General features: G+C 36.6%; 2 protein-coding genes and 1 non-coding gene across 6 annotated transcripts; 2 read left to right on the top strand and 1 right to left on the bottom strand.

Annotated features, from left to right (window-relative positions):
- Positions 1 to 6,772: 6,772 nt before the first annotated feature.
- Positions 6,773 to 6,879, top strand: LOC131624222 (small nucleolar RNA R71). Its single transcript, XR_009290535.1, has one exon. It is a non-coding gene; the product is annotated as a small nucleolar RNA R71 (small nucleolar RNA).
- A 44,019-nt stretch (positions 6,880 to 50,898) lies between these two features.
- Positions 50,899 to 53,420, top strand: LOC131624197 (putative pectinesterase/pectinesterase inhibitor 45). Its single transcript, XM_058895157.1, has 3 exons — positions 50,899 to 52,066; positions 52,360 to 52,520; positions 52,648 to 53,420. The coding sequence occupies exons 1-3, from the start codon at positions 51,030 to 51,032 to the stop codon at positions 53,328 to 53,330; spliced, it is 1,881 nt and encodes a 626-aa protein (XP_058751140.1). The 5' UTR covers positions 50,899 to 51,029; the 3' UTR covers positions 53,331 to 53,420.
- An 8,738-nt stretch (positions 53,421 to 62,158) lies between these two features.
- Positions 62,159 to 68,476, bottom strand: LOC131624204 (uncharacterized). Of its 4 annotated transcripts, none has more exons than XM_058895162.1 (8): positions 68,094 to 68,476; positions 67,867 to 68,007; positions 66,889 to 67,116; positions 64,515 to 64,722; positions 63,799 to 63,935; positions 63,427 to 63,507; positions 63,010 to 63,076; positions 62,159 to 62,930 (listed from the first exon to the last, which is right to left on the bottom strand). In XM_058895162.1, the coding sequence occupies exons 1-8, from the start codon at positions 68,372 to 68,374 to the stop codon at positions 62,631 to 62,633; spliced, it is 1,443 nt and encodes a 480-aa protein (XP_058751145.1). In that variant the 5' UTR covers positions 68,375 to 68,476; the 3' UTR covers positions 62,159 to 62,630. The 4 variants fall into 4 exon arrangements, with proteins under 4 accessions (XP_058751145.1, XP_058751148.1, XP_058751147.1 ...); XM_058895165.1 differs by lacking the exon at positions 68,094 to 68,476 and adding an exon at positions 67,585 to 67,801 and having other exon boundaries at positions 66,889 to 67,121; positions 67,943 to 68,007; XM_058895164.1 differs by lacking the exon at positions 68,094 to 68,476 and having other exon boundaries at positions 66,889 to 67,121; positions 67,867 to 68,005.
- Between the last annotated feature and the right edge of the window lie 3,613 nt (positions 68,477 to 72,089).

The following is a 72,089-nucleotide window of genomic DNA, read 5'->3' as shown; positions in this document are numbered from 1 at the left end:
GTTCGTGTCAGCTGGCCCCACACAGATGGAGACGTGCGTCTCCTGTTGTAGGCAGGTGGGTCACGCATGCAAGTGACCAGACAGTGCTGACAGATACCATTAATATTGTCCATCAGTTCATAACAGTGTCGGATTTTAATACTATTAACAGCAAAAAATTATAGGGAAGTATATATATAGCAGTCAATAGCAGTGTAACATAACACAGTAACAGTAATCAAAAGAAATTTGCATTGAATATTAAACCAGTACTGAGTGTTAACATAAGCAGAATGTAAAAGTGCATAAAAATGAAAATCTAAACTAGGAAAAGAAATTGCTAAAACTAGAAATAAAATCTAATAGTCTAATACGGTAACATCTAGCCACGTCTATTGTTGTTCTGATTAGACTGAATGTGTTTGAAAACTTCGTCGAACTGAGCATTTACGGTGTCGATAAAATCAAAGAAATGCATTTGCAAAGTGTGTAGCTCGTTGCGCACATGTTGTACATCTTGTTGTAGCGCAGTGATGGCTTGCTCGTGCGTATTCAGAGTAGGCATTCTTTGATTCACCGATGCGGTAGATGTAGCGGGATGTTGTTGCTCGACCTCGACATCAGTCATATCAACAGTGTAGTCATCAACAGAATTTTCAGAACGAGTTTCAGGCTCATACTCAGATATAGGTTCATCAATAGGATTTGTGCACACTCGTCCTAGGATTCGGTAAGGTGAACTGATACCAAACTTTGTTGTCAATGAGCAATTCAAAACGATCAGGTCCAAGGTTACCGATGATACCTCGATTAAAGCAGAAATTGATGTCCATAGAGGTATGGGTACCAAAAGGTGTCAATCTAAGCAAAGGTACTCTCATTCCTATGGCATTAGCAATCATAGTGACGAATCCGCCGATCCTAATGGGTGAAACTTCGTCTTGCGTGATGCGTTCGAAGTTTGTTAGCATGAATGCGATGGCATTGACCGGGCGATTCTGAGATGTACAAAACATGATGAACAGCTCTTCTCTAGTAACTTCAGTGACATTATCAGGCTTGCCAAAAAGATAGTGAGCGAGGATCTTGTGAAAGTAGCGGAAAGCAGGATTGTGGATGTTCTCAGATTGAAATTCATTCTCTTCAGGGTTGTCGTTTCCAGTGATCTTGCCCCAGTATTTTTCCAACTCCCAGTATGGAAGATTTTCTTCAGCTACTTGGGCGTATGCATCAGGTCCATGAGGTAGTTCTAACATTTCAGCAAAGTCTCGGATGCAGAAATTAAACTCCATACCAAAGAGTCTAAAGAGAATAACTCCTTTTTTCAGCCCTTGTCCACAGTTTGGAAGATAGGTCAGGGAGCTCAAGAATTCCAGGGTGAGCTTCCGATAAGTGCTAAACTTGCGGAACAAGTGAGAACCAGTCCAACCGATTTGGTTAAGCAGGTGTAGGATGCTTTCTTCGATACCAAGCTTCACCATAGTTGGTTGGTGAGGATAGCAAGTCAATTCCATGTGTCTTTCAGCCAGCTTGTTAAATCTTGCTTCTTGTCCTCTACCACGGAACACAACTTCCATATTGTCAACTTCTTGCATCGTAGTTAGTAGTTAAATGAAAAACCTAGAAGTTGAAAATATTGAGATTAAGTTAGAACTAGGCTAGTGTTAATTTTAAAAATAAAATTAAATAAAACAAGTTATAATAATAATTATAATTATAAAAAGGAAGTATTTTCTCGAATGAAGAAAGCGGCTATAATTATAATAGTTATTATAAGATGTATGAAAAATAATAAGAAAATTAAAATCTAGAATGATTAAAAATAGAATAGTTAAATGAAAATTAAAAATTAAAATTTTAAAATTAAAATAAAATAAAAAGAATAAATAAATGTGGGTTGTCTCCCACCAAGCGCTTTGTTTAATGTCGTAAGCTCGACGATTTTAAAATAGAAAACTATTTTTTCGAAAGAGCGGGCAGTTCGTCAAGTTTAAAAATTTCGATGTTTTCATCGTATTCGAGATGATGGTAATACTTAAGACGTTGCCCATTTACGACAAAAGGTTTGACGGTTTCTCCTTTGATTTCTATCGCTCCACTCGGAAATATGTTAGTTATTTCGAAAGGGCCAGACCATCTAGATCGTAACTTGCCAGGAAATAATTTTAGTCTAGAATTAAATAAAAGCACTTTATCGCCTATGCTAAAATTTTTCCTAGATATACGCTTGTCGTGCCATTTTTTCGTTCGCTCTTTATAGATCTTGGCGTTTTCGTAAGCGTCTTGTCTAAGTTCTTCTAATTCGTTTATGTCTAGAAGTCGTTTCTCGCCAGCGGCAGTGTAGTTTAGGTTTAAGTTCTTAATAGCCCAGTAGGCTTTATGTTCTAACTCTACCGGTAGGTGGCATGATTTTCCATAAACGAGTTTGAATGGGGTAGTTCCTATTGGAGTTTTGAAAGCTGTCCTATAAGCCCATAAAGCTTCGTTTAGCTTGGTTGACCAATCTTTCCTCGATATAGCAACAGTTTTCTCCAATATTTGTTTTATTTCGCGGTTAGATACTTCTACTTGACCGCTTGTTTGTGGATGGTATGGTGTGGCTATTCGATGATTTACTCCATATTTTCGAAGGAGTTTCTCAAGTATTCTTGAAATGAAATGGGAACCACCATCACTAATTACCAATCTTGGTACACCGAACCTAGGAAAGATGACGTTTTTAAAGAGTTTAGTGACGACTCGTGTATCGTTTGTAGGAGAGGCGATAGCTTCTATCCATTTTGAAACATAGTCGACGGCTACGAGTATATATTGATTTCCAAACGACGATGGAAATGGACCCATAAAGTATATCCCCCAGACGTCAAATATTTCTACTTCAAGAATGCCTTTTTGAGGCATTTCATCACGTCTCGAAATATTTCCGGTTCGTTGGCATCTATCACAGTTTATTACAGCAAAGTAAACGTCTTTCCACAGGTTAGGCCAGAAAAGTCCAGATTGAAGGATTTTGGCGCAGGTTCTAGATGTGCTATGGTGTCCTCCACACGGTGCAGAATGGCAGTGTGTGATTATGCTTCCTATTTCTTCTTCGGGTACACAACGTCTAAAGATTCCATCGGGGCCTCTTTTGAACAAGAGTGGGTCGTCCCAATAGTAATGTTTTAGGTCATGGAAGAATTTCTTCTTCTGTTGATAACTTAAATCAGGAGGCAGCACACCAGCAGCTAGGTAGTTTACGAAATCTGCATACCAAGGTGTGTTAGATCGGGCTACAGCTATTTCAGCTAATATGTTGGTTTCGGTGTTTGGATGGTATGGTTCAAATTCATTTGCTTCAAATTGAGCGATGAGTCTTTCATAAGGGAAATCGTCGTCAATTGGTACTTCTTCGGGTTTTAGATTTTCCAATCGAGAGAGATGATCTGCTACGACGTTTTCAGTGCCCTTTTTATCTTTAATTTCCAGGTCGAACTCTTGTAGTAACAAGATCCATCTCAAAAGTCTTGGTTTGGCGTCCTTTTTGGTTAGGAGGTACCTAATGGCGGCGTGATCAGTGTATATGATTATTTTGGCTCCTACCAGGTAAGAACGGAACTTGTCTAATGCGAATACGACAGCTAATAGTTCTTTTTCTGTCGTGGCATAATTCATTTGAGCTTCGTCTAGGGTTCTACTTGCATAATATATGACATGTAGTTTCTTATCCTTTCTTTGTCCTAGAACAGCTCCTACAGCATAATCACTTGCGTCACACATTATTTCGAAAGGCTCATTCCAGTCGGGAGGTTGCATAATTGGCGCAGAGATTAATGCTCGTTTAAGCGTTTGAAATGCTTCAGTGCATTTATCGGTGAAAATAAATTCGGCGTCTTTCATGAGTAATTCAGTTAAGGGTTTGGTTATTTTAGAGAAATCCTTAATGAAACGTCGGTAAAAACCAGCGTGTCCTAGAAAACTTCTTATTTCTCTAACGGTTTTGGGAGGTTGAAGGTTTTCGATAATTTCGATTTTTGCTTTATCAACTTCGATTCCTCTATCGGATACGATGTGTCCAAGTACAATTCCTTGTCGAACCATGAAATGGCATTTTTCCCAATTAAGGACTAGGTTTACGCTTACGCATCGTTTAAGTACCAGCTCAAGGTTCGCTAAACATGTTTCAAAACTTCCTCCACAGACAGAGAAGTCGTCCATAAAGACCTCCATTATTCCATCTAGGAAATCGGCAAATATTGCCATCATGCATCTTTGGAAGGTCGCGGGTGCATTGCAGAGTCCAAAAGGCATTCGTCTATAGGCGAATGTACCATAAGGACAGGTAAATATGGTCTTCTCTTGGTCGTCAGGGTGGATAGGAATTTGGAAAAATCCGGAGTATCCATCCAGATAGCAAAAATGTGAGTGTTTAGCTAGGCGTTCAAGCATTTGATCTATGAAAGGTAAAGGGAAATGGTCTTTTCGGGTAGCTTTGTTTAACTTCCTATAGTCAATGCACATTCTCCATCCAGTTTGGGTACGTTGTGCTACAGATTCTCCTTTTGCATTAGTGATTACAGTGACTCCTCCTTTCTTTGGTACGACGTGAACAGGACTAACCCATTTACTATCGGATATAGGATATATTATTCCGGCTTCTAGCAGTTTTTGGATTTCCTTTTTAACCACATCGCTCATAATAGGATTTATTCGCCTTTGATGTTCCCTAGAGGTTTTACTATCGTCTTCGAGCATAATGCGGTGCATACACAGAGAAGGGCTTATACCTTTCAGATCTGATATGTTGTATCCTAAAGCGGTAGGGTATTTTCTTAGGACATTAAGTAATTTTTCAGTCTCGCTTCGTCCTAAGTTGGCGTTCACTATAACTGGTCGGTTTAGTTCTTCGTCTAGAAACTCATATCTAAGATCGGTAGGAAGCGTCTTCAGCTCTATAGCAGGTTTCTTAGGTCCAGGTATAGGATCAGGAGTAAGTGCTAAGCATTCACTCAGGTGGTTATCTTGATATTCCTCACGCCAGTTGTCATCTTCAAAAATTGGCGGCATAGGAATTCTTAGGATGTCGGTTTCCGTATTTGGTTCGGATTTTATTTCATGAACACACTCGTCGATTATGTCAGCAGAACAGCATGTGTCAATTATAGAAGGTGCTTTTAGGAATTGGGAAAGTATAAATTCTATTTTCTCTTCTCCTACTTCAAAAGTAAGCTTTCCTCGTTTTACGTCTATAATTGCACCAGCGGTTGCTAAGAATGGTCTTCCTAATATGATTGGGATGTTAGAATCTTCTTGGATATCCATAATGATGAAATCAGTCGGGATGTAGAATTGACCTACACGAACAGGGATATTCTCTAACATTCCTACAGGGTACTTTACTGAACGGTCTGCTAGTTGAAGAGACATTCTCGTTGCCTTAAGCTCGCCTAGATTTAGTTTCTTACAGGTTGAGAGAGGCATCAAACTAACACTAGCTCCTAAATCGCACAAGGCTTTCTCTATAATGGTTTTACCTATTACGCAGGGTATAGAGAAACTACCAGGGTCTTTCAGTTTTGGAGGCATATTGTTTTGGATGATAGCGCTACATTCAGCGGTAAGCGTTATAGTTTCGTTATCCTCGAGTTTCTTTTTGTTTGATAAGATTTCTTTTAAGAACTTAGCGTACGAAGGCATTTCAGTTATGGCTTCTGTGAATGGTATGGTTATGTTTAATTGCTTCAGAAGTTCTACAAATCTTTTAAATTGCGCTTCGGTTTTTGATTTAGCTAATCTCTGAGGGTAAGGAATTGGTGGCTTGTAAGGTGGTGGTGGAACATAAGGTTTCTCCTTTTCGGGTTCCACTTCGTTATTGTTCTCATCAGTCTTAGTAGTTTGTTCGTCAGTTGTTTTCTTTTGGGTTTCCTTTGGCTCTTGTTGTGACATGGGTACGTTTTGGGTTCTAGGATCTATGGGTCCATCGTAATTCGTTCCACTTCGTAGTGTTATCGCGTTCGCATGTCCTTTAGGATTAGGTTGTGGTTGAGCAGGAAACGTGCCAGCAGGGGCAGTAGGTGCTTGTTGTTGAGCCACTTGTGAGATTTGAGTTTCTAACATTTTGTTATGCGTAGCTAAAGCATCTACTTTGTTCGATAGTTATTTTAGTTGCTCGCTATTGTGGATGTTTTGATTCAGGAAGTCTTTATTGGTTTGTTGTTGGGAAGCTATGAAGTTCTCCATCATGATTTCTAGGTTCGACTTCCTAGGGGTGTTTTGAGCAGCTACAGGCGCTTTTTGGTAGCCAGGTGGTACAGCAGGTGCTTGTCCAGGTGCGTACAACGCATTGTTGTTCTTATAAGAAAAGTTCGGGTGGTTTTTCCATCCAGGGTTGTACGTGTTAGAATAAGGGTTTCCTTGAGCGTAATTTACTTGATCAGATGGGACTCCAGTCAAGAGTTGGCATTCAGCAACTACATGCCCAGTCAATCCACAAATCTCGCAGTTAGGTGCTACAGCGGCAGCGGTGGCTGAAGGAGTGATGGTTAAATTCTCGATCTTTTGAGTTAAAGCGTCTACTTTAGCGTTAACGCGGTCTATACCACTTATTTCGTACATTCCTCCTTTGGTTTGTGCTTTCTCTAGAGCAGCTCGTTCTCCACCCCATTGGTAATGGTTTTGTGCCATGTTCTCTATGAGTTTGTATGCTTCATCATGGGGTTTGTCCATTAATGCTCCGCCAGCAGCGGCATCTATAGTCATTTTAGTGTTATATAGGAGACCACCATAGAAAGTATGGATGATCAGCCATGGTTCGAGTCCATGATGAGGGCATATTCTAAGCATGTCCTTGTAACGTTCCCAAGCTTCGAAGAGTGATTCGTTATCTTTCTGGGTAAATCCGTTGATTTGACCTCTAAGCATAGCAGTTTTTCTAGGCGAAAAATATCTCGCTAAGAATACTCTCTTCAATTCGTCCCACGTAGTTATGGAATTGGAAGGCAGGGATTGAAGCCACGCTCTAGCTCTATCTCTCAAGGAGAAAGGAAAAAGGCGTAATCGAATAGCTTCGGAACTAACGTTGTTGGCTTTGATAGTGTCGGCGTATTGCACGAACACGGATAAATGGAGATTGGGGTCGTCTACAGGGCTTCCAGAGAATTGATTCTGTTGAACAGCTTGGACCATCGAAGGTTTTAGTTCGAAATTGTTTGCCTCAATCGCAGGTGGTGCGATACTTGAATGCGGTTCAGCGCGCGAAGGAGCGGCATAGTCTCTAAGAGGACGAATAGCAGCCATCTCTAACTTCGGGATAATTTGATTGATTTGATCAGTAAGAGTCAATTCCTGATTAATCGGAATTTCTGCTACTTCGGGAAGATTGCGAGCTCGACGTTTGACGTTAATGAAACGTTCGATCTCGTTAATTCGTTGTATTAAGTCTCCTCCTTCTGAACGAGTATTTGGCATACAATCGTTCAAAAAGAAAGGGAAGAATTGTCCTAGTCTCTACGGTGTAACAGTGAGTTACGATATCGACTTAAATAGTCCCCGGCAACGGCGCCAAAAACTTGATCGCGACTTTACGTGTCTATAAATCTGATAACTGCAAGTGCACAGTCGTGTCGTGTAGTTTTAAAAGATATCGAATCCACAGGGACTATGAATCGATCTACCGTTATCTAAGGTTACTATGTAAAGCTAGGAGTACTAAAATTTCGATTGTTCCTAAGGGAAAGTGATTGTGAGAGAATAAAGAATAATAATAAGAGACAGGTATCAGTATGTATTTCGTTTAACTACAGGAAATCCGAAGGTCCATTGGCTTTTGCATAATCAAATTAAAAATCTTTACTAATTCAATTGATTAAAAATCCTCGTCTCAAACTTTCGCTCTGTTGAGTCAAACTACTATCCTAATCCTAATGTACGCTTTCGCCATCCCATTAGATTTTAGAAAAGCTTTTTGGAAACAATGTAATTAATAAAATGCCTATTTTATGAGGTTGTTATCTATTTAAATCTCCTAATCTCAAAATTTCGCTCTGTTGACTCGGAGCAAGCTAATATCCCTAACGTACGCTTTCGCCATCCCGCTCGAGTGTAAAAACAATTTTTGGAAATAAATAAGTCCCAATTAGTTTTAATACGCTTTCGCCATCCTTAAAACTAATGTCCTATGTCTACTATCCAGTTAAAGACCTCAAACTTTCGCTCTATTGGTTTTAACCTTTGACCGTCTTAAGCCCTCAAACTTTCGCTCTATTGGTTTTAAGACTTACTAATTAAACTAGACATATAAACCAAAAGTAAGTGATAATTAATAAAACATAATTTAAGCCAATTTATTTCGGATCCCTACGGTTAACTTACTTTACATACCGACACCTTTAGTAATTTAGCCAGACATATTAATATGGTTAAACATGCATAAATAAATTTGGTTCATATTAATAGGCATATTAATTGGCATATAATATATCATGCAATAATAATATAAATAAGGGCGGTAAATAATAAACCTGAATTAAAATAAATCTGAATTAAATTTAATCTTGAAGTACTCGAACTCCCACCACAGCTTGGCTGGATCGTTCTTCGGAATTTAAATGGCAGAAAATAAAAACAAGGAATTAAAACGATAAATCTAACGTAAGGCTAGATCTACGAAAAGTTCACAACAATTTCCAGTGTAGAAATCGTTGTGAGAAAATAAACGGTTGAATGAAAACAGAATAATGAAAAGCGGTTCGCGGTACAATTTCGGCAGCACTTCGTTGGCAGGAAATCGGACAGATTGAAGTGAGATAGCAGGTCCTATTTATAGGAGGGGATTTGCAGTTGGAATCCGTGAATTGAGGGACCTTTTTCTGACTGGGACTTGGAGACGTGCGTCTCCGATTCTTCAGGGAGGCAGCTGACTGACTTGAGACGTGCGTCTCAAGTGGAGATTCTTTAGGGAGGTGGAGACGTGCGTCTCCCCTTTGCTGAGGTGGCAGAGACGTGCGTCTCTGCTTACTAGTGTGGCCTGGGTTGCTTTCCTTCGTGGGCTGGATTGCTCTTTTGGGCCTTTTGGGTCCTAATTGCACTCCCTTTTTACTTCAGCACCCAATTTACGTCTTTTAAGCATAAATATTGGTCATTTAAGCTCGATTTTCTTTCCTTTTCGCAAATAGACGTAATTGAAGTGTAAAACCTGAAACAAAACAAATACACGCGTAATATCATAATAAATTAACATAATAAACGGAAAATGCTATAAATATCTATGGATTTTAGGCTAAATATACGATATAAAATCGTGTTATCACTTACTAGTGGATGCAACATTGACATTGAAACAGGTGCTCTGACCCTAAAATATTTTGATGAGAAGGTAACCCTAAAAGTGTCTGACATCAAGATACATAGTGAAGGAAAGGGACATCAACCTACAGTTGGCATGATAAAACTTGGAGAAGGGATGAAAAGTGCAACACCAAGTCCATAAAAAGTGTCATCCATAGTCTCCAATAAGGCATCCTATGAAGCTTTTATTCCTAAGTTCATGCCCAGGGTGAAGGCTAGAAAGGGTGACAAGGTTGGAAGTGACATAAAGCACAAAGTTTCCCGAAATTTTAAGCTTCATGAATTCTTGGTTGCTGAAAGGAGAGGAGACAAGGTGTGGAAGAGGAAGTACCCTCCCTAATGGGAATGGACCGTCGAGCCATGCGACGTTAAACGAAGCGCTACGTGGGCGGCAACCCACATTTTTATTAACGCAATTTTTTCTTTTGTTTTGTTTGTTTTGTTTTTAGGCAATATATGGGGCATGACTAATGAAAGCTATGAAGCAGAAATTGTTACAAATTGATAGTTGTTGGATGAATTCGGCATTAATAGCTAGTGGATGAAAGATCCTCCTCGTACTTAATCTCCCGAGGCACCCCGGAAGTTGATACAGCCAAGAAAAGAGAAAAGTAAAGGTTGGACGCAATTTGGAGACACCATACCAGAATGGTTGTATGGTATACCCGAGTCGGAAAAGAAACCACATGACACGAGGAGGCTTCAGAGCTTGTAAGCTTAACCAACATGATGAGAGTATAAAGTCCAAACACCAAAATATCATCATGAGATTTCAGTCAGGTATGACTTTATCACTCTTATTTTGCGTATGCTCTTTTGACACAGCACAACATGAAAACACACACTAAGGCACGTTGTTTGTTTTAACTCGTAGCCGTTCTAGCCATCCTTTACTTAATGTTTGCCCTTTGTGAACCCCCAATGATCCTTAGCCTTGTTGTTTGAAATAAACCCCTGGTTAACCCTTAACCATACATTTCCTACCCTTGCTCAACATAATTGTTGTAAATTATAAAGTGTGAAAAAAGCTAAGTTTGGGGTGGTAATCCGTAGAGAAAGGGTAAGTGCATAAAAAGAAATAAAAAAGATAAGTAAGTAAAAAATGAGAGGCATGCAAATGTCCTAACACAAAAAAAAAGAGAAAAGAGAAAAAGTACTTGTCGTGACTAAAGACCCTAACATGCTCATTGAAAATTTGAGTGAAGAAGAGTCAAAGTTGAATAAAACCCCAAGCTATAAGTAAGGAACAAAATTGAGAAAAACAACATGAATGTCGAATCCAAACCCCTTTGTTATCCATTTATTTGTCTATCCTACCGTACCTAAGCCCCGTTACAACCCAAAAGACCTCACAAAGTGTGTAGAATCTGTTTGTGTAGTGAAGATAGAATACATTCAAATTTAAGAGTTGATATTGCATACTTTGGTACTGTAAGTGCAAACACTTTAACCCCGAGAGATCTGGTGAGAGTGTGAAAAAGTTTGCAGGTAAAAAAGTCCTCTGATGTGAAACTGTGGTAGATAGTTCGATTCGGGAAGCTAGAAGCTTGATCGGGAAGGAAGAAGGAAAGTTGCAGAAGACATAGGCTGTGTTGTGGAAAAGAGAAATTTGTGGGTGACCTATGTTTAGTCACAATACATTACTTGAGGACAATTAATGAGATAAGTTTAGGGTTGTGATCAGTCACCATTTCTATTAAGTTTATGTCTTTCATCCGACACAAAATCATCATTTCGGTAACACATTTGGTTGTTGTTATTGCTTTTAAGTTAAGTTTATCATGTTTATTAATTTATGGTATTGCATTGCATTTTGTTTAAAGTTCATGTTAAAAGATTCTTTTTATGCCTTCCTTTGGTAGTGTTAATGTTTGAGGTTGATGCATGTGATCAAGGAAATAATAGTCAGACTTTGGGGACACTGGAAGGCTGAGAGATGGAAGTTTTTAAAGAATCAGGAGATCAACACGGGCCCCCGTGTGCATCAACACGGCCCGTGTTCAAAAGCGTCAGGATTGCATGAAAAAGCTAAAGTTAGTGGATCAACACGGGCACCCGTGTGCATCATCACGGCCCGTGTTGATGGGTCTGATGGAGATGGTCAAATCACGTTAGTCAGAAGATCTACACGGGCACCCGTGTGAATCAACACGGCCCGTGTAGATGGAGGCGAATGGAAAATTCACTTTTTGATCTGTTTTACTCTGTCTTGTCATTAAGGGTTCTTTGAACTTTTTGCTGGCACTAAGACTGATACTGAAGCTAGTTAAACGAAGTTTGTGTAAGGAGAAGAGGACTTTTGACGTACGAGAAAAAATAATACGATAGAAGATTGGAGAAAGCAAGGGTTTGGGAGAGAAGAAGATCTTCATGAACGGAAGCAATTGAATATTCAATCTCATCAAATTTCTTGTAATGTCTTTATTCCATATTTTGTTTTCTTTGAATACTATGAGTATCTAAACCCCCCAATGCTAGGGGGTGACCCTGATTTTACTTTGTAATGACTCTGAGTTTCTAATTGCAATAACAATCATGTTTTCTCGTTGTTAATTTATTCTCTTGATGTTTTTAATGCTTTCCTTTCGGAAAAATTGGAATTGATGTATGATTATCATTTAGGTTAGACCACCATTGATAATGCTTTCATGAGAATATGCTATAATTGATATTACCTAGGACTAGGAATACCTTATAGCAATCAGATATTCTTGATAAATTAATTGCTTGATTTCATCGAAAGTTTCTAAGGACTTAGGGTTTAGGATGAAGGATCAAAGGTTTTTTCACTAAGGACTTAGGATCAAACAACATTAAGAACCGGTAATTGATTATTGAAAATAAGTTGTTGCAATAGAAATTCCAGAGTTGTTACAGAGTAAATCATCACTATCCCTAGCATGTTACTCATATTTGTTAAATAGTCAATCTCGTTTACTACTTATCCTACTTTTCGTTAAGTTATAATTACCAAACAAAACCCAATTGAAGTTTTTATTTAATTGAACCTTGAATTGAACTCATTATTCCTACGCAGTCCCTGAGATCAATATTCGTGGAATTTTCCCTATTATTACAAGAGGGAAAATAGTACACTTGTTATTTTACCGATCAATTGTCACCACTCACTCAAATCAACTATGACATTGTACGAGAGTTTTACGTCAATTCTGTACCTCTAGAAGGTTCTAGGTACACCTTTAAGACATATGTGCCTGGGAGAGTTGTTTCATTTGCTAGGGATGCCATAATTAGTTACATTGGGGATCCATTACCGCTTCCATAAGGTGGGAAGTGTGCTTATGCAAAGAAGGTGGCAGCAAGAACTTGGGATTATGATGAGGTAGCTAGGGTGCTTTCATTTCAAAATAGAGGCTTTACCCTTAACCCCGCTGGCTTCCCTACTAGGATGGATAGGGGTAACATGAACCATAAAGCCCAACTTTACCTGATACTATTGTTGCATAACCTTAAGCCTAGGAGCAACAACTATGACCTTACCATTGACATGTCTTGCTTTCTTTATTGGATCATGAGTGGTGAGGAAGTGGATATTGCTCTGATTATCTCTCTAGAGATAAGCGGGTTGCTTCTAGTGGCCATAAATTAGGAACTAAACCTTCAACTCAGCTCACCTATCTTGGTCTCACCATGGGATTTTGTCGCCATGCGGGTGTGGAGATTCCTGATTTGGTTCAGATGTCTATTACAAGTGTTGTGGATGAGGCTTATGTCCTTAGGTTTTTCTCTCCTAGGATGGCACCTCGGAACAAACCTCAACCTCAAACCATGGCATCTCCAACGGGTCAGTTAAATAAGCAATTAGCTTACAGGTACAATTGGGCTTACTTTGATGTGAACAAGAGGTATCAGGATATGATTCACGACTCCTTGGCTAAACTGTACCGTCACCAGTGCAACCCGGCGGATGTTCCTTCCTTTCCTACTAATGAAGAGTATGAAGCTCATTGTGCTTGGCCTGAGGACATGTCATTTTTTATAGAGGGGATGGATGGAGCTAATGGTGATGAGGAGCAAGGTGATGATGATGAGGGATGTGCTGTTGTTTTACTAGTTTATGTTATTTATTATTATGTTTGGTGACTTTTATTTTATTTTCGTTGTTTCAATAACTTATGCTTAGTACTTGTTATTATGTGTTAGTTTTAATGACTTTTGTGCCATCCGTATATGGATGAGGTTTTGTTGTACTTTGGTGGCAATAGATGCCACCCAAGCTCATTTTGAGGCAATATATGCCTTTGTTTAATTATTTTATTATGCTTTTGACTAATCTAGTTATAGTTTGGTTAATTATTATATTATATTTTTGTCTAATTTAGTTATAGTATGGTCATTTAAATAATAGTGGTTATACATAGTATATATAGAAATTTTGTTGTTTGTTTTTGTAAATAGAGAGATGCTCAAAGAAGCAATGTAGATATCAAAGTGTTGTCGACATCAAAGTTGGATGGTGATGATAATACTCTTGATGAGGTACATACTAAGTTAATATTTTCTTACTTTGTAGATTGTAGTGTGGTTATGAATTAGGTGCTTTATTTTGCCACATTGCATTTTGAAAATCTTGTTTATATTTGAATCAAAATTAGGACAAAACCACAAATGTGAGAGGACTTTCATTGGGTACTGTGGTGTCATTTTTTTTACCTCCCCGTTTCACTTGGTAGGATGGCACGCTAGACCCTTCACGCGGAATTTGGAAGGAGAATGCGCCCGTTGCGGGATGAATTTTATTTTAGTTCTTCCTACGATATCACACGAACTTTTTAATTATCCTACGAGGAGGAAAGGGGAAAAAGATCTCAAATAAACCCTAGGAGTTTGCTAAGTGTGGGGATTCACCTAGACTAGAAATTCTGGAGTCCGGGAGGTCGGTTATACATAGGGAAGAGTTTAAGCACCCTACATATCCGTAGTACTCAACGGGAACCTTCTCTATGTCTATGTGTTTGTGTTTGTTGCTTATTGATTGGGAAAGTTTCTCCTTTGTGTTAGGAGAAGGAATTGAATTGAATTAAAAAGAAGACAGACATACTGACTATTTTGGTTTTTTTATTAGCTCGCTGAGATTCCTTATGAACCTCATGCCTACATATCCCTAATGGAAGTCAGAGCTTTTTGTAGTTCGGAGAACTAATTAGGGAAATTAATTGTTTTTGGTGCCTTGCTTAAAGCTCAAGGTTGAAGCTTGAATTAAATCTCTGTTTACAGTAAAGAGACATGAAATTATCTTTACAGAGAGGTATTTCTACTATTCCACCACAAACATTTGAAAGAGTGACAAAAAAGCTGAAATCATTTCATTAAAGAGAGGGACCTTACTTGTGTGTTTGCAAGTATGCTAGTCACGTGTCTCTTAAATGAAAGAAGGATTCTCATCCAAATTAGGGAAAGTGTACAAGTCTGGGTTTGTTTTCCTCAGAGCATGCCTTTCAAAGTCCTAAATGGGGGAATGTTTGAATTTGAAATTGAAATTGAAATGTTTGTTTGTTTGAATGTGGTGAGATAGGAGAAATATCTCTCTATAGAGATAAGCTATGTCTATCTACTGTTTGAAAGATTTGATTTTTAGCTGGCTTGTATGAGGCCCAAGCTTGAGGCTTTTGATTGATTTTATTGACTCTAGAAAATGACTTTACTGGGAATTAACTGAAGAAATTTGTGTTTTGTACAAAGCCCAGAATTGAGGCTGACTCTAGTTGGAGAGTGTTTAATTGATGGGTCTTATTTGGTGTTCTGTACAAAGCCCAGAATTGTGGCTGGCTCTTTATTGAGGGGTATATTATTTATTTGCTGTCTTGTATGAAGCCCAAGGTTGTGGCTGACTCTCTAGGGAAGACACTATTTTCTGCCTTGTACAAAGCCCAAGGTTGTGGCGGACTCTGGATAGGGGAATTCCTATGAACATGGTTTTGACTTTTAAAGGAATATGTGCCTTGTACAAAGCTCAAGGTTGAGGCTGACTCTTAAAAAAAAGGGAAAGATCCACCAGTGTGGGATCTTTGACTCAGAGGGGATTTTGACTCTGTTGAGGATTGTGCTTTTGTTAAACAGGAAATGATGAATGAAAGACCCAGGTTTGAAGACTGAGTCTACTGGTGACCTGTTTGAATGAATGACCTAAAGTAGACTCTACCGGGGATTTTGTCTTTTACTGACTGAGATTGGTGAGATTATCTTTTTAAGAATTGAATTTTTGGAAGCTAACCCTTTCCAGAGAATTTTATTAAAATGAAAGAATTAATGGAGGCTAACCCTTTCTAGGGATTTATGAATGTTGGCAGAAGAATTATCTAGTTGAGACTTCTTGTTTAAAGCCCAAGATTAAGGCTGACACTGACTAAAAATAAACAATTATGCATCCTAGACTCTGCTAAGGAAAATTATGAAAGATAAGGGTGATAGAGACTGTCCATGTCTCTCATTCCAAAAGGTGTACTCAATACTGAGATTGAGACATTCTTAGCTTGTTTAAAAGTTTGGTTTCAAGAGTAGAAGAAACTCACCAAGGTAGGCTAAAAGGTGACTAAAGACCTGTTCTTATGTTTATAAGAAACCTGATGGGTCCTTGTATACAAGCTCAAGAGGAAGCTGGGAATGCTTTTAAGAAGCATGTGGGTCCTTGTACAAAGCCCAAGAGGAGGCTAATCGAGGGTCATCGAGGGTCCTTGTTATAGCACAAGAGAAAGCTATGTGGATTTGAACTTATTTTGACTTTAAGCAAATGGGTAAGAGGTTTCACCGGGAATAATTCCTCTTGGGTGGATGTGTCCTAGTTTTGGGTTCTAAGGCTTTTTTTTCAAGATGTTTCACCGGGAATAATTCATCTTGAGGGTTTGAACTAAAGATCTCTAATTAGGAAAGAGCCTTCACCGGGAAGACATTCTCAATCCTAGGCCATATTCATATAATATATATATATATATATATATATATATATATAGTTTAACTGTCCTAAGGTTTACACTCAGACGTAATTCAAAACAGTATATAAATAGTTTAAATTTGACAGTAATTTAAGTAAAGACTGTAAATTGAAAGCTTGTAAAGCCTAACCTGGATGAAGTGGAGGCCTTTGAAGGATGTATGTACAAAGCCTTACCAGCAGTTTTGTTGTTTATTGATAATAGTTGAATATTTCTTATAAACAGTTAAAGGTTTTTGAAAACAGAAGAAGTGAAGATGGACATTGTTGCACCCCAAAATTTGCCCATTTATTTATATCCAACTAGCTGTGACATCGCATCCATGTACATACCTCCCATTAGGTCATCTTACACACCATGCATTCATTAATCAATAAATTTGGCATCGGATCAAGGATCTTGGAAATTAAGGCTTCTACTTCGCTCAAGCTTGATTCATCTGGCTATTCTTTGAGTATCGGATGTGAAAGTTTGGTTGACTGAGGGTCATTATGGATTTCCTTTCACTCAAGTTACCAGAGCTTTTCTTCTCCAAAATTCGCCAAGATCTTCAATCAAAGATTAACTCTCTACACTTCCATATAGGAGCAGGGGTTTTAATCTTTCATGCTTAGATCTGGTCAAGGTATTCAATATTAGGGTTTTGTGATCGTCACCACTCCCATGCTTCTAATTGCCTTCATCCTCAAGGTTTTATTCAAGGTGTTCGTCCTAGATATCAGTGGTTTCCAAGCTAAGATACATGGTGCAAGAAATGAGGTTGTGGATTGCTTGTGATCAAGGCATTATAATGTTTCTCGATTGTTTGTTGATTGCAATATGCAGTGAATTGAATTGAATTAGGGGTTCCATTGAAGAGGAAAGTCGATTGGGAAATGGTTCGTTGAAATCCGAAGTGGATTCCGAAGTGGATTCGAGTTCAGAGCTAATCAAAGTGAAATAAAGTTCTTAAGGCATTTGTGTGTCAAGAGTTGATTAAGTGGTTCACTCAACATTGCAATTTGGGGGGATATTTGGGAATTTGAAACAGAAGTCTACCTATGAACTACAATTCAATACATGTTCATGCAGCACTATGTCATGGTACCATCCAAAAAAATCATTTGTCAAATTTCCAAGTCATTACAATAAAATTCAAATATCCGTTACATGAGTCCATTACAAAGAGTTTACAAAAATATAATCCAAACATCCATTCAAAACCATAACAATTCCCATCCTGTTACATCAGTAGAAAGTACATAAATATTGCATACTACATGAGCATACAACCTATTTCTCATCTTCCTTGACAAAATACCCTTGTTTCTTCAAACCTTTTTTCATCATGCCTGCATAAACCATACAATCCACATCAGTACATAATATATTCAACCAAACCAATGTTGCAGCCAAATAAACCATAAATTCACTACAAAACCCTACATTTAAACCATACACTAAAAACAAAACCGGTTCAGAATTGCATCCTACCGGATCGAAGAAAACTCCCCTGCTACATTGCAAAACCGGAACCTGCCACACATCAAAACCAGAATTCCCCTGTGCAAAAAAATAGACAAAATCAGTTTCAGCCAGTCCATACATTTCCACATGCAAATTCCAATCTTGCTGCAGCATTCAATCCATACACACACTAACCTTCTAACAGTCCCAGCATACCATTTATAAACCGAACCGGTCCTCAAAGCCACTTGCATCTAAACCCCACAAAAAAACCGATACCTGCACAATACAAAACCAACAGGAAGAACCAGAAAAGTCACTATTAGTTCCAAACTCACTAGCATCCACTAACAGATTCTAACCAATTTTTAACTAACTTTTTAACCGACTTCACTTTAGTTCAAACTAAAACAGAAACTTAGAATCCACCTTAACTAACCTTTCTATCTCTAACCAACTAACAACTATTTTGTAACCACCCTATAACAGTTTTGTAACTGATTCTATAACCTCCTAACTAACACATAACAAACTTTTAACTGAAAAACAGAGATAACTAACCTGATAACTGATTCAATCTCCACCATCAATTGCATAACAGATCTCTTCAATCTAATGGCTGAGGCACTCCACTCTGTAACTAACTTCTTCATTCATCTGTTTCTATATAAATCACTCTTCCCTCCATTTTCAGAGGCTCTCCACTTTCACAGAACCATTCTTCACTACCATTCATCAGCTCCATTCACCACTTCATCACCATCAACACTTCATACCACAGAGCTACACGCCACTTTCCTCCACCTTCATACTTCAACATTCATCTTGCTCCCTTCTTCATCATCTTCTTCATCTTCTCCACACTCTGCTTCACCACCAATTCTTCAACCACCAGAAACTCCACTCTTCAACCTCATCATCAACAGAAAAAGAAGCAAAAAATCAGAAGAGTGGAAGAATTCTCAAAAACAGAAAACGAAAAAGAAAATTGGAAAAGAGACTCACCGAAGAAGATGTAACAAACTCTCAAGGTTCTGCAACTATCTTCAATCGCAGTTCAATTCTTCTATCAACAACACCATCTTCATCCTCATCTCTTCACTCTCCACCATCTTCAATCTCCAACAATTGGCATGCTTCACCGCATCCCTCTCTTGATTCATTCTTCCCTTCGTTCAACCATCGTCACTCTCATCCTCAATCACCATTCTCAACATTCTGCAAACAAGGGATAAGGAACAAAAATCAAGATACGGAAGAATGATTAGAGAAGAAGAAGAAGAAGAGAGGTTCATCGTAACAACTCTCTGAAAGAAAAAGGAATATTGAACTCACCGATTAACAGATTCCACTCTTCACACCTCAATCATCTTTATCGGACTCGCCAATCACCGTCTTCACACATCAAGTTTCATCACGCGGCGGTTCGCGGTCGTTCCTGAAACGACATCTTCACTCAACCAACAATGGTATCTCATCATCGTCAACGGCGTCCATCGTCATACCTTCAGCAACTTCGTGACGGCGTCCATCGTCATCACCTAACGCAACAAGAAGGAGAAAGAGATCGAGCGCCAAAGACGGAATTTGTTCGCCATAACGACGGAGGCTCGCCAAGAAGGTTGATCGGAGAAGAAGATCTCCACCGCGCCGCTGAGTTCGTTGAGAGAGGGAGAAGAGAGTTCGAGGAAGCCGATACGTCACAACTCACAAGTAACCATAATCCTTTTCCAATTTTATTTAATTTCTTTTTATCTTTTTTGTGTTAATGATAAAAGTCTGAAATGAACTTTACTGGATTAATTCTTCCATCAAACATCTGGGCCGAATTGCTTACATTCACCCCTTAGCCCTATCACACGTTTTTTGGCCATGACAAAATCTGAACAATGTTCCTTGGGCCTCACCCCTTGGGCCAACGCCATCATTGCTGCATGCTACACCTCCCTTTAAGCCCAATGCACCCCATGTGTTTGGTGCTAAATCAAAAACTGAACAAAAACAATATGAATTTGGGCCAGCAACACCTGGGCCCTACGCCCCTGACCTTCCTTACCCCTGTATTCAGACCTCACCCCCCTGTGTACATAATTCTACACGTTAGATTTGGGTTACCATATAGTTTTATATCATATGTTTTAGGCAATAAAAATCACTTTTTTTTTCCATTATCTTTTGAGACTTAAATACACATTTTTTTTGTCATATAAAATAATATAAAAAAATAGTAGTTAGTTTAGTTTAATTTTGACATAATTGATAGAATTTCCCACATTAAAAAATTCATAAAAATAATAGTATTTTTTAGGCTAATTTTGTATTAATGTTTGAATTGCTCCTTTTATTTTTTGTATCATTTTCAAGTTTTTTGTATGATTTTGTTATGTGATTTTGGCCATATTTTAGCCTATTTTGTTAATATCATTTTAATGCTCCTTTTAGAATTTAGTATGTTAACATTAGACTTAGACTAGAATAACAATTAGGGTAGAATGCTTAGGTTAGTCTCCCCCTTTTCGTTTCTTTTTCTTTTCAACTTTAATCCACTTAATAAATACTCAAAATAAATTCCCTTAAAAAATACCAAGAAAACACCAAAAACATCAATAATCAAAGTGAAAATTCTTAAAAAGGGAATGGAAGCTTGAACATCCCTTGCTTAAGGGAATGTTCGAGTGCTTGGATCTCCCTTGCTTAAGGGTACCATTCAGGCGTAAGTTCCCGACTTCTAAAAAACACAAACCAAAGAGTAACTCGAGTTTCCCTTGCTTAAGGGATTTCCTCGAAACGCTCAAACTCTCTTCTATCTCTCGCCCTCGTGGCATTCTTAAGAACATGTTGAATCCATTCCATAATTAGGCGTATAAGTCTCCAAAGGTCGAGCATCGTGGAGTGCGACTTTAACCTCTGTTCAACTAAAAAACACAAAAACATAGAAAATCTTGAGCCGAACTACGGTAGCTCTGATTCCTTGTATGGGATACGTAGGCATTGGGTCGCGGGGCCTAAGCGAGCACACTTGTAAATAATTCCTTCTTTTCCCCGTATTTCTTTTGCATGCATTCGCATTTAGGTTTAGACATAGATACACCCTTTAAATAGAAACAAACATAGGTGGATACCATCGAGTACGATGGGCGTGAGGGGTGCTAGCACCTTCCCCTTACGTAACCGACTCCCGTACCCTGTTCTCTGGTCGAAAGACCTTTGTTCTTATTTCGAGTTAGGTTTGCTGGTATTCCTTTCCCGCAATGGGATAAATATATTAGTGGCGACTCTGATCCATTTTTCGCGGTAGCGACAGCTGGCGACTCTGTTGGGGATGTGATAGACCTGTGCTGGTCCATTCTTGGCGAGTCGATCCTAGCCTTTGTTTGTTTCTTTTATTGGGTGTTTCTTTGTTTGTTTGTTTACATCTTGTATATATGTTTGCATATCATGTTTATTTTCTGCTTGCATGTCATGTTTACTTTCCGCATGCATCTGGACTATATCATGGGTCCCCGTGGGGGCCACATATTTTTCCTGATTTGTTTTGCAGGTGGGGGGTTTTTGTGAGGTAAAAGGCCCACTACCCAGGCCAGTGACACATAGGATTAGCGTGGGTGCTCATGTTGACTCTCGTAGCGCTTGCTATGATCGAGCTTGACATGGGGTACCACAACTGGGTGAGGTTCTTTCATGGAACACTGTGTCTGGCACGCTTGTTGCCTCAAACACTTTGTACCCCGTGGGAACTGTAGACCCTAGTGACCATTAGGGACCACTTGTCCGTGTCTAGAATACATACCCGTGAGATTGGGGTGGGACAGGAAACCTTGACTCCTACATACCATTGCTTCTTCAGAGTTGAGGTCGGACCTTTATTTGGTTTGTTCTCATGGTGCTTGATATTCTGGTATTCAAAAGGGCGTCGAACCTTTGATCCTGTGACATTTGACTTGCACAGAGGCTTCACATCAGTTGTCCAGAGATTGTACAGATGCTACTAAGATTATATGGACCTTGACCCCATGCCTTTGCATCGCATAACATCATTCCTTCATCCACGTCATTTGTGGGGGATCCTAAAGTCTGATTCTAAAAAAATTAGAAAAACATAAAAGAAAGAAAAAAAGAAAAGATACTATATGCAACAAAAAAAAGAATAAAAGAGAAACAAAAGTCGATGAAAAGACTTTAGGATCCCTTAGAAATGAAACATGCATTCATACTATCATGCATTTCATGGTTCTCTTAGAAGATTATGGGGGCCCTTTCCATTCCGATTCTGACTTCAGCAACAAATTGACTTCTCACCGTTATGTGCATGAAAGTTATCAATGGAATAATTCCATGGGGTTTTGCTTGAGATGAGGACAGAAATGGGGATTAACCTGAATCATTGTATGGAGGTTATTCAAGCCTTTTCTCTTTGACAAGAAGAACTGAGACAAGATCCTTAGAGGCCAAATGCAAATGTCAATCTCACCTCAAGAGAGAAGGTCTTATGAATCAGAATGGATGAGTACTGTTGAGATTCCTATTACTTTTAAGGAGGGAACCCATCATGAGAACAATTTGGGAATTGAAGTCTTCAGGTTCCTGATCATCGAAATTGACAAAAGATTCCACCTCTTGGAGGAAAAGTTTGGAAGCTATAGAAGATTGTGACTCCCTTGATTTAGACATTGTTGGATTGTGCCTAGTGCTTGATGTCAAGAGCTGCAAAGGTCATTTATTCTATCTCTGATTAGTTTGGACATGCAAGCCTAAGTGGTAATCATCACTTGTACACATGTGGAAATTGCGTGGGGCTCCCGATCGAGGGATAAGCAAGACATTGTCTATCTTGAGCATTGCGCCATTTGCATTGCTCGAATCCCTAAAGCACTACAAATTTTTGTGCAACTTTGTCAGACTCTTTTGCCATGTGATAATAAAGAGTATTCTACGAAGACATTTCTCATTCTCAAGCTGCTGCTTCATATCATGAGTCATCTCTTCCCGAAATTTTCTTCTCAGCGGTCTTTGCTCGTCAACAGAGAAAGAAAGAATATAAGAAATGGACCGATGTAATTCCAATGCTTTGTGCTCAGTTATATCCCTGATTGTTGGTGTTTTGGGTCTTCCTCACCACGGATAGCTCTCTTGAGTTTGATGCCAATGGAACATTCTTGCAGTCATGATGGTGATTACCGTTCTAGCATCTATATTTGGGGCTCCCGATCGAGGGATAAGCAAGACATTGTCTATCTTGAGTATTGCATCATTTGCATTGCTCGAATCCCTAAAGTAAAAATAAAAATAAAAATGCACCACTCTTGTTGGAATATTCTTCTAGGAAGTAATATAAAGTGTGTGGAAGGAACATATGATAATGCTAAGTGGCTACCATGCTGGGGCACCTGGCCATTTAATTGAAGATCATAATACATTCAAGGGAAAAGTTCAGGTCCTCGCTGATTTCAGAACAACAACATTCATTCCAAAGAGGTTTACGCTTATATTGAAGTCTCAATGGGGTATCAAAGCTGCAGAAAGCATTCAAGAGCAATAAGCCCATACGGAGTCAAGTCTCCTCAACAAGAGCATTCATTTAGTTCTCTATTGCATTCTCATTTGTAACATCTCATTGTTTGTTTAAGCATTGCTAGCATGTAAAAATTTGTTAATTTTCAAATGAAAATCATAATACATGGTTTATGTTTGTCTTGAAGTAACCCATTCGTTTTCACTCAAAAAAAAAAAAGTTTTTGGCATTACGATACCAACTTTACTTATCGCTTGCTTAGGCAACGAGCGGAGGGAGAATGATGATGATTATAAAAATGCAAAAATCCCTAATTGTGTGTTTTTGAATAAAGTCCTACTGATGATGTACAGGCATTGTTTCAAATCCCTAAACACCGGAGATATAAGGGAGATAGACCCTCGTTAACCCCTTTGAGCCTTGAAGGAGGAGTTTCTTGTTTTATCAGAAAAAACCCTTATTTTTAATCCGGGGGCAGGGTAGTGTTCATTTAACTTGATCAAGTGTTCAAAACTCACAAATGGTATGCATCTAAGGATACAACAATGGTTATCCTTCAAAAGGTTGGGGAAATTTAAAACCGTGATGGTTATCCTTCACCTACCAAGAGGACAAAAGATGATGATGCCACAATGGTAATTCTTCATTAATCATGGAATGAGGCAGTCGCAATCACTTCCAACGAATCAAAGACAATGCGAGGTCACACGACTTGTTCAAGAAAGAAAAAGAAAAAAAATATTGCAAAAAAAAAAAGAAAAGAAAAAAGGATAAAGAAAAGAATATGGCAATAGAAAGAAAAAAAGGATGGTGAAATAAAGCGAGAACAAAGTCGTGTGATAATGAATCAAAAGAATAAAAGGTGAGCGACTTCCATGTCCAAAAAACCTCAATGATTCCTCAACCGTTTCAAAATTCCTTGTGAGGGATGAACATTCATGTTGAGTTAACTGAACTTAGGACTGGAGAACATCACGAAGGGGGTGGGCACCAAATAATTTTGAGCCTAAAAATCCTTTGTTTCTGAAAACCATGAACCAGGCCAAGTTACAATCCTTAAAAGTCCTAATTGAAGTAGGGTTTATTTCGAAGACGCACTCCAATGAGATAGCGTTTAGCTGACTCCCAATGAAGCGTAACACATATCTATGTTGGTATTGTATGCCCGCTTTACGTTTCATTCATAAGAGGTGGCCACCTCATTGCATAAAAAGTTTAAACTTCAAGACTAGCATAGGCTTTGCATTAGAATTATCATTCTTATAATTAACATTCTTTTGCATACAAAACATTTGCTTAAACATCAAGGAAGTTTGTATGATGAGAATCCATGAAGATCTTGATCACGTCAAAGTAAAAGAGACATGAGAACTCCGTAGAGTAAAAAGAAATCATTATCAAAGCAAGTTATCTGAATACTCCTTTGAGCATGTGCAGTTGGATGCCCTCGTTGTTTGATCATTAAGGGGCATGTCGCCTGAAGACTCCATTGAGCATAATCAGTTGATACCTTCGTTGATTGGTTACCCTGAGGGGAGAAGTCTGAATACTCTATTGAGCATGAGCAGTGGATACTCTCTTTGATTGATTACCCTGAAGGTTTTGAATACTCTATTGAGTGTGGTAAAGTTACTTCCAAGATTTGTGGGATCTTAGGGGAAGTAAAACTCGAGGATTCTGATAGGATGTACATAATCAGGGGCAGTCACGACGAGGAATCTCTCTCGTGAGTTCAGCCTATCTGGGGCAAGTAAATCAAGGTTTGACATCTCAAATTCGACCAATCCGAGTTAATCAAGTCGAGGAATCTCTCTCTTGATTTCAATCAATCTGAAGTAGTGACGTCGAGGAATCTCTCAAGCTCACTCAATTTGGGGCAATTATGTCGAGATTTGACAAATCTCTTCGAGGATCCATTGATCATGAGGAACTATTTCAAACGCTTGAATATGCTGGGGCAGAATTATCTCAAGTAATTGTGGGGTAAGGATTCTTTCGAGGCGAATGTCTTTGTAAATCAAATACCTTCTTAAGTCAGGCAGCCTGGGGCATAATCATTTTGGTTTGTATCGAAGGAACCATCATTCACTTGTAAAGAGCAGTTGACCATCACATAGTTGATAAGTATCATAATGCTTTTCCCCAACAAGTTACTCTCTCCCCAAGCATAGGAGTTTATTTCTCCTGAGAGTTGATTCCATTCCTCAAGCATAGGAGTTTATTTCTCCCAAAAAAGTCTTTCCCCGAGCATAGGAGTTTATTTCTCCTGAGAATGCGTTCTCTCCCCAAGTATAGGAGTTTATTTCTCCTCGGAGTTATTCCACTCATCCTAGAAAGGGTTCCTTATCCGGATTCCTAATCCCCAATATGGTGAATTGAGGGAATCTCCTCAAGCTAAAAATCCTCCGAGCTATGGCACATGGTGAGAAGTCAGAAATTATCCTTCAAGTCAACAAAGAAGCATGTCTTGCAAGTTAAAGTCCAATGTCTATTGGCACCCCCACAGAGTTCTTAACACTAAGGGGATTCTCCCTGGTGTTTACCTCTCCCGAGGTCAGAAACGAACTTTGATCGACAAGTCAGCGGAATACTCTCTAAAGGGCCCTCTTGGTCTCTACATATAGTAATCATTGCATTCACATTGCATCTACAAAAAAAAAAAGCGTAGCATTTCCATGAATATGGAGCATTACGCCATGAGAAAAATTTAAACATGCATCAATGCATAAGCCAAGTTTGTATGTGCTTCAAAGGCACAAAATAATATATCCCCAGAAGAACTCTCACTTTCTCTCTCTAGTGTGGATTGGATACAAAGTCATTCTTCGTCAAGATCATTGTCTCTATGGTTATTTCCCGTTTGCCGAGCTCAATCGTTTGGATAACCCATACTTTGTGTGTGGCAATTTGAACGACTGTCACTCTTGTAGAATTACACCCCGCCTTTTGGCCTGAGGGAACCATGTAGTTCTTATGTTCCATAAATAACAATACCGCTTTCAAAGTCCAGTGTTTACTGGCATCATCTAATAGAGTCTGGTCGTCACCAGTCCTCTCTTCGTATTCACTTTTTGTGAGTCCCCTTATTGCCTTTTGCATAAGGGATATCTCTTGCTTCTTGCAAGTTTGCCTTGGTTATTTTCCCGTATGCTGCGTGCAGATTGGAGTGCGAATGAGGGTGGGCATTCAACCCATCTCATTTTTTAATCATTTGGGTAATCATACTTGGTGTGTGGCAACTCGAATGAATGCCACTCTTGAAGAGTACACCCCGCCTTTTGGCCTGAGGGATCCATGTAACTCTTATGCTTTGCAAGCATCAACATCTCCGTGAATGTTCAGTGGTTACTGTCATCCGCGTGTCGAGTCTAGTCGTTACTAGTCTTATTTTGGTTATTTTCGCGTATGCTGCGTGCAGATTAAAGTGCGGATGAGGGTGGGTATTCAACCCATCTCATTTTTCAATCATTTGGGTAATCATACTTGGTGTGTGGCAACTCGAATGAATGCCACTTTTGAAGAGTACACCCCGCCTTTTGGCCTGAGGGATCCACGTAATTCTTATGCTTCGCAAGCATCAACATCTCCGTGAATGTTCAGTGGTTACTGTCATCCGCGTGTCGAGTCTAGTCGTTACTAGTCTTGTTTTGGTTATTTTCCCGCGTGCCGCGTGCATAATAGAGTGCGAATGAGGGTGGGCATTCAACCCATCTCATTTTTCAATCATTTGAAATCCATACTATGTCTGTGGCAATTCGAGTGATTGCCACCCTTGAAGAGTACACCCCGCCTTTGGCCTGAGGGATCCATGTAATTCTTATGCTTCGCAAGCACCAATACTTTCTTGAAAGCCCAGTGTTTACTGGCATCCCTTGATTGGTTCTAGTTGTCACTAGCCTTTCTTTCAGTCAAGCCCAATAGTCATTGGCATCTCTTTCGAATTCAGTGTTCATAAACATCCCCAATAAAGTCTAGTCGTAACTAGTCTTCTTCAATAAAGTCCAATGATTATTGGCATACCTTTTCAGATCTAGAGTCACCCCACGGTTGTGTCTCTTTTTCAAGTCTAACTAAGGTTAGCAATCATGATCGGATTCCCCTACGGCTGGTTTCATCCTTGTTGAGTCGTCCCACGGCTACGTCTCTTTTTCAAGTCTAACTAAGGTTAGCAATCAGGATCGGATTCCCCTACGGCTGGTTTCATCCTTGTTGAGTCGTCCCACGGCTACGTCTCTTTTTCAAGTCTAACTAAGGTTAGCAATCAGGATCGGATTCCCCTACGGCTGGTTTCATCCTTGTTGAGTCACCCCACGGCTGTGTCTCTTTTCCAAGTCTAACTAAGGTTAGCAATCAGGATCGGATTCCCCTACGGCTGGTTTCATCCTTGTTGAGTCACCCTACGGCTGTGTCTCTTTGAAATCTAACTAAGGTTAGCATTTTGGTAGATTCCCCCACGGCTGGTTTCTTCCTTTTAGAGTCGTCCCACGGCTACGTCTCTTTTTTTTAAAAAGTCTAACTAAGGTTAGCAATCAGGATCGAATTCCCCTACGGCTGGTTTCATCCTCGTTGAGTCACCCTACGGCTGTGTCTCTCTTTGAAGTCTAACTAAGGTTAGCAATCTATTTAAGATCCACCTTCGGCTGGTATCCTTTGACAATACTCATCACTCTTTGTTGTACCACAGAATGCAAATTTTGATGGGGGAATGTTTGAATTTGAAATTGAAATTGAAATGTTTGTTTGTTTGAATGTGGTGAGATAGGAGAAATATCTCTCTATAGAGATAAGCTATGTCTATCTACTGTTTGAAAGATTTGATTTTTAGCTGGCTTGTATGAGGCCCAAGCTTGAGGCTTTTGATTGATTTTATTGACTCTAGAAAATGACTTTACTGGGAATTAACTGAAGAAATTTGTGTTTTGTACAAAGCCCAGAATTGAGGCTGACTCTAGTTGGAGAGTGTTTAATTGATGGGTCTTATTTGGTGTTCTGTACAAAGCCCAGAATTGTGGCTGGCTCTTTATTGAGGGGTATATTATTTATTTGCTGTCTTGTATGAAGCCCAAGGTTGTGGCTGACTCTCTAGGGAAGACACTATTTTCTGCCTTGTACAAAGCCCAAGGTTGTGGCGGACTCTGGATAGGGGAATTCCTATGAACATGGTTTTGACTTTTAAAGGAATATGTGCCTTGTACAAAGCTCAAGGTTGAGGCTGACTCTTAAAAAAAAGGGAAAGATCCACCAGTGTGGGATCTTTGACTCAGAGGGGATTTTGACTCTGTTGAGGATTGTGCTTTTGTTAAACAGGAAATGATGAATGAAAGACCCAGGTTTGAAGACTGAGTCTACTGGTGACCTGTTTGAATGAATGACCTAAAGTAGACTCTACCGGGGATTTTGTCTTTTACTGACTGAGATTGGTGAGATTATCTTTTTAAGAATTGAATTTTTGGAAGCTAACCCTTTCCAGAGAATTTTATTAAAATGAAAGAATTAATGGAGACTAACCCTTTCTAGGGATTTATGAATGTTGGCAGAAGAATTATCTAGTTGAGACTTCTTGTTTAAAGCCCAAGATTAAGGCTGACACTGACTAAAAATAAACAATTATGCATCCTAGACTCTGCTAAGGAAAATTATGAAAGATAAGGGTGATAGAGACTGTCCATGTCTCTCATTCCAAAAGGTGTACTCAATACTGAGATTGAGACATTCTTAGCTTGTTTAAAAGTTTGGTTTCAAGAGTAGAAGAAACTCACCAAGGTAGGCTAAAAGGTGACTAAAGACCTGTTCTTATGTTTATAAGAAACCTGATGGGTCCTTGTATACAAGCTCAAGAGGAAGCTGGGAATGCTTTTAAGAAGCATGTGGGTCCTTGTACAAAGCCCAAGAGGAGGCTAATCGAGGGTCATCGAGGGTCCTTGTTATAGCACAAGAGAAAGCTATGTGGATTTGAACTTATTTTGACTTTAAGCAAATGGGTAAGAGGTTTCACCGGGAATAATTCCTCTTGGGTGGATGTGTCCTAGTTTTGGGTTCTAAGGCTTTTTTTTCAAGATGTTTCACCGGGAATAATTCATCTTGAGGGTTTGAACTAAAGATCTCTAATTAGGAAAGAGCCTTCACCGGGAAGACATTCTCAATCCTAGGCCATATTCATATAATATATATATATATATATATATAGTTTAACTGTCCTAAGGTTTACACTCAGACGTAATTCAAAACAGTATATAAATAGTTTAAATTTGACAGTAATTTAAGTAAAGACTGTAAATTGAAAGCTTGTAAAGCCTAACCTGGATGAAGTGGAGGCCTTTGAAGGATGTATGTACAAAGCCTTACCAGCAGTTTTGTTGTTTATTGATAATAGTTGAATATTTCTTATAAACAGTTAAAGGTTTTTGAAAACAGAAGAAGTGAAGATGGACATTGTTGCACCCCAAAATTTGCCCATTTATTTATATCCAACTAGCTGTGACATCGCATCCATGTACATACCTCCCATTAGGTCATCTTACACACCATGCATTCATTAATCAATAAATTTGGCATCGGATCAAGGATCTTGGAAATTAAGGCTTCTACTTCGCTCAAGCTTGATTCATCTGGCTATTCTTTGAGTATCGGATGTGAAAGTTTGGTTGACTGAGGGTCATTATGGATTTCCTTTCACTCAAGTTACCAGGGCTTTTCTTCTCCAAAATTCGCCAAGATCTTCAATCAAAGATTAAGTCTCTACACTTCCATATAGGAGCAGGGGTTTTAATCTTTCATGCTTAGATCTGGTCAAGGTATTCAATATTAGGGTTTTGTGATCGTCACCACTCCCATGCTTCTAATTGCCTTCATCCTCAAGGTTTTATTCAAGGTGTTCGTCCTAGATATCAGTGGTTTCCAAGCTAAGATACATGGTGCAAGAAATGAGGTTATGGATTGCTTGTAATCAAGGCATTATAATGTTTCTCGATTGTTTGTTGATTGCAATATGCAGTGAATTGAATTGAATTAAGGGTTCCATTGAAGAGGCAAGTCGATTGGGAAATGGTTCGTTGAAATCCGAAGTGGATTCCGAAGTGGATTCGAGTTCAGAGGTAATCAAAGTGAAATAAAGTTCTTAAGGCATTTGTGTGTCAAGAGTTGATTAAGTGGTTCACTCAACATTGCAATGTGGGGGGATATTTGGGAATTTAAAACAGAAGTCTACCTATGAACTACAATTCAATACATGTTCATGCAGCACTATGTCATGGTCCCATCCAAAAAAATCATTTGTCAAATTTCCAAGTCATTACAATAAAATTCAAATATCCGTTACATGAGTCCATTACAAAAAGTTTACAAAAATATAATCCAAACATCCATTCAAACCCATTACAATTCCCATCCTGTTACATCAGTAGAAAGTACATAAATATTGCATACTACATGAGCATACAACCTATTTCTCATCTTCCTTGACAAAACACCCTTGTTTCTTCAAACCTTTTTTCATCATGCCTGCATAAACCATACAATCCACATCAGTACATAATATATTCAACCAAACCAATGTTGCAGCCAAATAAACCATAAATTCACTACAAAACCCTACATTTAAACAATACACTAAAAACAAAACCGGTTCAGAATTGCATCCTACCGGATCGAAGAAAACTCCCCTGCTACATTGCAAAACCGGAACCTGCCACACATCAAAACCAGAATTCCCCTGTGCAAAAAAATAGACAAAATCAGTTTCAGCCAGTCCATACATTTCCACATGCAAATTCCAATCTTGCTGCAGCATTCAATCCATACACACACTAACCTTCTAACAGTCCCAGCATACCATTTATAAACCGAACCGGTCCTCAAAGCCACTTGCATCTAAACCCCACAAAAAAACCGATACCTGCACAATACAAAACCAACAGGAAGAACCAGAAAAGTCACTATTAGTTCCAAACTCACTAGCATCCACTAACAGATTCTAACCAATTTTTAACTAACTTTTTAACCGACTTCACTTTAGTTCAAACTAAAACAGAAACTTAGAATCCACCTTAACTAACCTTTCTATCTCTAACCAACTAACAACTATTTTGTAACCACCCTATAACAGTTTTGTAACTGATTCTATAACCTCCTAACTAACACATAACAAACTTTTAACTGAAAAACAGAGATAACTAACCTGATAACTGGTTCAATCTCCACCATCAATTGCATAACAGATCTCTTCAATCTAATGGCTGAGGCACTCCACTCTGTAACTAACTTCTTCATTCATCTGTTTCTATATAAATCACTCTTCCCTCCATTTTCAGAGGCTCTCCACTTTCACAGAACCATTCTTCACTACCATTCATCAGCTCCATTCACCACTTCATCACCATCAACACTTCATACCACAGACCTACACGCCACTTTCCTCCACCTTCATACTTCAACAATCATCTTGCTCCCTTCTTCATCATCTTCTTCATCTTCTCCACACTCTGCTTCACCACCAATTCTTCAACCACCAGAAACTCCACTCTTCAACCTCATCATCAACAGAAAAAGAAGCAGAAAATCAGAAGAGCGGAAGAATTCTCAAAAACAGAAAACGAAAAAGAAAATTGGAAAAGATACTCACCGAAGAAGATGTAACAAACTCTCAAGGTTCTGCAACTATCTTCAATCGCAGTTCAATTCTTCTATCAACAACATCGTCTTCATCCTCATCTCTTCACTCTCCACCATCTTCAATCTCCAACAATTGGCATGCTTCACCGCTTCCCTCTCTTGATTCATTCTTCCCTTCGTTCAACCATCGTCACTCTCATCCTCCATCACCATTCTCAACATTCTGCAAACAAGGGATAAGGAACAAAAATCAAGATACGGAAGAATGATTAGAGAAGAAGAAGAAGAAGAGAGGTTCATCGTAACAACTCTCTGATAGAAAAAGGAATATTGAACTCACCGATTAATAGATTCCACTCTTCACACCTCAATCATCTTTATCGGACTCGCCAATCACCGTCTTCACACATCAAGCTTCATCACCCGGCGGTTCGCGGTCGTTCCTGAAACGGCATCTTCACGCAACCAACAACGGTATCTCATCATCGTCAACGCGTCATCACGCTCATACCTTCAGCAACTTCGTGACGGCGTCCATCATCATCACCTAATGCAACAAGAAGGAGAAAGAGATCGAGCGCCAAAGACGGAATTTGTTCGCCATAACGACGGAGGCTCACCAAGAAGGTTGATCGGAGAAGAAGATCTCCACCGTGCCGCTGAGTTCGTTGAGAGAGGGAGAAGAGAGTTCGAGGAAGCCGATACGTCACAACTCACAAGTAACCCTAATCCTTTTCCAATTTTATTTAATTTATTTTTATCTTTTTTGTGTTAATGATAAAAGTCTGAAATGAACTTTACTGGATTAATTCTTCCATCAAACATCTGGGCCGAATTGCTTACATTCACCCCTTAGCCCTATCACACGTTTTTTGGCCATGAAAAATCTGAACAATGTTCCTTGGGCCTCACCCCTTGGGCCAACGCCATCATTGCTGCATGCAACACCTCCCTTTGAGCCCAATGCACCCCATGTGTTTGGTGCTAAATCAAAAACTGAACAAAAACAATATGAATTTGGGCCAGCAACACCTGGGCCCTGCGCCCCTGACCTTCCTTACCCCTGTATTCAGACCTCACCCCCCTGTGTACATAATTCTACACGTTAGATTTGGTTTATCATATAGTTTTATATCATATGTTTTAGGCAATAAAAATCACTTTTTTTTCCATTATCTTTTGAGACTTAAATACACATTTTTTTGGTCATATAAAATAATATAAAAAAATAGTAGTTAGTTTAGTTTAATTTTGACATAATTGATAGAATTTCCCACATTAAAAAATTCATAAAAATAATAGTATTTTTTAGGCTAATTTTGTATTAATGTTTGAATTGCTCCTTTTATTTTTTGTATCATTTTCAAGTTTTTTGTATGATTTTGTTATGTGATTTTGGCCATATTTTGGCCTATTTTGTTAATATCATTTTAATGCTCCTTTTAGAATTTAGTATGTTAACATTAGACTTAGACTAGAATAACAATTAGGGTAGAATGCTTAGGTTAGTCTCCCCCTTTTCGTTTCTTTTTCTTTTCAACTTTAATCCACTTAATAAATACTCAAAATAAATTCCCTTAAAAAATACCAAGAAAACACCAAAAACATTAATAATCAAAGTGAAAATTCTTAAAAAGGGAATGGAAGCTTGAACATCCCTTGCTTAAAGGAATGTTCGAGTGCTTGGATCTCCCTTGCTTAAGGGTACCATTCAGGCGTAAGTTTCCGACTTCTAAAAAACACAAACCAAAGAGTAACTCGAGTTTCCCTTGCTTAAGGGATTTCCTCGAAACGCTCAAACTCTCTTCTATCTCTCGCCCTCGTGGCATTCTTAAGAACATGTTGAATCCATTCCATAATTAGGCATATAAGTCTCCAAAGGTCGAGCATCGTGGAGTGCGACTTTAACCTCTGTTCAACTAAAAAACACAAAAACATAGAAAATCTTGAGCCGAACTACGGTAGCTCTGATTCCTTGTAAGGGATACGTAGGCATTGGGTCGCGGGGCCTAAGCGAGCACACTTGTAAATAATTCCTTCTTTTCCCCGTATTTCTTTTGCATGCATTCGCATTTAGGTTTAGACATAGATACACCCTTTAAATAGAAACAAACATAGGTGGATACCATCGAGTACGATGGGCGTGAGGGGTGCTAGCACCTTCCCCTTACGTAACCGACTCCCGTACCCTGTTCTCTGGTCGAAAGACCTTTGTTCTTATTTCAAGTTAGGTTTGCTGGTATTCCTTTCCCGCGATGGGATAAATATATTAGTGGCGACTCTGATCCATTTTTCGCGGTAGCGACAAACATAGGTCACATAGGTATCTGAAGAGTTTCACCGGGAATAATGCCCTTCAAATACCAGAAGAATGTTTTGAAAAAAGAAAGAAGATTTTATAAATACAGATTTTTGAAAACAAACTAAGAAAAGAAAAAGGTGTTGGGACTTACACTCTATTAGAGGCCCATTGAAAATGATTTATTGTTTATGAGAAACAGTTGAGGAGATACAAGGTTTTGTTGTTTGAAAACCTGGATCGTCTGTTTGATCGGAGATTGAAGATAGTCTTGAATTTTGACAAAAGTCAACTTAATTAAAGTAAAGATGAAATCTATACCTAATTAAGACCTAAATGGCTTAGGGTTTTATCACAAAATTATTCATACAATAATTAGGTTAAAAACAAAGGAAAACATATATTTTAAGTATTAAGAAAACACTTAAAATACACCATTTTAAACCTAATAAAAATACATGAAATAAATAATATTTTTGTGATTTTTTGATTGTTTCATAAAATAGATATATTAATTGACAAGTGTGTGAAAAATGAAGTTAAAATGAATTAATTTGATAGGTGAATTAAATCGTTTAATTTATGAAGAAATTAGAGAAGAAAAGTGGTAAAAAATTGGTTTTGGTCCTAGCAAGGCTCGAACCCACGCCCTTGATAACCACTTCACAAAACCTGACCAACTGAGCTACGCGCTCAGTTTGCAATATAACCACACTGAATTAGTTTTATTTTAAAAATGCCCAGGAGATTCAAATTTGCGCGCCACCATAGTCATCTTCTTCCTTGAGCTCGTGAGAATTTGAATTTCTAACTCTCTGGTTTCTCAACCAAATGGTATGATGTAAACATCAATTTTGCTCGTTTTTGGACGAGGAACATGATCATGGGTTCAGAATTCATTTATTCTAAGTGTAACTAACGAATTTCAGTATGAACACGAAGAACACATAAACCCTAATTTTAAAATTAAATGATGAACAAGATGAATAAATGAATGATGATAGAGGGTTTTTAATCCTCTGATGATGCTGAACAAACTGGTATCGAGATATATAAAAAAGAGTACTTAAATATGAGTGTTAGAGTTTGAAAAAATACCTCTGAAAATGGAGGTCGATGGCTATGGTGGAGAGCTTCTGGCTATGGCTGAATGATCCTAAAAGCTTCCTAGGGACTCAATGATGCTAACTGAATGCTTATTGTAACTTGAATGCTTCATAATTGTCCTGCTCGACTCCTTCGATTTGAGCTTCAAGTGAACATGGAGGTTGAGGATTCTGAACTTACAGATAAGCTGCGACCATCTGGATAGCTTCACCACACCCTAAGGAACCTGTTTGGATGCTTGGACTTGCTTGACACCTCCTGAATTGTGCTACAAACCTCCAACTGCTCGAGCTTCAAAATGGAAGTGACTATGGTGCTCCTCCACTTACAGAAATGATCCAGGTGCTTGGATCACTTCTAATGAACCCCCTTGAGATGTTAGAATGCTTACTTTCAAGAGAAGAGCTCTGGTTTGAAGAAATCGATTCTTCTTGCCAAAGAACTTTTGAAAACCATAAGCATGAGGGAGAGAAAGAGAAAGCAAGAAGTAGAGTTGCTTTGGTGTGTTGAATACTGAGGAGGGATCTTCTGTTTATAGGCAAAAGGTTCAGAGCATTTGGATGTAGAGAGCTTGCTTAGTGAAGTAAGTTTGGTTTCTTAAGCATGAAGAAATTTCAAAGAATATCAAGATGTGATCATTGCATTTTCGAGCTAGCTCCCTATCCATTGATCTCTTGTGATCTTAGGGAACATTTCTGATGCAGAGTGTGATCCAATTTGTTGGTGAGAAGATTCCTTTGGTGATTCATCCATTTGCCATAAATTCCCAAATGTAATCATTACATAATCACATGTTCTTGTTTTGGGAATATTCTCCAATCCTCATGCCATGGTGAAAATGAATGCATGGCATCTTTTATTATGTGTTATGGGTCGTGTAGCATCCATTAGTGAAGTCATTTGCACAATTTTGCAAAGTTTCAAAATGGTACATGACCTATAATTTTACTTCATGGGGCCAACTTTGAACAAGCATAACTCCTAGCTCAAAATGAATTTGGAGAAGGTTGAGAACAATTTGGAAAGCCCTTAACATGTACTTCAATTCATTAGTCTGGGGTTTCTTCAGAATCATTTGGGAAATTTGTGAAAAAAGGGCCTAAAGTTGGAAGAAAACTAGGTTAAAAACACTTAGAATATTTTCTAAGTTTTTATGACCTATAACTTCCAAAGCCTAAATCTCTCAAATGATTGATCTCTTGAAAAAAGTTGCTATGTAAGGAGTTGTTTTATTTGATGAGATCTACAACTTTCATGTTGGAAGTTTTTTGAGTTGTGTAGGTGAAATTTTGAGATCCATGAATTAGGTCAAAATGCACTAGTTTGACTTTTTGTTGACTTTTTTATCCTTGATGATTTTTCTTGATTTTATTTGGCCAAATGACTTCAATAATCATATATTGATGATGTTGGTCTTTAAAAGTCATTTTTTGACCAAAAACCTTAAAAGTCAAAGGTGATCTTGTATAGTTGACTTTTTCCAAATGAAATGAAATTTTGGGCTTTTGTGTTGAATCAAGCTCTCCTCCTCAAATGGATGATATGAATGGATTATATTGAATTAATAGAGGTTCTTGAGCCATGTTTTAAGTGGTGGATCCATGTCCTGATTAAAAGTCAACTGTGCAAGTGAATTAGGTCTGAAACCCTAATTGTCGACCAGATGAAATTGATAACTGTAGATCTTGAATTGAAGTGTAATTCCCTATGGATATTGTCATATGGATCATTTAAAGATGATTGAAGCCTTTGAGTGATGACCTGGAGCTTTTTAGGGTTTCCCAAATGTGATCCCTGATTGCAGTCCTTGATGGGCTCAAAACCCTAGATTGGTGAACTAAGCAAACTTGAGTCCAGATGATTGGTGTCTAATCAATCATAGGTGAATAGAATTAAGCTTTTGAGTCCTATGATTGTATTGGGGACTAATCCTTTTATTGATTGATCCTTTTCCTGTGTTCTTTTGTCCTTGAACATCCTTGATTAAGTGCCAGATGACTAAGTGACTGCTCTAAGCATTTGTTTTGAATTTGATGAAAAGTCTGGAGGTGTGACATCTCAGGGGGGTCCAAATTAGGGTATGACAGGTACAAAATTTTTGTGTTCTAGCAATTGGTGTTAACTCGGATAACTCATGTTTAATCTTACTTTGTTGTGAAACTTTAGAACTTAGAAGTGATCGGGGCAATTTTTTGTATATTGCGAGAAAAACCACCATCCAAAAGGCTACTCGTGAGAGTGTGATCATTTGTAACCAATTTTGAGCCTGAAAAAAAATTTGTCAAGTGAATCAAGTAAAAGTACAACAAATTAATAAGTATTCCACTTATTTAGTTTGTTGATGAAAAAGAAAAAGAAAAATTTTGATTCACTTGAAAGGTTTTCTTTGGTAAACACTTAAACTAATAATGATTTAACCTTGAATGGAGAGCATAATTGTTTTGATATAATGAAATGTTTAATGTTGGTGAGAGGGGTATACTAAAGAAATAAAATGGTGGTACAATGCATTCTTTGAAAACAAAAGAAAAGAAAAGAAAGAAAGAAAGAAAGAAAAAAATCAAAGTGATACAAAGAAAGAAAATGATGCATTGTGCTTTGATGAACAAAAAGGGTAACAAGAATGTATAAGTTGTGTAGATAAATAAATGCTTTTCATGATTTTTCACCCTTTTAGTTTCAATGGTCGCGTATATATTTCCACTTGTTTGAAACCCGAGCCAAGTTACAACCGGAAAAAGCCCTCCGTGATCTTTGTTTCTAACGTTTCTTGGGCATAGTGTAGATGAATGCATGAATTGTTTTGGATGTACACAATTGCTAGTGAGTGTAATTGGTCCTTTGTGCCATCATTGCACTTTGTCCTTCATGAATTGGGAAGTGAGACTTAGGTGATTCAAGAATGAACATTATTTTCCTAATGCATTTGTGTTGGATGTTTTGTGTTTAGAACTTAATTCATATTCATGTTGTGATCTTGTACAAGCAAGGGATGGTTATTGCGCATGCGTGTAAGTCAAGTTTAAACCATTCACTTTGTGTTGCTAACCTTTTGTAAATACTAACTTTTGTGCTTGTGAGCTATCTTTGTTCAAGTACAAACAAAGTTCAAAGTTGGGGAGAGTTGTTAGAATCCAATTTGTACCTATTTTGTTCATAGCTTTTGTGGTATTCTTTAACTCTTTTCCCATGTTTTTATTCAATTATGCATGAAACTTTTTTAAATACATAAATTTTTGTTTTGATTGTAAATATTAAGTTTCTTGACTTTTATTTTCTTTTTATAGGTGTTTGAGCTTTTGGCAAGAGTGGAATGGAAATTCTGTAAGGAATTGGCTTAGAAGACGCTTGGATTCAAATTGAAGAAGTTGAAAATCAGCAAGTCCGCTAAGCGACCTTCAAGCACGCTTTGCAGAACTAGAAACATAAGTGAGGCCTATTTTCAAGTCCGCTTAGCGAAAGTCAACTTCATTAACCCAGCTTCAAGCGCGCTTTGCTGAACTAGACACAGAGGCGAGACAAATTTTGAAGTCCGCTTAGCGGGCCAATCCCGCTAAGCAAGGTCTATTTACTTTTCAGATATTTTGGGTAATCCGCTTAGCGAGCCTAGTCCGCTAAGTGGACTTACTTTTTGGGCACTTGTTGAAGGCTTTCTGTTTCTTGGCATACATTTTATTAAAACACTCTAAGGGAGATCATGTTGGAAGAGATGCTATATGACTTAACATTCAGACATCAACATGTTGAACAAGATGTCCTGACATCCTGGCATGACATCCTGGCTGCAGAAAGCTGATCTGACAATTGGATCAGGCGTTATTATTTGCTACTAGATTCTTTAAATCAGCTTAGAATATTCGAAGAAATCAATCAAGTTGATATTTTTGCCAAGTTGGATTCATTCAAGAAGATTTCCACGGGTTCTTTGATTGGAAACATTATAGGAAAGATTGGATTGAAGTCCTAATTTCTTGGAGAACAAGTAGCAGAATTTTGGCAGCCTCACTGTTGTGTCTTGAAGCCTAGTCCAAAAACCGACATATCTATAAATAGAAGGGTTGTAACCTAATTTAAGGGTGGAACTGATATTGTTTGTTTTAGGGTTTAGGAATCCTTATTTTATGTGTGTTCCATATTTGATCTCCGAAGCTTTTAAGAAAGGAGAGTATTTCCATCCTCGTAAGCTTTTAAGCATTGAGGAGCAGTTTGTTCTGGAAGAGTATCTTTTGGTTGTTTTCTTTCTAGTTTTTATTTTGTCCCAGGGATTGTGATTGGAAGGGATTTGAGGAGGGCCTCATATATAGGTGAGACTTAGGTAAAAATCATAGGAAGGGTAGTGATTAAGTGAGAAGGGTAAACTGGGATTGTTTAACTTTGAATTGATACTTTCGGATATTAATTTCACCCTGGCTTGGTGGCCCCAGGGTAGGAAGGATTGTTCAGAACTAGGTAACCATATCGCTGTGTTATTTACTTTCTTCAAGATTGTTGTTGTTGTTGTTATACTTGTTCATAATTCAGATATTGTGTCGTGACATCTCATTTGACATCTTATATCTGATACCATAATTTCAATTGGTATCAGAGCCTGCACTCTGCTTTACATCTGAGTGAGATCTAGGGAAGTTACTTTCTGGTACGATGGACAAGGAAGTTGGATTTCTGAACAGACCACCTATTCTGGATGGAAGCAATTATGATTATTGGAAACCTCGCATGGTGGCCTTCTTGAAATCTATAGATATCAAGGTTTGGAAAGCATTTATGAAAGGGTGGACACAAGGTTTGGAAAGCAGTTATGGGAGCAGACAATCAACCCACAAATGTGTTAAAGCCAAAGGTAGACTGGGACTAAGAAGAAGACGAACTCGCGCTTGCCAATTCTGAGGCTTTAAATGCCATATTCAACGGAATTGACAAGAACATCTTTAGGCTGGTGAACACATGTAAAGTGGCCAAACATGTATGGGAGATCCTTAGAACAACACATGAAGGTACTTCTAAAGTAAAGTTGTCAAGACTTCACCTGTTAACCACTCAATTTGAGAATTTAAGGTTGAAATAAGATGAAAGCATTCATGAATTTCACATGAATGTTCTAGAGATAGCTAATGCATTGAGTGCCTTGGGAGAAAAGATTCCTGAAGAAAAATTGGTAGGGAATATGCTCAGGTCTCTTCCCAAAAGGTTTGACATGAAGGTGACGGCTATTGAAGAAGCTCAAAACATCAATCAGATTAAGTTGGATGATCTAGTACAGTCACTTAAGACGTTTGAATTGAGCATCAATGATAGATCAGAAAAAAAAGAACAAAAACATAGCCTTTGTTGCTGACACTAAAGTCGAAACAAAGGAATGTGACCTGGATTCGAATGAAGGGTTATCTGATGCAATAGTTATACTTGGTAGACAATTCAATCGAGTAATGAAGCAGATGGGTAAAAATCCAAGATCAAATGTCAAGAACAACTCATCTGACATTCACAACACTCATAATAATGGAAAGAGAAAGTCTGAAGAGAAGCCCACTTGTGAAAAAGATATACAATGCTATGAGTGTAGAGGTTTTTGACACATCAAACCTGAATGTCCAACATTCCTCAAGAGACAGAAGAAAGGTTTATTTGTGACCTGGTCTGAGAAAGACTCTGAAAGTGACTTCAAAGATGAATTAGCCAAGCATGTGAATGCCTTAACTAGTATGTGGGCAAATAATGAGAATAATTCAGCATATGATGGTCTATTTGTATCATTCAGAGAGCTATGTTGCACCAATGCTGAACTTTTTGAAAGAGGAGAAGAACAGAAGGGTCTGATGCGACAACTAAATAAAGAGAAGGAAGAAAAAATGAGGACTATCACTTAATTGGAAGAAGAGATTAGATCCCTACAATGTGAGTTGAATAAAGTTCAAGACTTTATCAGAATAAATGAAACTGGGCTCGTCTCCCGGGAGGAAACTGTTCAAGGAGAAACAATGACAGCTAACATGAGCAGCCCATGGCTGAATGAAGAAGACAAGTCATCTCTGGACTCTAGTCATTCCCATACTAGCTTTATGATGTCACATCAAATGTCTCAACATCCAAGCGAAGAAGGTATGGATATTACTCTAATCTCCAGGACCAAGAAAGAGACAACTGTTGAAAGCTCATCGGTGATCTGACTATGCTGAGAGAACAGTTCAACAATATAGGGAACTCTAGGCTGAATAAGGAAGGGTATGAAGAAACTAATAAAATCATATACCTCAAGAAGCATGAGACAAGATCAATTGGGTCATGGTCAGGAGAAAGGGTTAGACAAGAGAATGGAGTATCAAGGTCCTGGGGATCGATTGTTAAATCAAAAGAATCTGATACTGAAACTTATGTAGGGGAACTTACGACAAGTGAAATGGTAGCAAGATTCTCTGAAACTTTCTTGGAGAATGAAAGGCTTCGAAAGAAGGTAATAGAGCATAGAAACACTACAGCTCTACAACAAGATGAGAAAAAGGAACTCTTGGCAATCATTGACAGTCTTAAAAAGGAAGGTGTGATGTCTAAATCAGACCAACGCAACGTAACTCAAGTAAGCAGAAGATCATTCAAAGGGTCACCCAGGCAAGGAAGGAATCATTGGAATGGAAATAACCATAAAAAGATCAAGAGTTCTGACTCAAGAAGTCAAGGAAGTGGAGTTATTACAGAGAGGGAAGGAGAATATGTCAAGACCTGTGTCTCAACATCCGAAGACGACTAAGGAAAGGTACTCTAATTCTTGACATAAATTCATTAACTGTGATCATTGTGGCAGATCCGGACATTCGAAGGCCAAATGTTTCAACCTGATTGGATTTCCAAGATGGATGCTGTCACTTTAAAGGAATCATAGTAAGACACAATCAGTGTCAGAAATTTCCCACTTCTAGGACAAATGTGAAAACCGCGTCTCAAGACACATGCCATGCTATGCATGGAAGAAAGTCCAAGCACACAAAGGCTGAAAGCCCAAGAAGGAGGAATAATGGAAACATGAGAAGAACTGATTCTTCCAAGAATGGATTAGAAAGGTCTGTCAAGGAAACTGCATCTGAGAATGAAAGAAGTGTAATTGAAGATGCTTCAACATCCGATGGAAACACCTATGAATCTAAAATAAACGATGTTGGATTGCAACAAGATAGGTTTGATGTGCCTGACCTAGAAGCTGCTTCCAAATTTAAAGGATCAGTAAGTCTCAGCTATAGCTCAGGACATGATTCGTGGGATGACCACATGGAAAATGGACTCAATCAATACATGAGTAATGATACAGAGAACCATGTCTCAATAAATTATGATATGGACCTTCAAGGGAAGAGGAGTCTTGACTATCAGAGTGATTATTCAGGTGAAGGGACTGAAATTGACAAAGCTCCCTATATTGATAAGAACTCCAGAAATTGTGCTCAAATGGACTTAAGCATCAAAGGGATGTCGAATAAATTTACTCAACATCCTGTCAAACAGATTCAACCTATGATTGAAGAGTCTGCAAGGAATGAGGAGCAGGGTGTCAGCTTGAAAGATATCACCAACAAAGAAATTTATGTTCCCTATCATCACAAAGAGACTGAAGATGAATGGTGTGTGGAAAGGTCTACTAATATTTTTGAAGATATTTGTCCCTTGGAAGATGAAGACTTGGAACTCAGTGATGAACATGGGTGTACTATCCTGGCAATGGAGAAAACTGAATACACTCAACAAAAGGTGACTAAGGACGATGTCACTCTAGATGTCATGACATTATCATGTGACATCTCTAGTACCTATAAGGAATCCAATCAACTCAACAGAGATACCGAGGGAATGAAGATTGTGACTCTAGAGCATGAAGAAGCACTGCCTACTACTTCTCCTGTGAAAGACCCGAATGATACTAATCTCAAGTAAAATCTTGGGATAGGTATCCATGCAGAAGGATAGAAAGCTCTTAATTAGCCACTAGTGGAAGGGTTTGAGACAATAGAGCTTCTACTATGGTTGCTAATGCATGACTTCTTGTCATAAGATTTTAATTTTTGCTTTATTTTTTATAAGGGTGGAATGCCCAGGATATTTATTTAGTTTTCTGAGAAATTTATATATATATATATATGATACTAGACATGTACCTTGCTTAGTTCTACAACCTTTGTCACTTTATGGCTAAAAAGGGGGAGTAGGAATTAAGTATATACAGGAGGTGCTTGTACTGAGGGGGAGAATCTGCTGCAGCTGCTCTGATGGATAGCAGTCTTTGAGGGGGAGTATGCTCTCCTATCTTCTTTTTACGCTGCTGCTTTTACTCTTGATAAGTTCTATTTGGTTGTTTTAGCCAAAATGTGCCAAAGGGGGAGATTGAAGGCTCTCTATTTGTTGGCATACATTTTGCTAAAACTCTCTAAGGGAGATCATGTTGGAAAATATGTTATATAACTTAGCATTCATACATTAACATGTTGAACAAGATGTCATGACATCCTAGCATGACATCCTGGCTGCAGAAAGTTCATCTGGCAATTGGATCAGGCGTTATTCTTTGCTACAAGAATCTTTAAATCAGCTCAAAATATTCAAAGAAATCAATCAGGCTGATATTTTTTCCCAGTTGGATTCAATCAAGAATATTTCCACAGTGACTTTGATTGGAGACATTATAGGAAAGATTGGATTGAAGTTATAATCTCTTGGAGAACAAGTAGCAAACTTTTGGCAGCCTCACTTATGTGTTTTGAAGCCCAGTCCAGAAAACGGCATATCTATAAATAGAAGGGTTGTAACCTAATTTAAGGGTGGAACTGATATTGTTTATTTTAGGGTTTAGGAATCCTTATTTTCTGTGTGTCCCATATTTGATCTCCTAGGCTTTTAAGTAAGGAGAGTATTTGCATCCTCGTAAGCTTTTAAGCATCGAGGAGTAGTTTGTTCTGGAAGAGTATCTTCTGGTTGTTTTCTTTCTGGTTTTTATTTTGTCACAGGGATTGTGATTGGAAGGGATTTGAGAAGGGCCTCATATATAGGTGAAACTTAGGTAGAAATTATAGGAAAGGTAGTGATTAAGTGAGAAGGGTAAACTGGGACTGTTTAACTTCGAATTGATACTATCGGATAGTGATTTCATCCTGGCTTGGTAGCCCCAAGAGTAGGAAGGATTGTTTCAAAGTGGGTAAACATATCGCTGTGTTATTTACTTTCCGCAAGATTATTGCTGTTGTTATACTTGTTCATAATTCAGATATTATGTCGTGACATCTCATTCGACATCTTATATCTGATACCAGAATTTAACTTGTAATTTTAGGCACTTGGAAGATATTTTTGAGTTTTCTTATCCTTTCCATCACTCATACTTTTCATAACACACCTAGGGCAAGAGAAGAAGAGAAGAGAAAACAAAGCTCAAGAGAAAAAACTCAAGATTTTTCAAGCATCTTTCTTCATCTTCTTTGAGTTTTGATGCTAGTGAATCTTGTTATGTTCCTTGTTGTTGAAGCTTCCATGGCTATGGAGATCTAAACCCTTTTTGTGTCAATATTAGAGGTAGTTAGCTTGTAAAATATGTATTTCTTTTGATCCTTTGTGTATGAACTTGGTTGATGATTAGTATATGGTGAATATCTTGTTATTCATGTTCTATTTGTTGTTTTGAATCACTATTGAGAGATATGTTTCAAACCTTAACCTTAAAGATATTCATCTATCAATAAACAAACTCTACAGATAGATTCGTGAGTTGATAATCACTTGTATCAAGCTTTTAAGATTATCATGTTGATTGTTGGCATGAGAGATCATTTAATAGTTAATATCATAATATTCACGATATTGCTTTAGAGATAAACAATATCGAGCGGATACATGGTTATATTAATCATTAACAAGTTCATACACATGATTAATTGAATATTTGTGAAGCAAGCTAACGAAAACTAATCTTGGCACATTTTACTCAAATCGTTTTAAACCCTATTTTACTACCTTTGTTTACTTATCATGCACTCTACATTCCATTTCACCACACTTTAACAAAGCTTCCATAGCATAACTCAGCAAACTCACTAAGGGAACCCAAATGTAAGACATGGAGATGCATAATGTCAAAAGTACATCTGAAGAGGGTTCTCCCAAGGTTGATAATCAAGATGATGGTGGCCCAGATGAAGAAGAGGAAGAAGAAGATGATGGGACTATGTTCGATTACCAGGTCGAACCTGATGCAGATGAAATCGAAGATGAGAACCTAGAAAAAAATGATATTGACGAGGAAAAGGATGGGTCTAAAAAAAGGCTCACACCTGACCCGTCCAAAAATAGTCCTAGTGTTGATGTTGCCCCTGAGGCTCAGATGTCTTCGATCGAGACTACCGCAAGCCTTTCTCTATAAGAACTGGAGGCCTTGAAGCGCAACAAAACCTTGGAATATTTGAAGGCCATAATCAGTGCTAGGGAAAGCTCTTCTGATAAGAATCACAATGTTTCGACAGTATCAGGTGGAAAAGTTACTAATGAACCTGGAGATGCATTGCTTCTGAAGATCAAAGAAAAGGTCTTCGACCAAGACCTATTCCATCTTTTGCAGAGTGGCGCTTTTGCAAGCTCTGTAATCAAAGACCTCCTAAAGCAAGTCGATCTATTGGTTGCCTCCCCTGAGGTTGGAAAAGTCATCACAGAGTTAGGGTTAATGATTGAACATATTGTTGTTAATCTTTAACGAATCAGAGAAGCCTCGAAGGCATTTCTTGCCAAATCAAAATCCCAGACAGTTGCATGGGATGCTGCCATCGAATCTACTGCCAATGTTGTAGAGTTGGAGAAGGGTTGTGAAAAGAACAAGAAAGAAATTGAATCCTGTGATCAAAATATCACCAACTAGGAAGCACATATAAAGGAATTGCACACCAATATTTCTAAGGATAAGGAGTTGGAGAAGAGTTATAATGATGAAAATTTTGGAAAAATGGTTGAATTATGGAGCATTAAATGCACGAATCCCAAATGGACTGAAAGCTTTTCATTTTCTCTTCCAAACATAAAGGCAAGGGTTGTTGGACGCTTAAGCCGGAGTAGCAAACTCATGCCTTATTGAGCACAAACACGGGTTTGGGAGGGGCAACTGTTCTAGGCCGGCCATATCGATTCCAGCCGACCACTCTGATGGGCTTCTTCTGCTTCCAGAATCTTCTTAACACAAACACTTTCATCATGACACCAACAAATATCTCAACTGCAAATTCATCCAACGGGTTCCCGTAATTCACTTCTAACTAGTATCGAGTTTGTTATTTTCCTTTCTATTCTATATAGAGAATGTGTCAAATTTAAGTAATAAATCTTCTTCACATACTAACTTGAGCGTTAGAGTATAAAACCATGCTTGTCTATCTTCTCCATCGCACAGGAAATTTAGCTCTATCATCACTCAATTTTTTATTTTAAAACTGAACAAAAATTATGGTTAACAAATTTCAATGTGATTTAATTTAGCTATATATGTTTAACAAAATTATGCTTAAAAATTTATGTTTTTCCGCAATGATTTTCGGATAGGAAATTTTTCAATATCAAATTCCCTCGACACTAAGGACCAAAAATAGTGTAGGAAAACAATTGAGGAGTGGCGTCGTGGTTGGTCTGTTGCAGGTTCTTCCGTTGTGTTATGGAAAATAGTTGATCGGGTCTCGTCGGTGTGTTTTTGAGGAATGGAGTGTTCCATCAGGGTGTTTTGTCGGGTTGTGGTGTCGTGGTTGGTCCGTTGCATGTTCTGCCATTGTATTATGGGACATTTCATGAGTTTAGGTGTGCAATTTTGTTATGTTGACAGTTTCTTTGGAGGAAGCACCTTCAATTTCTGCTGCAGTGGAGAAATCAGTTTCGTTGAGTGTTTCGGAGGCTGACCTTTCGGTGTATCTTTCATTGTTTCTATATGGAGTTTTGGACTAGTTGTGTGCTTCAATTATGTTGAGTTTGGGGCTCTGTTGGCAATGACATGTCCAACAGGCTTCGTATTTTAATCGCAGAGTTCGCGTGAGGTTTTTGCGGCCTGAACTGGTCGATGTATCAAGAGTGTACTTTGCAGTAGAAAGGTTTTTGGAGCAGGTGTCCCAGTGTTAAATTATGTTTGGGCTGTTTTTGTTCGCGTTCAGAGTTAGAGGGGGCTTTTTTTATGTTGGTGAACGATCGATGTCGTGGTTTGCTGGCTGCTGCCTTCAATCTGTCTTAGTTGACTCGGTTTGAACTGGTTCTTTGTATAGGGTATTGGTTGTTGTCTCGTGGCAATCTTATGTCCTTTTAGTTTTAGAAGTGACAGTAGTTTGTGTTTTGTAATTCCTGATCTTTATGTTTTTTGAATGCTGCCTTCGATCTTAATAAAATTCAATTTTAATATTACCGTATAGCAATCAATAAAATTCAATTTTTGCATAGATGTCTTCTTGAGGCGTGTTTTCGATGATATATTTGGTTGAACGTGAAGGTTGAGAAAACACTTAGAAGAGGGGGTTGAATAAATGGTTCTTTAAAAAACTTGATGAAGGAAAGATAGACAGAACACCGTTATTTTTATCCTGGTTCACCTTCTCAATAAGGCTACCTCCAGTCAACCCTCAACAAGGTGATTTGCCTCTCAACAGAGATCTTAATCCACTATAATCAGAACCTGATTACACTTGCAGGACCAACTACCGTGACTCACAATACAATGTACAAGCCAAACTGCTGGTGACTAACAATCCTGCACAAACCAACTGTTTGTGACTAATCAACTTCTAAGACTCAACTAGTCCTAGATATCTCGAGACTCCTGACCCAACTGGTCTCTGAAGGACTCACTTACCACATAACTTATGATGAAATTGTACAGTATTGTTTCTAGAAAGCTGTAATCACGACTGTGATATTTCACTAAGATTAAGTACAGAGTAATAAACTCAGAATATGGATATGAGAGTTTTTTGCTATAGAGAGTTTTTCTTCACACTTGATGATATTTCAGAGTTGCAGTGTTCTTGTATGTTCTTTCTTGTTTTCTTCTATATCACTTGTTGTGTGTATCTTTCTTCAATCGATCATGAGTATATATAGCTTCAGAATATTTGACTGTTATCTTCAATGCTTGTATGCAACATTAAATGGTTTGCGTGTTTTCTTTGCTTTTGTTTTCTCCAAGGATTTGCATGTTTCAATCAACCTTGGGAATTGCGCTTTTGGAGTGTTACAGCCGTTTTGCTAATGGTCATGTTTTTAACGACATTAATTTGAATCAATCCTTATGATCTTCTGTTCAGCCTTGTTCTTCAACTTCTGTTGTGGATGTGTTCACGGTGTTTTGGTGCAGTATCAGAAATTGCTTTCAACGGTATTAATTTGAATCATTTCTTATGATCTTCTGTTCAGCCTTGTTCTTCAACTTCTATTGTAGATATGTTTGCATCGTTCTGGTGCAGTATCAGAAGTTGCCTTATGACTTGAGTTGCGTTTCTCCAGCTTCTCATAAGTGCCAAGTTCTGATTGTCGGTACTGGTACATCTTCTGAAATTAGAAACGTATGATTAGAGTATCGTGTTTGCTTTATACAAAATTTGTTTGCTTGTTATCATCAAAACACTGAAATATGATTAGAACCAAACTATGTTCTAACAGAACAACACAGATTCTCTTCAAAGGTACATTGGTATATGAACAATGCTGGAGTTTTGCTGACACTGGGCATCATTGGCCCTAATATTTCCTTCTGTAAATGGTTGAATCTGGTGGGTGAGAAAAAGAAGAAGGATCATATTGGTATAAAACATGCAGTTATATTCAGGCATGTCATGCTCGTGCAAATACCACTCAAAAATTTAGTGTTACAGACAAGGACGGACCCCAAACTTTTATGTTATGAGGGCAACTCATATACATAAATTTAAAAGTTTATATATTTTAAAAAATATTAAAGATAATTTCTTTCTAATTTAAATCAATTTTAACAATATTTTATTTTATTTTTTAAAAAAAAATTACAAAAGAAATGGTGTGAAAATTTTTTTAATAGGCAATTTGTATCAAGACCCAAGCGTTTCACCGCTAAGAAATGATGTGAATGATAAGTCACAAGTAACTTTTAAATTTTTTTAAAAAGATAAATTACAAAAAAAAATGGTGTGAATAATAAGTCACAAGTAAATTTGTTTAATGTTATAAAAATATTAAAATGCCAATAATAGTCTAATTTGCATGATAGACTTGTATATTGTACATACAAATTAAATTTTAAATTTGATAACTTTTTACTGTGTGCTCGTGTGTGATTTATAGTGCCTATTGTTCAAATATTTTCATGATGATCTCTTTAACTTATTACACATTATACATTCTAATGCAAAAACTTTAAAATTTAGTGGGGTCAGTGGCCTACACAAGACTACATGCAGGTTCGTCCCTGGTTACAGATCATTTATACCTATGAAGCTTCTGAATTTCAATATACACGTTTGATAACACACTCCAAAGTTCTAGCTCTCTATTTGGGATAAGGATGATCATTTTCTATTTTTTGTATTTATTTTTTTTCTTTAGTTTTTTTTCTGGCTTTTCACCATCGTATAGTCTGGTTCGCGGTCAATTATGGCATCAAGTGGTTTCAACTCTCTTACAATCGCAGTTGTGAGAATCTAGTCTGATTTGAGGGTTAGTTCTGACATCATGTTGTTTCAACCATGATTTTAAATTGCAGCTGCGGGCATTGCGTTGTGGTTGTTGCGATGCGCCATGTTCGAAATACAATGTTGAAAAACACTTAATATTAAGTTTTTTTTAAGTAAATTGAATTTTAGAACTCTAATATATTAATTTTTTTTGATATAAATACTTGAATAAACATGATTAAAATTGTCCAATGTGGTTCTTAACACACCCAGAGGGGTAATTTTAAAATCATATCGGAATTACGGTTCGATGCGGTTGCGGAAGCAACCGCATCCACAATATTGCGGGAATTATTGCGGTTGCGGACCGCAATTGAAAACCATGGTTCTAACTCCTTCTAATCGTAGCTGTGGAGATCAATTTTTTTTCTTTTTGATATAGTGTTTCATTCTTAAAAAAGAAAAATTAGCTATATATTAAACTAAATTAATAGCAGTGATAAATATGCTTAACCTCGCATGTGTAGAAAAAAATAAGTGTTCGTATGAAACTCCTTTTATAGAACACTTTCCACAATCAACGCCATGCACATAACATATTTAGCAGAAACTTAATTTAGAAAAAACTTAATAGGAACAATGAATGATATTAACTAACAATGAATGCTATTTAGACACCAACTATATTTAGAAGAAACTTAATACGAACAATGAATGATATTAACTAACTGTTACATCTCATACACACGTACAACTTCATGGAAATTATATGGATAGAGTGTTCCAACGCCATGTGGATTGTCCATGTTTTATTAGATCTTTCATTTTTTCAACTTTGAAAATTTTGTCATGAAGGGTTATACAAAGTTGGCATTTGCAAGAAATATACGTACGGTTAGAGAAAAAAAGAGTAAATATTGTGAAGTTGTTAACCAAGTTTCAAAAATAGAAAAATCAGAAATGTCTCTCAACCATTCTTAGGTTGTCTTTCTCAAAAACACAACATTTAAATATCTGAGTGAGGGAAGAATGAAAACAAAGAGGAAACATATAATTAACAACAACGTTTTAGGACTAATTCAGTTTCCTTTTTCGTTTTTTCATTGTCCTTTTTCCCTAAGTCTGAGGCAGAGAAAAATTTACTTTTCTCTCTGCCTTAGACCGCAATGGCGTTCCAAGATTTCGACCTTGTATCTGAAAGGCGGAAAACCAATGCCAAATCACACCTTAGAAAAAAAATTATGGTCGGTGTTACTTCCGCCCTTCTCATAGCATGTGTTGTAGCAGCTGCAGCTTTCGTTATCGTGAGACATTCAGGATCAGACAATAATATGAAGCAAGTTCCGACCGCAGATTCAGAAACCGCGCGTATTGATAAATACTCTAGGCTTGTGAAAATGTTATGTAGCAATTCGGGTTACAAGGAAAAATGTGAAAGCACACTTACTGAGGCATTGAAAAAAGATCCTAAGTTGACAGAACCAAAGGATCTTCTAATGATTTCTATGGTACTCGCCGAGAATGAAATTAACAGGGCGTTTAACGAAACTGCGAACTTGAAATTCGCTAACGAGGAAGAAAAGGGAGCTTACGAAGATTGTAAACTAGTGTTTGCTGATTCTAAAGAAGATATGGGATTCTCAATGAATGAAGTTGGTCAAGTTGATGTGTCCAAATTAGCTGAAAAAGAAGCTGAATTGAACAACTGGCTTAGTTCTGTTATATCTAACCAACAAACTTGCATTGATGGTTTCCCCGAAGGAGAGTTTAAGGAAAAATTGAAGAAGATATTTACTGAATCAAGGCAACTTTTGAGCAATACACTTGCTATTATTTCACAAATTTCAAAAATTGTTAATGTATTCCAAGGTGGACTTTCTGGATTCAAGTTTCCTTGGGGTAAATCTGCTTCACCAGCTCCCGCTCCCCTTGTTGCTCGTGGTGCTGCTGCTCCTGCTGGTTCGCCTGGTGCTGCACCTTTTGGTGCTCCCATGGATTATCCAATTTATGAAGCTCCTGCTGGTGCTCCTGGCGCTGCTCCCGTTGATGCTGCCACTCCTCCTGCTTGGGCTGCACCGGTTCTTGAGTATGTTGGAACAACTGAGAAACCTACTCCTAATGTCACCGTTGCACAAGATGGTAGTGGAGACTTCAAAACCATCTCCGAAGCTTTGGCCGCTATTCCATTACCCTATGAAGGAAGGTATAATATAAGTCCCTTTGTAGTTATATTTTTTAACATAATCTTGTTTGTTTCGTAAATATAGATCCTCTAGAGACACTATATGATGCACTCTGTATATTGTTAGATTAAGAGAGATATCAAACTTATGTCTCTTAACCTAACCGTCTACGTCAGGCTGCACCATGCAATCGGCTGTTGAGGATTCAACCATTTTGGTTGAGAATTTTTTTAGAAAGATGATAAATAATGTTTTAATTTGGGTTTTTATTCATGATTATGCTAAGAATATATTTACAAATTTGAACATGTAGGTATGTTGTTTATGTTAAGGAAGGAGTGTATGATGAGTTGGTTACAGTTACAAAGAAAATGGCGAACCTTACCATGTATGGTGATGGAGGTTTAAAGAGTATCATCACTGGAAATAAAAATTACGTCGATGGAGTTAGAACTTTCCAAACTGCATCGTTCGGTATGTATATACATTTATGACATATCGATATACATCTCTAAAATATTTATTTTGCGGCCGCAATTGCAGTTGTTGACAATTTTTTTATATATTATGTTGCATAAGTCCTAATTCTTTTCCCATGCAGTTGCACTTGGAGAAGGATTTGTTGGAAGAGACATGGGATTCAGAAACACGGCCGGTGCAATAAAGCATCAAGCCGTGGCCGCCAGAGTCCAAGCAGATCAAGCTGTATTCGTCAACTGCCACTTCGAGGGTTACCAAGACACGTTATACGCGCAAACTCACAGACAATTCTACCGCGACTGTGTCATTTCAGGCACAATCGATTTCATCTTCGGAGACGCTTCAGCAGTGTTCCAAAACTGTGAAATGGTCATTAGAAAGCCACTGGAGAACCAACAAAACATTGTGACAGCGCAAGGAAGAATCGAGAAAACAGAAAATACCGGATTTGTTCTACAAAAATGTGTGATCAAGGGAGAAGATGGCCTTCCTCCAACAACCAAGAACTACATTGGAAGACCATGGAAAGAATATTCAAGAACAATTATCATGGAATCTGACATAGGTGGATTGATTCATCCTGATGGTTGGTTACATTGGGAAGGTGATTTTGCACTAACAACCTTGTATTATGGTGAGTATAACAATGTTGGTGCTGGTGCTAACACTAATGCTAGAATTAAGTGGATTGGACGCAAAGATATTAATAGGGAAGAGGCTATGACCTATACTGTGGAACCTTTCTTGCAAGGAACATGGATCAATGGTACTGGTGTTCCAGCTAATTTGGGATTGTACAATTGATTTTATTTTTTTTATAAATGTAGCACTTTTGTGTATACAACATAAAGTTCAATGCTTGAATCGAAAAATTCATAACTTTATTCCAAGAAATTTTGACGGAGAATTTATTTATCTATTTATAATATATAAAATTAAACCGTGGAGTATTATATCGACACTTCATTCATATTCACGTGCGGATCGTTAGTGCGTGAGACATTTTTAGTGAGGAGGGAAAGAGAGAATAAGGAAATAAAAATTAATATTATTGAATGAATAAAAACGGATTTTCAATATGTATATTTATATAAAACTAACTTATATGCTAAGTAACAAACAAACTCTAATTAACTTGGTCTTGGGCTTGGACTTGGATTACTTAACTTGAATTATATCACAACATACCCTCTATAATCCAAGTTGTCTTGATATCGACTCATCAACATTATGCTTCAACTTGAACACCCATTTCACTTCAATAGTTTTTGCATGTGTTGGCAATTCAACTAACTCCCATGTGTTGTTTCTTTCGATTTCTTGTAAGTCTTCGACCATAGCAGACTTCCATTGTTCATTCTTTAAAGTCGTACTAGAGGAATTCTATTTCTTTGAGGTCTTTGGCTTGTGCTAGCCACACCCTCTTCAACTTCGAGTGTGTCAGGAATGTCAGCAACTTTTTTGAATTTGATTCAAGTGGAATATCGACAATTGCTTCGTCTTCGACTTAATCAATTTTTTCGTCGAATCCATAGCTCATCAATGGCTTGTTAACTGCATCCCCAGAATTCCAATCCTAGGCAGAATTTTCATCAATCATAACATCTCGATTCATCCTGACCTTCTCATTAATTGGATTGAACAACCTGTATGCTCTAGTTTTGTGATATCCTACCAGAATCATAGGTTCTCTCTTGTCATCAAGCTTCCTTCTTCTCGCATCAGGAACATGCTTGTAACAAATAGAGTCAAACACCTTCAGATGACTCACTCATGGTCGTTTTCCACTCCACACTTCTTTAGGAACCTTGTTCTTCAACTTCTTGGTAGGACACTTGTTGAAAATATAAACCGCAGTGGTGATTTCTTCACCCTATATGAATTTTGGCAGATTCAACTACTTCAGCATGCATCTCTCCATATTCAATATGGTCATGTTTCTTATTTCTGCTATTCTATTATGTTGAGGCATATAAAGAGCAGGGGCATCAAGTGGTTCCATCCCCCTCCCGATCGCAGTTGCGGGAGATCGAACCGTGGTTCTCCCTACCAAGTCCAGCGCCAATCACCACTGGACCAACTAACGATTGGTATATTTCTAACTTAATTGAAAGTATAATTATTTTATTTAGGGAATTTAATCTTGTAGCTCTTAACTAGTTTAAAAAGAATTACATACTATATGTCTTTATCAATTAATTTGTTGTGATTATAATAATTAAATATTATTGACATAATTATTTAAATTATGATTTATTCTTGTAGGTTAATAGTAAGTATTTTATGGTATATATTTCATATGATATAATTTAAAGGATGAAATTATTTTATTAATATGATAATAATGGATTAAATATTTATTTTGTGGACTAATATTATAACCCCTTCTATTTTATAATGTTAAAAAATATTTTTAATTAAGATATGGATTGTTTTACTATTCCCGTGTGTGAAATTATTTATTATTATTAAATGGTTGTAGTTATTTCATGATTTCATTAGTTAGTATAATATATTTATAGCAGTATTTGAAAATTTAGATTGGGTTGTTTCTTGTTAATCTATATTACCGAGTCTAGAATAAATAATCCAATTGATTAAGTTTACTTTTGTTTTATCTTAAGATAATTTTATTTATTAAATTATTTAAACAATATTCAAAGTAGTTTGATTTAGTAAACTTTATTTTGTGATATTATGGTTGCTAGAAAATAACTATTTAATTTGTTAATATGGAAATTGAATGTCATTTCTAATAGAAGGGTAAAGAAAATGACATAAATGTGTGTACGTGTGCGTAGCTATTAATTGGTTACTAAATAAAAGTTAGATAAATTAATAATAATAATTAGTATTATAATTATGTTATTACCATTTGAAGTGTTAGTGGTCATATATTAACTTTCAACTTCAACATAAACATTTCTTAACTTCTCATTTGCCACTTTCTTGCCAAAAATTGTGGAGTTAAACTCTCTTTCTCTAAAAAGGGACGGAACCGGCTAGTACCTAGGTTCGATCCCGACTGGAGTCAAAAACGTCATGAGGCCACGATGTCGTCGCCTCCGAGCCCGGGTCCGGATTAGTCACGTGGGGCTCCTTTCTCCCGCGGATACCGGTCGGTTAACCTAAAAAAAAAGCCATATATCAACTATTATTTATTTTAACTCTGTAAAAAGACTTCCTCTCTCTACTAAGTAAATCACACGGTTCACCTTTCTTCCAATATTATACGAGTATGTAGTATATTTAAGAGAAATGCTATTCATACACCCACAACTTACACCAATACATACACCAAACACTATTCACCGTATTTGTACGGTGAATAGTGTTTTTTAAAATAAAATAATAATATTTATTTTTAATTTTAAAATTAAGGACGACACTATTCATATACGGACGTACATTAACCAACTTCATTACTACATTAACCAAGTTTTTACACTGCATTAACCAAGTTTGATGACTGTTAAAAATTATTTTTAATACCTGGATATTGCATTAACCAACTTCATTACTGCATTAACCAAGTTTTTACATTGCATTAACCAAATTTGATGACTACACAAAAGTACAGTTCATAGGTGTAAGAATAGCATTACTCAAATTTGGTTAATGCAGTGTAAAAACTTGGTTAATGCAGTAATGAAGTTGGTTAATGCAATATCCAAGTATTAAAAATAATTTTTAACAGTCATCAAACTTGGTTAATGCAGTGTAAAAATTTGGTTAATGCAGTAATGAAGTTGGTTAATGCACGTCCGTATATGAGCAGTGTCATTCGTAATTTTAAAAATAAAAAATATTTTTTATATATATTATTATTTTATTTTAAAAAACACTATTCACCGTATAAATACGGTGAACAGTATTTGGTGTAAGTATTGGTGTAGGTTTTGGGTGTAAGAATAACATTACTCTTATCATATATGCCCATTTAGTGAATTGTGAGAGTAGCTCACATGTTCATTTAGTCAACTAGCAGTAACATTTCTACATAAAGAAAATATCACATAGTGACCCCACATTTCTACTTGGCCAATGGCATTCATGGTGGCTTATGCATTGGATAGCAAGGGGGTGTTCACGTTTTTCTTCTCTTTTTTTTTTAATTGAACAACCATGTACAGTGGCACTTATTTTACTAAGATATATTCATACTCTACACTTTCATTTGTCAATGATACATCATAGAACATGTTCTTTCAAAGGCAAGTGGAAGTTTACGTTTTTCTTTGTGCCAAAAGTAAAATCCACAGCAACATTTCTATTCTATAAGATATAATGGTACCTAATATTTCATTCAGCCAATAGCAACTAAACAGCAACAAGTTCCTTCAGCCACACAAGCTATGGCTCACGTTACTACTTGTAATTAGCTAGCTAACAGTAGCGGTTTTTCATTTGATAAAAGTATTAAACCAAATGGCCATGTGACTGAAGCTAGTCACTGTAGCGCATATATATAAGATGAAACGGCAGGTTTTGCTAGCGTAACACGGTTACAGCTTCGCCATCATTCAGTGTCACTCATCACTACTTCATTTCCATTTTCATTTTTAGAACTATAGGGAACACAGAGGTATTAATTCCTGTATTAAACTTTGGTTTCAAATCCCAATTTCCTACAGATTTAATATACTAAACAGAAATTAAAACACTTTTTTTTTATAAGATTCAACTATGAAAATATAAATATGTTAATCTACCAATTGCCCCATTATATTAACCCATAATGATTAGGGATTCTCCCCCTTACCTCTTGATTTCTCCTCCAAAACCCTAGCTTTCCTCTTCTTGTTCCTCTCCTCCACTTCTATTCTTGACAACCAGAAAATGAAAATGATGTCTCTACCCCTTATTTCCTCTCTTACTATCTTTATTTATTATATTGGGCTTTAAAAATGATAGCACCCCCTAATTGCTTATCACTCCAATAAATAGGCCCAATTAATAAAATAGAGTAGTCAAATAATTAATTATGCTCCAACAAATAATATTATTACCCTTAATATTATTTTCCGATTAATCCAATTAAATCCGACTTTATCTCAAATAAATAAAATCCAATAATAATATTATTTCTCTACATACTCCACTTTATTAATTCCCCGATTAACTGAATAAATTCCAACTTCACTTAATAATCCGAACATGTTTCTCAATAACACTGACGATCCAATTAATTATTAAACTTCGTCCAAATTAAGTAAATAAATCCTTATTTAATTTAATTAGCCAAATAATAAAATTCGGGTTGTTACATGCAGCATGCTTCTTGGTGTGTATTAAATGAAAACTCTTAGAGTTTGATGTGAGCTTTATATCATGAGAATGACCAAACTTGAATTGATCATACAGAGGTTTGTATGTGATTTTCATCTCATCAACCGGTTCAAGTTTATATGGGGTTTCACCCTCATATCCCATGCCAACTCTTTTGTTTTTACTAACTGCATATATCATAGAGGCAAGTTGACTTCTTCCAATACCTCTAGATAAAAATTTTCTGAAACTCAAGTCATATTCCTTAAGAATATTGTTTACACTTGGAATGGACTTTTCTAAACTAGATAGCTTTAAAACTTTTTCTTTGAGTTCAACATTTTCTGTTTCAAGCTTCTTAGTTTCAGATGCAAAGAGCTTTCTCAGCTTTTTGTATTTGATACTAAGTTTAGCCTTGATTTCCAGAATTTCAGTTAAGCTGGAAACTAGCTCATCTCTAGAAAGTTCAGAAAATACCTCTTCAGAGTCTGAGTCTGATTCTGATGTAGATTCTGATTCATCATCAACAGTGGCCATCAGCGTTATGTTTGCCTGCCCGTCTTTAGAGCCTGACTCTTGATCAGAAGAATCTGAGTCATCCCAAGTAGCCATAAGGCCTTTATTCGTTTCAAACTTTTTCTTGGGCGTTTCCCTCTGAAGCTTTGGACACTCATTCTTGTAATGTCCTGGCTCCTTGCATTCATAGCATGTCACCTTCTTCTTGTCAGATCTTCTATGTCCAGAAGATTCTCCTATTCCAGGCCTTTTGGAACTTCTGAAGTTCTTGAACTTTCTTTGCTTACTCTTCCAGAGTTGATTTACTCTTCTAGAGATCATGGAAAGTTCATCTTCTTCTTCTTCTGATTCTGACATTTCAGAATCTTCTTCTTCAGCCTGAAAAGCGTTAGTGCATTTTTTATTATTAGATTTTAATGCAATTGACTTACCTTTCTTCCGAGGTTCATTTGCATCCAGCTCTATTTCATGACTTCTTAAGGCACTGATCAGCTCTTCAAGAGAAACTTCATTCAGATTCTTAGCAATCTTGAATGCAGTCACCATTGGGCCCCATCTTCTGGGCAAGCTTCTGATGATCTTCTTGACGTGATCTGCCTTGGTGTAACCTTTATCTAGCACTCTTAATCCAGCAGTCAGAGTTTGGAATCTTAAGAACATTGCTTCAATATTTTCATCTTCCTCCATCTTGAAGGTTTCATACTTCTGGATTAATGCTAAGGCCTTTGTCTCCTTAACTTGAGCATTACCTTCATGAGTCATCTTTAATGATTCAAAGATGTCATGAGCAGTTTCTCTGTTTGTTATCTTCTCATATTCAGCATGAGAGATAGCATTTAGCAATATTATTATGGACTTGTGATGATTTTTAAAGTCTTTCTTCTGAGCATCACTCATGGCTTGTCTTGACACCTTGACACCTTGAGCATTAACAGGATGTGTGTAACCATCCAACACTAGATCTTATAAGTCACCATCTTGATAAAGAAAGTAACTTTCGAGTCTATCTTTCTAGTACTCAAAGTTTTCAGTTTTCACCATCAAAAACTGGTGGTTTATTATAACCATTGAAATTATTGCTTCCATTACCATTGTTGTTTTGTTCAGGTGTAGGAGTAGATGTAGCTGTTTCAACCATATTGACTTTGTATTTTTCTCCCTGAATCTTTTATCTAACACGGTTAAGTGCTTGCACCTAGAACCAAGCTCTGATACCAATTGAAGGATAGAAAAACACTTAGAAAGTGGGGGTTTGAATAAGTGTGACTTTAAAAACTTGTACGATAAAAACAATGAACACAATTACTTTTATCCTAGTTCGTTGTTAACGAAACTACTCCAGTCCACCCCCTTAGAGTGATTTACCTTAACTGAGGATTTAATCACTAATCCAAGTGATTACAATGGTTATCCACTTAGAAAACTTCTAAGTCTTCTAGAGTATACTGATCACAACTTGATCACTATAGGAAATCACCACTTAGAAAACTTCTAAGTCTTCTAGAGTCTACTGATCACAACTTGATCACTCTAGGAACCTTTTACAAACAATGTAAAATAAATGTTTACAAGAGTAATATTGCTTCTTATAAAGCTATAATCACAACAGTGATATTTCTCTTAAGTTCTAAGCTTAACACTCACTAAATATTACAAGAGTTTGTGAGGTTGAAGATGAAGTTCGTGAGCTTTGAATTTGACAGCGTTTCAGTATTTTGCACAAGTGTTCTCATTGCTGCTTCTGATCAGAACTTCTATATATAGGCGTTGAGAGAAGATGAACGTTGGGTTGCATTTAATGCTTTGCGTGAATAGTACAACTTTGCATTTAATGTTTGACACTTTTTGTCAACTACCTCGAGCCATGCTTTTGCTGCTTTTACTGATTTTGCCTTTTGTAGCTTCTAACATTCCTTTTGTCAGTCAGAGATTAGACTTAATAGCCTGTCATCTTGTACTTGCTTTTGAACTCAGATTTGTAGATAACAACGTTTGAATTTGAGAGTCAACAGCTTGGTGCAGAGCATCTTCTTGTCTTCTGACTTTGAAGAGCTTGAGCGTGATACCATTCAGAACTTCAGTGCTTCTGCTTCTGACTTCATGTTCTTCTGATGCCTCATAGTTCATGTTCTGATTCTGCTTGACCATCTTCTGATGTCTTGCCAAAGCATGTTCTGATGTAGCCATCCAGAATCTTCTGAGTTAGTGCTTCTGAGCGCTGATTTGTGCATACTCTATGTATTTCCTGAAATGGAAAATGCAAAGGATTAGAGTACCAAATTGTCTTATGCAAAATTCATATATAATGTTATCATCAAAACACAGAATATTGATCAGAACAAATCTTGTTCTAACATTTTACCCATAATTAAACCAGACAAACAATACAAAATAGAAAAAATCAACCCCAGATGAAAATCAAACCAAACAATGCAGATAGACAAAATACAAAAATGTGCTTCTGTACTCTTTAAAAATCAATTTCCGAAAACATACAGAAGTGCACGTTCGTATTCTTTGAAAATCAATTTCTAAACAAATACAAGAATGCACTTCCGTGTTAACCTTTTTTTTTTTTTTTTAAAAGGCAAAAATGCATGGTAAAAAAATTGCACAAAACGCATTGCTCAGTTACACTACCTAATAATGACTATAACTACATATATATTGATGTATATTACACAATCTACTATTCCTATTTCTTAATGGATGTATAAAAAATCAAATGTTAAAACAAATTGAATAGTTGATGTTGAACACTTCAATTGATTAAATGTTGAGAGTAGAAATTTTTAAGTGACTTGAGAGAGTGAGGGAGTTTGCTGAAAATGAGAAAGGGGAGGAGAGTTTGACGCGTTTTTGATTAAGAACTCGTTCGAAGGTGCACTTCCGTAGATTATACAGAGCTATATTTCCTTGTAGTTTTTGTTAAAAATGATAACTCACTTATGAATCAACTAAGTGTAGTTTTTGTTAAAAATGATAACTCACTTATGAATCAACTAAGTGTGTGTTGGGGTATGTTCGTAAATATATTTATAAATTTTAAAAATGTTTTTTATTTTTTACAAATGTAAGGACCAGTCCACTTTTTCACATATTAAAAGAAATGTTTTCAATCCACTTCACATATTTTATTAAAAATTTAATTGTTTTTTTCTTACAGAATTCTCTGAGATGTATTATATTCATAAATTTTTTCGAAATAGATAAATTCACAATAAATAAAAAATTGTAGATAAATTTATAATTCATAATTTTAAAATGTTAAAAAATTATGTTTTTAATAATTATAAACTAAAATATACATTAAACATTAAAGTAATCTCTATAAAAAATCATGTCAAGATATGTAATACAATATTTGGAAACACTAATAATATTTACAACGAAAGATAACATAAATTAATATTATAATTTATTTAATTCAATTTTTACTTTAAAAAAATAAAATAATATAAATCAAGTGATTATCTTTTATTATTTAATTATAACTATTATTAAAATTTTGTATTGTATTTAAATATTTAGTTTTTTATATACTAGATTTTAATATAGATAATAATTCATAAACGTTAAAATATATATATTTTTAAAACATTTGTTTGTATTTTTATATAATATATTAATATAAATTAGTAATATTTATAATTCAGTAATTTTATAAATAATAATAATATATATTTTATAAACTAACTACAAATCAAAAGACCGGTAGGAATTCACAGAAATTTTTAGTTATTATAATATTTCTCATCTTAATCTCAAGAGAGGAACGTGTATTACTTTCATTGGCTAAAAGTTTTTGTAAATTTTTTTAAAAAAATTCCTAGACATGACAGTGTTCGTTTAAAAAAAAAAGTAAAATCACTCTCATTTCATTTAATAAATTTCATATGAAAGGGTAAAAAACCTATACTTCAATTATCAAGTTGCTTAGGACACAAAGGGGTGTGATGAAGTATGGCAGCAGGAAACAGATCCGGGCTGCTGAAAGAGTTGATCCTCGGAGGTTTTAGTAATGGCTCCGTATGTAACCCCGATGAATAAGATCTTAGTTCCAATGATTATATTTGTTCTTCTAGCATGCAGAATATCATGCAGCAATAATTGGTCGAAACACCATCAATCTTCATGAGTTTACAAAATGCTTCTGGGACTATTATCATATATTCAAGTAATCATTCTAGTTCCCTGCTCAATGAAAAATTCAGGTTCCCAGGCCAGCATTCACTTTGAGAAGGCAACACCAAATATGTGCCACCAAGTTTGGGGAAAATTTTTTCGGACAAAATTACTTTACGAGCTTTAACACTTTACCTAGGTACCTTTACATCGCGGGGTTTCACATGGAGGAGGTGGTACACCAAAAACCCAATCGAGAACGTTCAAATATTTGGATCTGAACACTTCCCTCTCCTGTGCATAGCAGTGCATTATGATGGCTGTTGACAAGCTGAAAACTACAACATCAGCTCTCTTGATCCTTCTAGACGGTGGCAGATACCCAGCATCAGCTATGCATGTGAAGAAACTCTCAATAGCTCGGGCAAGGCAGTATAATGATATTTCCATTCGCCTGCTTTTCTTTTCAATAGCTAATCCAAGGCCAGGTGGGAACTGCAAGAGAATGCAAAGTCAATTTTATAACAAGAAAATTATCATATAATACTGTTTGAATTATTGCTAAGCAACACACCGTTCCCATGGCCACCATTGGAATGTTACATCTTTTGAAGATCCTAAACAGAAAGCATGTCCACATCCTGATTTAGAATAGAGCCATCCATATTATACATGTCAGTTTCAAGTTTCAACCAAATTGATACTGTCATAATAACAAGGTTAAGCAAAGAAGAATGAGAAAATGAAAAGGCTACCAGGTGCATAAAATAAAAAAAATTGAACATAAGAAAAGAAAGCAAGTGGTTAAAATAAAGTGGTACTGTTTCCTCTCTTAACAGAATCATTGTAGTTAAACTTTTTTGTTAAGAAAAATAGTTAGAGCTAACTTTAAGCTGGGGTAAAGCAATCATAAAAAATTACTTCAAATCAACCTAATTTAGTAGCAAGACAACCAGCAACAAAATAATAGTGCACAGAACAAGATGCTAACCAGGCAGATGTACAGTATACTGACAGAAACAAGCTTGATCTTGCAGTGCCAATGAGAACCTTTGTTAATATTGTAAAAGGCCTGCAGTTAAGAATTTTGATAACGGACAATGAGAAAGTGCAAAACAATGTAATCTCATAATTATGAAGCACAAAACATGATTTTCAATTAGTGCTAGAATTGAGAGAATGAAAAATATTAAATGGATATTTTAGAATTGATCTTCAATTTGTCCTGAAAACGCCTCTTCATTACAAAATCAGTATATGTGCGCTCAATGGTAATGTATTCATTTTGAAAAACCACCATAAACAGATAACACTTCGGTCATATGAAAAGTAGAATGGTTGCAATGGATTCCAATCAGATCACCTTTGTAAAAGTCCTTTTCTGTGAACTATTAGGGCGGGTATCAGATAAACTGGAAGATAAACAGGTAACGCTCTTTTGTAGGCTTGACCGAGAAAAGAAATGACGTGCCCACCGCATGATTGATTCCCATGTACAATCTGCCAAATTCAGTGATTTGAAACACCAAAAAAAGCAGCACAGGTCACAAGTTTTGTATAATGAATTACAATTTAAATATTGAACAGAGATAGACGAAATGTTTTAAACATAAATTGCAGTGTTATACAGGTCAGTCATGAAGAATCATGCAAGAATGCCATAATCGAAACAATCCAAAAGAGAGAACAAGAACTGAAATTCAATACTATTAATATGATTAAACTTGAATGGATAATTTTATTATGGCAAAGCAGACAAACCAGTGTAAAAAAGGATGCTACTGTTATGGTGTGATCAAATTCAACTTAGTGTTAACAATGGCAGAGAGCCAAAAATCCGACATATGGTGCCATGGCGCTGCCATTCCTCACAAATCTGACCATGGCAGAGCCGCCACCGATATACACCATAGCACCACCATGACCAGTATTTGACAACACTAATTCCGCTTCCAAATTTGATATTGAACACTGTTTAATAAGTATGTTTCTTCTAATTTATTTTCTACGGGTTAATTAATAATTAGACTGAGATTAAGAAAAAATGACAAGAATAAGAAAAAAACCGGTATTTCATACCGAGCATGGGACTTTCATATTTGGATCTAATTTCACGTCGACACCCATGGTCTTGTAGTATTTCTTTACTGCATGCAGATTAGTAAAAGGCTTGCCACTGGCTATATCTTTTACACCTTGTAAGATAACTGCATCCTTTCCACCATGTTTATTGAGAAAGGATTTATATGAAGCAGGTAAACTGTCTTGGTGTAATATATAAGCAGACCTGAAATAAAAAGATTCTCTATCATCATTAATCCTTGTTTTATAGAAACTCCTTCAATAATTATAAAAAGGGAGAAAAGAGGGGGAAGAGGAATCGAGAGGGACTTAAAATGTGTCTGTACTGTATATGGGAAACATGGCCCCAAAGTGAAACTATCAATGGTGAATCAGCATTTGCACAGTCATGGGTGTAAAACTGGAGCCATTATTTATTTACATGAATGTGTTAGCATTGTATTACACTTATGCATAAAGTATTGAAATTCAGTTGAGCATTCTGGTCACACAATTCTCTAACAGCTTCCGCTGTCTAACTGCTTCTAGTATTGATGTCGAGTATGTCATATTCTGTTATAATTAGCTAGAATCAGTAAAGTGACTAAGCTTAAGTTTGTCTTATAAATAGAACTACTTACATTCTAACATGTAATCAAAGAATTCAGAATTCATTTCACATAAAATATCTTATACTTTATAGCTGTTTTCTTCCATTTTCAATTATATACTAAACTTCCCCACTCACTTGTTTTCCCTTATAATTCTAGGTGGCATCTCAATCTCTCTTATTAAGTTACTAAATCGCGCTAAGATACAACCAAATATTATGAGATTTTTCGTATATTTTGACATTTCCCCTCAAGCTATAGCTTAATAAACTTTAAACTTGTTAAAAATAAACCTTTTAAAAAGGCAAATATGATACGGGGTTCACAAAACATGGCTATAGAGGCAACATGAGAATGTTGGAAATGTCAAAAAATGAGTGTTTCTGGAAAGACATATGGTTGTGATGATCATCAATCTCAAAGTTGCATGACCAAGGAAGAAGAGACTTACTAGAATGATCATTAGTTGAAATTTCCTAGCAGACAATTTTACACAACAATGAACTAAAACTTTTCCAAATTCACCAACAATATATGATATCCTTAAAGCACAAGAAAATTTAAGATACCACATAAATATAAATATTAATTAAAACTAAGGATGGTGCACATCACAAGCAAGAATAATTCAATATGACATGACTCGTCAATGAGGTAGGAGAAATCACATTAAGTAAAATTCATTATGGGAGGTTAATATGAATCACAACTTTGTTACTAACCTAGAATAACCAAGGCAAGAATGTATCTCAGATAGCAAGGGCAGAATCAAATTTATGTGAGATAACCATAGAGTGCTGAACACATCATAGGGAGACAAACTGATTTAAAGCTTCTGAGAAAGGTTGTGTAAGCGGCTGACACAAAAATGCATCAACAGCAAAACAGTGACAAGACAACTGACAAAAGATGATTGTAAATAACGAAGGAGGAAAGAGAAAGAATTAATACTTTTGAATTGTGATTATGATTTCATTTATGAAAGATTAAGCACTAGAACTTATTTCTACTAATACCAGGTTCATAATTCTAATTAAACATGGAAACAAATCATGAGGTATATAAGAATTTCTAACACAATTCTAGGATATAATCTAATACACATTTCTTATTCTAACAATGCACACACACAAATACAGATATATTCAATCGTATGAGAAATGCTATTGTGTATGAAAATTGTCATACAAAAATAGAAAAAAAGAGCAATTCACAAATTACGGTAGGGGATATACAACTATTCAAAAGCAAGTAAAAGCAATCTAACATGATCCTACAGTAGCAAGCACTTTCATGCAAAATTGTGTGTTTTCCTTTCATACTAAACAGCATTTTCCTAGTAAGATAAGTAGACAGGGAAGAGCCCTGCAGCTTCGGTCCCTATTAGCAAGGAAAAACTAATATAGGGCGAGTAACTAACCACAAATTGATGAGTGATAAAATCCAAGTTCATAGGTAATGACCCATTTAGTGAACAAGTTCAGCCACTCACATTATGTGAACTATTTAATAAGGCAGGATATGGTTTTACTGAGCACATCAAACTTAAATATTAGCATTTTCATGTCTCGAATTTGATAGCTATCTATTTTAATACATGCATATTTATCGGTGACCTGAACATAACAACAGGAATCACATCATGCATCAAACTTAAACTGTAAAGCCATCAAGTGAAAAACAGACTATCTATTATTTTAAGAGAACCGAAGGTACTGCTATGAAATTCAAAAGACAAAAGAGATTGAGCTAAAAAAAGCATAAATAGCATTGTTACATACAAAATTTGGGAAGATGAGAGACACATGAGGAAAATGTCTCCGTGCTTCCATGTGAGAGGCTTACAAATTCTCCCAAATCGTTTGCTCTTAATCCCACAACGAGATGCTAAGACAGCAGCACGCATGAGAATGTAAATGGCCAAGCTTGTGTGCTGTGCTTCTAACCCCGTCAGAAGCATAGACTGCCCAGCAACTGCCCCTGCAAACAGCGCTCTCCACCTTGCTGTCCTGAACTACAAACACATCAAATAATCAATCACACCAACTCCACAAACCCATGAACACAAACAACACTTTGACAAAATACTTTCCATGATCATATACTTAATTAATCATTTCATTTTATTTTTTGAATATAATTTATTTTCATTAGAATATAACTTGAACAATATAATAAAATTTAAACAGAAATAGAAGGAAAATGGGTAATAAACTGCGTCGCTACTCCTTTTTTGGATGACAAAATCAATCCTCTTAAAAATTACATTCTTATACCTAAGAGATACAACATTGTTGTTCATAAGTCTTTAGACTCTCTATAAAAGATCAAAGGCTTCGGGTGAATCCTTGAAAGAAAAAAATTGCATAACATATAATTAAACATTTCTTTTGGCTAAAATCTACATGCATGTTAATCTTAGTACTTGAGATAATCCTGATTGAAACTGACAAAATCAATAAGGGTAGGAATAGAACCTCTGTCGAAGGAGTTCACTTAACTCTCTTTCTCTATACAATTCCCCCCATGCAGACCCAAACTTCCACTATGTCAACCGCCTTAAAGCACCATGCCAATTGCTTAATTTACACTTATTCAAATCTTTTACAACACAGTTCAAGGATTCATGTTATTGAGCTTTGAATCACTTCACTTCTAAAAATAACTTTCCAGTTACAGAGCTTACGTACATTTCTATAATAATAACAATAACAATAAATCAATTGCCAGAAAAAATCAAGAGAAAAAGAAGAACATGCCTACGGTGACCTCCAAAAGCACCTATAAACTCATCCATTGAAACAAACGTTCCGGCGAAGGTTCCAAGAAACAAACCATATCTCAACGTTTCCTTCAGAGCCGCAACAATCACTTCACCGTTCGTCACCATAATCTCTTTCCTGAACAAACAAACAAACAAACCGAAATCAATCATCACTAAACGAAATCACTCAGTACTTCTTCGAGTTCGAATTATTTTTCTCACCTTGGCGGTTTTTTTCGTGCGAATCGCGCCAAGATCGCGAACAGAGCGAGACCGCCTTTGATACCAGCTCCAACCGAGAAACCTTTAGCCGAAGAGAATATGATTCTCCGGAGAATCTCCGGCGGAACTACGATAAACGCGTCGCCGAACGTACTCGGAATCGGCGGTGCCACGGAATTAGCTTTCGGTTTGGAGGATTCGGCGTTGCCATTGTGAAAACCGTTGGTGTCCTCCGGAGTGTAACGGCGAATGACGCCGGAATCGGCGGTTGGCGGCGACATGTGGCGGAGGAAGGGTGAAAGTGGAAAAGTGAAGCTTGGTGGGAGTTATTTCAAAGAGACAGAGCAATGAATGAAGAATAGTTTTTCGTTTTGAGATTGCGATATCGCGTGACACGTGTATGGTGCATGATTAAGTCGTTTTTCATATGCTTCCAAAGAAAAAACTAACTACTCTCAGAGTTAGTTCTTTCCCCCATTGATTCAATCATTGTCATGTATTAACTTTTTTTTTTATTGTTCGAAAATATGGAGCAAGCCTAATACATAGAATTTTTTCAAGATAATACAATGACTCTTGAATAATAATATTGAAACACTGTGTTTTCTCTAAGAACTCAATTCTTGCAAAATCATTAATATATGAGTCATATTAACGGTTTTTCTGAGAATTTTGAGAATATTAAATAATTTTTTTTTTATAAAAGTCAATATTTTAATTAAAAAATATTTCTCCAGAAACACTCGTTAGCTTTTCTCTTTTAATATATTATGTTTATGTATTTATTATTTTTTATTAAATTTTTTTTCAATATGCAAAATAGATGTATAGATCAAATATTATCTTTTATAATTTTAATTTTACATAACTCTTTTATGTGCAAACAAAGTATTTGTGTTGGGATTGCTTTGTTCACAAGTTAATGCACGTAACGGAATTCAGATAATTGCAAAAAATAAATAGGAAAAAGAGGCTTGATTTAATGATTTAAGTAAATACAATAATATAATAGAGTTTATATAAAAGAAAAAGTAATTGATTAATTGGATTTTTAAAACTGTGATTTTGAGGCAGTTTATTTGTGTTGTAAGTCATTTACTTGCAAGACTATTAAACTGTAACTAATTTTAAATTACACTGTCAATACTACTCATAATTCAGACCATTTAGCCTTCTCATTACATCAATCTTTTAAGACCTTCAAATCTTGCTTTTTTCAATGGTTTGATTAGAATATCTGCAAATATTGTAACTTAGATTTGCAATATTCAATCTTCATCATATTAGTGCTAACTTAGACTCTTAGAAAAAAGATATTTCTTTTCTATATGCTTTCTCCTTCCATGATTCATGGATAATTTTCCAAATCAATTGTTGATTTGTTGTTAACTAAAAGCCTAATCTTCAAAACTTCAATTCTTCCAACATCATTTCCATCCACAATGTTTGGCAAACAACATAAAAAGCTACAACATACGCTGCCTCACAAGATAATAGAGTCATTATTCATTGTTTCTTTGAGCTCCATGAAATTGGAGTTGCTCCATTCATAAACAAGTACCATGGTGTGATTTTTTGCCATCTTGATTTCTTCCCAAATTTGAGTTAGAATAGCCATAAGCATTGTCCTCCCTCATAGTGTTCCTATGATATGCTATAATTATATACCATGATCTGTAGTGTCTTTAATGCATCTGAGGATTCTTTAAGCTTTAAGTAGATGACATGATCTCAGTTTCTCCGTGAATCTACTTACCAAGCCAACACTATAGAAATTATCAAGTCTAGTGTTGCATAGGTATCTTAGTGAGCCATTGATTTGCTTATATAAACAAGGTTGAATCTAGAAGTTCATCACTTATGTCCTTCTTCAAATTTATATCAGTTTCCATGAAATTATTGTACGGTTGCAATTGCTCTTAACTTTTAAGATATCTTCTGCATATTTCTTCTAGTGCAAGAAAACTCCAAATTTTATGTTCATGAATCCCATTCCTAGGAAATAGCCAAATTTCCTAGGTTTAACATATCAATTTCATTTTTCATGATGGCATTAAGTCTTGCCACACCGACTTCATTTGATCCTTTTACTAGTAGATCATCTACATATAAACATATAATAAGTTGGTCCTCTTCACTATAATCTTTCACATATGCTCCATGTTTTGATGTGCCTTTGTTGAACCCTAACTTGACGAGAAAATTGTCAATTCTCTTGTTCCAAACTCTAGGTGCTTGTTTCAATTCATGCATTAATTTTCTCAGCACGTACACCATTTTTTCTTGCCCTTTGATTTCAAAACATGGCGGTTGTTGTTGACCAAGTGACTTAAAAAACAAGAGGTGGAAGGGGTGAGTTACGATATTCAGATTTCCAATTTTTTAAATTAAAAACACTTTGATTTAAAATTATTTATGTTAAAGAGATAAATAGACATAAATAAATCAGTAGAATAAAATAAAAGAGAAAAGGAAAAGAGATAAGCAGCGGAAAAGATAAATATCACAAATAAAAAATATAAGGGATATAAAGATCACAATGAAGATTTATTATGGTTTGGGCTAAATCACATGACTTACTCCAGTCCGCAAGAGTTTCTTCTAGAGATTCCCCCTAAAACAATTTCGAGCTTTTATATAAGATCAGTTCAATCAACCTTAAATACAACTTGAGCTTTTGCATAAGATCATCCCATAAACCTTCTACAAGTAACCAAAGCCTTTACACATGCTCAACTTAATAACCTTGATTAGAGCTTTTACACAGGCTCAACTCAATAACTTTCACTCAAGTTTTTTTTTTTTACAATTTTAGCTTGCAACCCTCAAATATATTACAAAGGGATCACAAGAGAACTATAATCTTGAATAAGCAATGACCACATAGCACTAGTATAACATAACTCTTAGATTTTTTTCACTTTTTTGGCTTTAAGGCAACTCTAGTGAAAAATACTTTTATAAAAGACTACGAGGAAAAAATAGTAGAAAGTTTCTATTTCAGAAAGATGGTGTATTTTAAAATTAAGAAAAGTCTCATTTATAAAGGAAAAAATATGGCTAAAAAAGGAAACAATATGTAGGACTTTTCACACTTCTAATCGATTAAAAAATGCGTTGATTGATTAACTTAACCAAAAAAGAATACTTTGAATTTTGACATTTGCTGAAGCGGTAAAGCGGCAAGCAAAAAGTAATAGGTATATTTATTATCGGGTGATATAGGTTATATCATATCGTAGTCCACAGAGATTGGTAGGGAAAAAATGCCGTTCAACTATCTCACGTTCTAAGTTTCATGATTGGGTTTCGGAAAGTAAATGCGGGAAAAGTAAATAAAAGCAAATAAACAATCTATAGCTTAAGAGAATTCATTCTGGAATCGTATTTCTACTCAACCCGTATAATACTTAAATATGAAGATTGTCATACCCCAAAATTTGCCCATACTATTTCTCTTATACAAAATTCAAATCAATACATAAAGCTCCAAGACACACTCTCCTATACAAGGCTCTGAAACTAGGGTTGGTTCATTCAAAGGAAAATCAGTGAATCAATGGCTCCAAGGCATCCTATATGGCTCAATATATTTCACATTACCTCCATGACAAGTATCAAGTCTCATCCCAAAGAATTGGTCACTCAATTGTTCAGAAAGTCAACAGTCGACTAGGTTAACCTGAAAGTCAACTGTGGTCAAAGTAAAGTCAAAACTCCTCATTTTTTGTCAAGATCCTTATATTGAAGTATCATTCACCATTTGATCAAGAATTGATCATGGTTCATCAAGGAAAGATAAAAAATCAACAAATCAAAAAGTTTCTAAATTAGGGTTTATATAGGAGAAAGTCAACTGAACTTTGACCAGCCATAACTCCTACATGGAACATCAGAAATTTTCCATCCAAAGCTCATTTTTAAGGAAATTAAATTCTCTACAAATTTGTCTCTCACATGCCAAGTCCATAAATGCTTCATTTGAGAGATATGGAC

The sequence above is a fragment of the Vicia villosa genome, unplaced genomic scaffold (assembly GCF_029867415.1).
Source record: "Vicia villosa cultivar HV-30 ecotype Madison, WI unplaced genomic scaffold, Vvil1.0 ctg.000108F_1_1, whole genome shotgun sequence".
NCBI classification, from domain to species: Eukaryota; Viridiplantae; Streptophyta; class Magnoliopsida; order Fabales; family Fabaceae; genus Vicia; species Vicia villosa.
The sequence above is the reverse complement of the archived record's forward strand: the minus strand, read 5'-3'. Positions and strand labels throughout refer to the sequence as shown.

Coding starts and splice junctions, on each gene's coding strand:
- LOC131624197 (XM_058895157.1), top strand. CDS start 51,030: ATGGCGTTCCAAGATTTCGACCTTGTATCTGAAAGGCGGAAAACCAAT. Junction 52,067..52,359: donor CCATTACCCTATGAAGGAAG/GTATAATATAAG, acceptor TTGAACATGTAG/GTATGTTGTTTATGTTAAGG. Junction 52,521..52,647: donor TTTCCAAACTGCATCGTTCG/GTATGTATATAC, acceptor TTTCCCATGCAG/TTGCACTTGGAGAAGGATTT.
- LOC131624204 (XM_058895162.1), bottom strand. CDS start 68,374: ATGTCGCCGCCAACCGCCGATTCCGGCGTCATTCGCCGTTACACTCCG. Junction 63,508..63,798: donor AGAAAAGGACTTTTACAAAG/GTGATCTGATTG, acceptor TCTTAACTGCAG/GCCTTTTACAATATTAACAA. Junction 62,931..63,009: donor CAATGGTGGCCATGGGAACG/GTGTGTTGCTTA, acceptor ATTCTCTTGCAG/TTCCCACCTGGCCTTGGATT.